Source organism: Pipistrellus hanaki (assembly GCF_964339955.1).
Source record: "Pipistrellus hanaki genome assembly, chromosome: 4".
NCBI lineage: Eukaryota > Metazoa > Chordata > Mammalia > Chiroptera > Vespertilionidae > Pipistrellus > Pipistrellus hanaki.
Genome location: NC_140506.1, coordinates 7,163,913 through 7,236,001, shown reverse-complemented (window position 1 = coordinate 7,236,001; position 72,089 = coordinate 7,163,913). Strand labels below are relative to the sequence as shown.

The 72,089-nt window shown below is 42.9% G+C and overlaps 1 protein-coding gene across 1 annotated transcript; it reads left to right on the top strand.

The window, feature by feature from the left end:
- Positions 1 to 12,079: 12,079 nt before the first annotated feature.
- On the top strand, positions 12,080 to 62,838 carry MROH2B (maestro heat like repeat family member 2B; the record flags this gene model as incomplete). The annotated part of the gene is made up of 42 exons (XM_084880839.1): positions 12,080 to 12,107; positions 14,328 to 14,389; positions 15,775 to 15,885; positions 17,071 to 17,230; positions 17,919 to 18,017; positions 21,290 to 21,438; positions 24,491 to 24,631; positions 25,014 to 25,106; positions 25,379 to 25,448; positions 27,806 to 27,919; positions 29,118 to 29,191; positions 31,066 to 31,188; positions 31,942 to 32,046; positions 32,899 to 33,055; positions 33,487 to 33,527; positions 34,080 to 34,221; positions 34,788 to 34,831; positions 37,012 to 37,119; positions 38,512 to 38,628; positions 39,697 to 39,804; positions 40,307 to 40,459; positions 42,576 to 42,602; positions 43,283 to 43,402; positions 43,622 to 43,701; positions 45,470 to 45,605; positions 45,696 to 45,791; positions 46,095 to 46,184; positions 46,494 to 46,614; positions 48,349 to 48,446; positions 51,525 to 51,677; positions 52,460 to 52,617; positions 53,144 to 53,270; positions 54,008 to 54,198; positions 54,996 to 55,136; positions 55,540 to 55,654; positions 56,229 to 56,375; positions 56,621 to 56,803; positions 60,480 to 60,635; positions 60,959 to 61,093; positions 61,488 to 61,590; positions 62,194 to 62,259; positions 62,707 to 62,838. The coding sequence occupies 42 exons, from the start codon at positions 12,080 to 12,082 to the stop codon at positions 62,811 to 62,813; spliced, it is 4,749 nt and encodes a 1,582-aa protein (XP_084736965.1). The 3' UTR covers positions 62,814 to 62,838.
- Positions 62,839 to 72,089: the final 9,251 nt, after the last annotated feature.

The following is a 72,089-nucleotide window of genomic DNA, read 5'->3' as shown; positions in this document are numbered from 1 at the left end:
TGCCGGACACCACATCCCTGCAGCTTGATTAATTGGATTCTAAATGGCTGGCTGTCTCTGAGGTCACCTTCATTCTTTTGGAATATATCATCCGTGGAATCAATGAGGCATCAAGTTTCTAACCAAACAAGTGGCCTGCAAAATTAGAGCTGTATCTATTTTATGTTATGGGAGTGAGGCAGCCACTGCCGCTCTATTTGTCTTCTTGACAAGTTCTAGCTGTACAGCTTCAGTTCCACCTGTCAAATGTCAGGTAGTCGAGGTGTGTGTCACCAACTAAGGGACTCCAAGGAACAGATGGTGCCTTGAAAGTCATGCTCACAGTGATTTATGGAGAAAGATGTTCATGACAACGTTATTTATAATGGCAAAAATGACACAGCCTAAATACCCAGTGATAAATTATGGTCCCTCCATATGGAAATAATACATGACCATTGACCAGCACCTCTTTAAAAATGTATTTAAAGGACATAATAAAAGGTGGGTGGGGGGGGGAACAGGCTATCATACTGTATATGCTTAAACCATGTAAATTGTGTGTGTAATTCCTTTAAAAACAATGACTGGAAGAGCAAATTTCTGGGACTTGGGGTTATTTTAATTGTCTTTATTTTCTAGAATTAAACAGGTACAGATAACATCTTTTGGAAATTAAAAAATTGGACAATTAATAAAATCAAGCCTAAATTCTCAAAGATTGGTAACAGTTGGAAATACTCAGTAGCTCTTTGAACTCCGAAAAACTCTCTGAGACTCAGTTTCCTCATGTGAAAATGGCGACAGTACCAGCCAACTCACTCTATCGACTCTGAGCATTGATTGGAGTGTGCGTATATTACAACTACTGAGTCTAAAGTGAATTGTGCATTCAACTATCTTGGATCATTATTATTATTATTATTTATTATTTCTTTCAGTGGAGAAAATGCTTAGACTTCATCCTTTATTTCCTATCACACAAGACACTTTTACTGCCAACCTTGCCTTTGAAGCCTGATTTCTTAAGGAGCCCACAGGCTTTCTTAGAATGTTACTTGGAGAAATGGCTGGAGAATTCAGACGTTATATCTACCTAAGCTGATGAAAGGTGTTTGTTCACTGTGCTCACACAGGCATGACGATGATGATTAATTTCAGCAAGGAAAGTTGAAAGTTCTCTTTGGAATGAATCACCCTTGATGTCAAATCAGTAGAAAGATCAAAATAATCCAATTTTCATTTGAAAAAGCAGAATCAAGGACACTATTTAAGCAGCTATAACTCTAGTCCAGGTGAGAGATAATAGTAGTTTGGAATGAGGGTGTTATAGAGCATATGGAGAGAGGTAGCTAGATTCAAGCTATGTTTTTGAGGTGGAATCAATAGGACTTGCTGATGGTTTGAATAAAATTGATCTTAGAAAGATACCAAAGATAACCCTTGGGTTTCTGACTTGAGCAAAATTGGGTATAATGATAGGATAGGGAGCTGAGGGAAGTCCCAGAGGAGTTGAGAAGCTTTCCTGAGCTCACCAACTATATAGTAGCAAAACAAGGACCAGAATCCAAGTCTCCTGATTTTTATTGAATTGGTCTCTTCCATATTAAATTAACTTTCCTTGGGGATTTTTTCAGTAGCATTATGCCATTTAAAGCGCAGAAAAAAATGTTGTGTTTAGAAGTCCAGTTTCCAGGAGTAGTCACATATTAATTTTAGATATGGCTGTCAAATGCACATGTCTTCAGAGCCAAGAAACATAGACAGGTGAATATCAGGTTGATGATTACAGAGAATGGGGAAAGGGGTGTTATTCTTGATAAACCTGCAGCAAATATACCACATAACAGCATTCAAATCAAATTCAAATGTAAAATCATTTCTAATCACTCCCCTGCCAATTAAAACAGATTTATATGCAGTGTACCAACTCCTGCTAATTAAATGCAAATATGTTTGGTAACACCTTATTTTGCCTTTGAACACAAACAAAAAAGAAATAAGTTCTGTTCAAGGACACAACTCTTGTTCGGCCACTTATTGGAAATAACAATGTGTTTCTAACTGCATGAATATTTATTTGTAAAACAGAAATATAAATTTTATTCCATTTACAAAGAACTAAAAGAAAGACATGCCCAAACCAATGAGGATAATGAATTGTGATTCAGTGATTACGGTTAATCCAACCTTTCATAACTAAAATTCAAATAAATTAATTGGATTATTTTGCCTGATGCATTTATTGTTCCCTTGAAATATGATGCCAAGAACCCTCAACCTCATCATTTAGAAAGAGATGACAGAAAGAGGAAGAAAAGAGCAATTCAAAGTGGAAGCTTTCATACAAAGTGATGTAGGATCATATGGGTATTCAACAAGAAACCGGTGGGGGGAAATGTGGCATAGAAAGAACTGTTTTCCACCCACCTCATGAAATAGCTTAATGTTTAGAAAAATGTTTAATTTGTATATTTTTAAATTGGGAAGCCATTCAGCCTACATGTTTCTTGCCAGTTTTGCAATTTCTAAATGCCTTAATATAGAACCAAATTTGGCATACTATCAGTGTAGTATACCTTTGACAAGATGCCTGAATGTCTTTTGTTGGCTTAATTTTTGAAAATATACTTAATGAAAAGTTAAAAATTTAATCCATTATGTATCCCACAAAACAAAATAATTAAACAGTAATAAAATAACTTGAAAGCATATTATCCAAGGATTGTCACTATCAAGTTAACATTTTAGAATTTTTATTATCACTTTGTATCTGGGTGTGGTGTGGTTTTTTTTTTTGTTTGTTTGTTTGGTTTTTTTTGTTTCTCTCCCCACTCCCTGCCCCCACCCCCGTAACATTTATTTATTTATTTATTTATTTATTTATTTATTAGCTCTCAAAATATCTGTTCTATTTTCTTTCCTACTCCTTAAAAAAGGTGGGCAATTGATCGATTTATTCTGCTAATAGGTTATAAACAATGAGGATAATGAATTGTGATTCAGTGATTACAGTTAATTTAACTTTTCACAACTAAAATCAACCTTTCATAAATAATGTTCACAACTGACTGTATGAACATGACTATTTCCTTTCATCTGCTTAAAAACATATATGCATGGGAAGCCCAGGTGCCTAGCACAGAACCATTGTAGGGTGGGACCTCGCCCCCAGGGTGACTTTTCCTCCCCCAGCATGTCACTGGTCTTACAGTTTGGAACCCCTGGACTTTCCTCTCTAGAGGCAACACTAGGCCTCAGCTGTATTTCAGCTCCAGGCCCAGATAAGCAACAACACCAGCCACAGTGCACAGAGGGACCAGCTGCATTACGTAATGACTCTCTGCCCTGATGCTGGCCAATCCATCAGTGCAGACCAAAACCCTGAAAGGACACACCTGGAAAGCTGCTGGATATTCCACTGAGATCTTCTCCTGGAAGCTCCCCTAAAATCTCCACCCTTAAACCCTTCAGAGGGAGGACCCAGTGCGATCCTCCTGCCTTTCCCTTGCCCCAGCCTGTCCCAGGCACTTTGCCATTAGCTTCCTCACTCCCAGGCTCCAAGGGCCCTTCCTTTACCTCTGTAACTTGATTCCTAAGCCCATATTTGTTCTAGAAATTACGTCTACCTCTGTGATTTACAGTTTGGGTCTTGGCTTTCAATTATTTCCTAGCCAGAACCCAGGTACTGAGATTTCTGAACCCAGGTTTGGTTTGACCCCACCCACCAGTCAGACACCTGGTGCCATTCCCGCCTCCCTCAACAAGTGCATGTGAATTTATAAGAAAATCTGTGTATATGGATGCTTCTTTAATAAAAACTATCTTTTCCCTTTACTTTGATTATGTAAACATTGAAGAAAGAAAGAAATTTAAAACAGGATTATACCTGGGAAGTGGATGGAGAGGATTAATGGGGAGAAAAAATGGACATCTGCAATACTTTCAACAATAAAGATAAATAAATAAAAAAAGGACCCATAAATTTTAGTCAGTGGATTAAATATAGCCTTTTCCTTGTTTAGCACAGGATTGACATGGAGTAAACTTTCATGAAATGAAAGGGGTGGATTTCACAAAGGATACTCTGGCCGGTGACCTGTATTTGCTCATTGGTGGTTTAGATTATATATTTATTGAAAGACAACATGCCCATGCAACTTGCTGGCATGGGGGCTACAAATGGATGGCAAAGCCCACATGGTCTTTTGTCTTCGTGGTGAGAAGACAGACATCAATCACATCATCACACAAATATCAGCATGATTATCAATTGCAAGTGCAAGTAAAGAGCAGACAGAGTGCAGGGCAGTATGTAGGCAACGGGGACAGGAAGACAAGCCCTCAGAATGCTTCTCCTCTCACATTCAGGCACCAGTTCTAGTTCTCTGTGTGTGTTTGTTTTGAGGCGAAACCTAAGGGATTTCTTAAGAATGTGCCACCCAGAAATTAGGAGTGCTCTATTGATGTAGCAGTTAATTTTTACTCTAGTCTAGTTTTCTATTCCTCAAAAGAAAACTTAGTCTGTATAAATAATAAATAATAGCTCAGGGATATGGTTGTCCCAAGCCATATTCTCTTCTTCTCTCACAGAAATCTTGTGGAGCTACTAAAATGATAATCAACCTCATTAAAATCATCCCAACTGTCAGTGCTCCCGAAGAAATTGAGGAGGATGCTGGGAAATTACCATCTCTCTGCCAGGATGCTAGGTCTCAATTAAAAGGAGCAGATTTTCCCTGACAGGAGAGTAAGGTACAAAACAAAGTAGTGCCTTCAGGATTATGTGTTATCTGGGATATTTTAGAGATCCGTGGTTTTTATTGTTAGGGATTTTTGTTGTGCATTCTAACCTGTTTTATTTTTATTATTACTGTCTTATGACTATTGCTCATATAAAATCCCACCAATAGCCCTGCCTCCTGAGCTAGTTGCCCCCTCTCTGCACTGCAGCCTCCTCATGACATTCACTCAACTCTCATCTCTGCCTGAAAGCCCAGAAGTGCCCTGATCCTGTTTAGCCAAACAACAACATTTTAAAATAGTCAATAATTCTGAGAAAACTGGTTTGGCTCAATGGATAGAGTGTCAGACTGCAGACTGAAGGGTCCCAGGTTTGATTCCAGTGAAGGGCATGTATCTTGGTTGTGGGCACATCCCCAGTAGGTGGTGTGCAGGAGGCAGCTGATTGATGTTTCTAACTCTCTATCCCTCTCCCTTCCTCTCTGTAAAAAAAATCAATAAAATATATATTTTATAAAAAAATAAAATAAAATAATAAAATACTCAATAATTCCATTTTCCAGTACACCTCAAGCATCTGATGCTTCAGCAAGGAAAACAGGAAAAGGACTTATTCCTGATGTCAGAAGACATGAGCAAGTTGCCAGGTCAGGGGAAGCCTTGGTCTCCTCAACAATATTATGCAGTTATGAATCGCTGCCCTCCTTTACCTGTGGGGCTTTGGAGATGAAATATATGCAAATTTGAAAGAAAGCATACTCCTACCCAAACCCAAGGTAATATAATCAAAGCATGACAAAGGCCTGAGGTTCGTGAGCACACATTTTCTCTCTCCACCCCAGGCACCATCGGGCCTTGGTGACATACTGATAGGGAAACGAGACACAGAAGTCTACATCTCTGGGTCCTGGCCCTCCTGGGCCTGCCAGGTGTGGGTCTGAGGCCCCAGAGCCCGGACTTCTGCAGCCAGACCAAGCTGAGCCACCTGGTCTTGGGTGAGACATGGGGCACCTGGGGGCAATCCTTCGTTTTTGCTCCAATAAATCTTGCCAATGTTGCTCACATCCTCCTATGCCGAGAGAGTCCCCGAAATGCTTTTCTCATGACTCCGTGGAAGAATCCTATTTCCACCCACAGCAGAATGGCCCCTGTGAGAATTGCTAATACAGTCACTTAAATAAAACTGTCTAAATTTAGATGTGCATATGGTAGTCATTGAATAAATCTTAAAGGTGACACTTCTTGACAGGCAAGGGAAATATTTGAGTGCCAGCTACAGAACCACAAACCTCTCTAAATACTATAACTTGTGAGATACTTTGCCAATTTATGCAAATATATATGCAGACACACGCACGCACACACACATACTTTTCAAAGTATTCTTTCATATATTGTTTATGTTTGTCTTTGTAGGGCAGGTGTTTATAGCTGAAATTGCATAGTATTGCTGTTTTTTAGTTTATTTTCTCTTTATTTCCTTAATATTGTGTGGTTTTTTTCCCCCTACTATGCCAGTGTTGTGTAAATAGGGAAAACAATTACTCTGATAGTAAGAGGCCTGAAATTCGTGCATGGGTAGGTCTCTAGGCCTAGCCTACAATCAGGGCTAATCAGGCCTTCAGGCTGCCTGCCCTAGGCCTTCCTTCCCTGGCTGCAGGCTACTGGGGCCTTACTTTGTTCCATGCCACCCCCTGGTGGCCAGTCCACATCATAGGAAGTGGTAGAACTCCAGTTCTCCCAGTTGAACTCCTGTGAAGACAATTTGCACATTAGCCTTTTATATATATAGCCCACATGTTAAGCCACAGTATGCAGAGGTACATTTTGTTCGTGTTAGCCTTAAAGACATGACATATTGCAATTTGTGTATAAAGTTGGTCTTCATCCAGGATTATTGGCGCACAGCTTCCAAAACACTCATAATGTTCTTCAGTGCTGAGAGTGATAAATATGTCTTCTGTTAAGTTAATAAGGTGACTTTTGGAAAACTCTAAAGAATGGAGGCTGGTTGCCAGGGGACCCAACTATGTGACTAGGGAATTGGAACTTTCATTCCTAGCCCCTGACCTTCACCTGAGAGAAGGGGAGAGGGCTGGAGATTGAGCTCAATCACCAATGGTCAATGATTTGATTATCCATGCCTGTGTCATGCAGCCTCCATAAAAACCCAAAACAGCAGGTGCAGAGAGCTTCCAGTCGGTGTGCATGGAGACTGGGAGAGTGGTAGGTGTTTCTAAGGTCTTGGCAGCTCCTTGCCCTTTCCCCATCCCTTGTCTGATGCATCTCTTCCACCTGCTGTTCCTGGGTTACATCTTTTTATAATAAACTGCTAATCTGTAAGCCAGATGTTTCTCTGAGTTCTGTGAGCTGCTCTAGCAAGTTAATTGGACCTGAGGAGAATTTCATAGGAACCTCCAATCTATAGCTGATCTCTTGCCAGTAAGTGATTTCGCATTTGTTTCATTCCACCAAAAATAAATATATTCCAAACAGCACAAATAAACTATGCAGATTTTATTGACTGTTTAGATTGGAAACAGGGAGAATTTAAATCCTTCTTTACATAGACATCAAATATTTGAAATCACAATTAAAATCTATAGCTTGAGAGAGACATAATAGCTAATTGCAATTGATGGATTGCAATTGGGTTGTATTCAAACAAATATATTCGTTAAAAATATAATGAATGATACTATGAGGACATTGAACTGACTAAATATTTGATGATATTAAGAAATTACTGTTAAATCTTTGAAGTATAATAATGGTATTATGCTTACATTTTCTTTAAGCACTCTTTTCCTGTTATTGGTAATCCTCACCTAAGGATTTTTTCCATTGGTTTTTAGAGAGAATGGAAGGGATGGGGAGAAAGAGAAAGAGAAATATTTCTGTGAGAGACACATTCATTGGTCGCCTCCCTTACACACTTCAACCAAGGCTGTGGATCGACCAGAATCAAACCCTTCAGTTCTAAGGTCGATGCTCAATCCATTGAACCAAACTGGTGAAGGTTTCAAGGACTCTTTTGAATCCTAAACTTTTAGAGAAATATTCAAATATATTTGTGAATGAAATTATATAATGTCTGGGATTTACTTCAAAACAATTCATACTTGGGGGAAACAGAGAAGAAGTACATGAAAGAAGATGGGCTATGACTTGATAATTATTGACATATGAGTATTTATTATACAGCCATCTCTACTTTTGTAAATGTTTGATATTTGCCATATTTTACAAAATAAAATTTCATTTGGACATTCTCTTCTCTTCCAAAGTCTTTCTTCAACCACCACTCATCAAAATTTCCCATTTCACTAATATTTTTCTAAAACTCCTGTTTTCTCAAGCAAGTCAACTCTCTCCTTACACTTAAGATCCTATATAATAAAACCCTAATATTCCCAGTCACTATGATGTGCACTGACCACCAGGGAGCAGACACTTAATGTAGGAGCTGCCCCCTGGTGGTCAGGGCACTCTCACAGGGGGAGCGCCACTCAGCCAGGAGCCAGGCTCAGGGCTGGCAAGCTCAGCAGCAGTGGCAGGAGCTTCTCCTGCCTCCATGGCAGCGCTAAGGAGCAGCGAGCCCAATGGTAAGGAGCAGCGAGCAGGCGAGCAGTAAGTAGCAAGGAGTCCCAGAACATGAGAGGGATCCTGACTTTGAGAGGGAGGGTGCAGGCCGGGCTGAGGGACCTCCCCCTACCCGCCCCCCCCCAGTGAACAAATTTTGTGTACCAGGCCTCTAGTTCTCAAATAAAAAAACAAAAGCCTTGAAGCTAACCATGTCCAACCTTTAAAAGATACAGTAAAGATGATTAATATGCTTAAAGCCTATCCCTTGAGATCTTGCTTCTCATGGCAAAGCATCTGTTTAATCATTTAACCAAATCACAAAACTCCTTGTAAACTATTATACTGGAATTTTAAAACAAAGAAAATGTATTCTCATGAATTTTATCAACTCAGCAGCATCAAAATTCATATGTGTGCCTGTGTGTGCACATATACACTTGTATAGCTTGCTTTATATATGTGATTAAGAGGTATGAAAGCCTAAGGGAGAGTTGAAAAATTAATTTTGATAGCTTGAGTGAAATAAAATAATAAACAAGTCAGAATGGAGTAAACCTGACAAATTAGAACAGTGGTATGAGGTACAGTCTCCATTTCAATTGATCTTTTACACCTTAATCTAATTTTATAGCCTTGCCTTTACTAGTGATGATTCATGTAAGGCCAACTGACAAACAGAAGGAAAATGTGATCAAGCATAGGAACTAAGTGGCCATATCTGGTCCCCACAGGTCTCTAGTCATATTTAGGCTTATGACAATCCATAATGTTTGGAACATAAGAGCATTATTGTTCTGGCTGACACTAGACTACCTACTCAAAAGATCCTCATAACACCTTTCGCCCATACCTCCCTCTATCGAGAGGCATAGAAGCTAAAATACATGTTTTCCCAGACTCCACGGCAGTGAAGAAAAGCCATGTGATCGAATTCCTATGTTGCTCTCGTTCCCATCCCAAAAAATGTGAATGAAATTCACTGTGGATGTCTTCTCCTCCAAAATTCAGAATGCCAACATCACATATGGAGAAAGCTTTGTACTCTGCTACCTTCTTTCTTCCCGGAATGCAAGTGTGACGTCTACATGATGGTGTGGCAATCTTCTTGCAACTAGGAGATCAAAACCACACTCTAAAGATAGCAAAGCAGAAAAAGAGAACAGCAATTCTTCAACAGCTGCTTCAGCTCTGGCTACCTGTCTCCAGATGGAATTTTACATAAGAACAATAAAGCACTATGTTTAAGTCATGTTAAAAGTGTTTTTTGGGTTTGGGATTTGTTGTTGTTGTTTTGTTGTTGTTTTGCTTCTATTTTGCAAGGAAACATATTTCTGACTTATACACCAGTGTTCCTGGCAGCTAACTCGGTGGCAGAAATTCACAAGAAACAGCATCAATATATAAGAATGTTGCAGATTTCTGCTCCTGGCAAATGAAACAACAGGGATTGGATTCGTCCTTCCACATAAAATAACTAAAACAACAGACACAATATGAAAAATGACAGTGTTCAGACACTGAACACCAGTTAATTCAGGATATTGATCTCTGAGAGTGGAGAAAATTTGAGGATGGCACCAATGACTGCCCCACCTTACTTGTGGAGAAGAGTATAGGAAATTTCCTATCCACAAAAGGTCCGATACAAAAAAATAATTTCAAGTTTGCTGTTTAGTCATTAAAAACAACATTACAAATGATTTGGCATTGCCAAGAAAATTAAAACAAAGTTTGCATTATGCAGGAAATTAACAATTCTTAGGTCAACTAATCTGGACTTCAGACTTTTACAACTGAGAAACAAACTCAGTCGATTTTTCCAGAGTAATACAACTAGTTTGAAGCAGAACTTAAATGCAATTCAAGTTTCTGAACTCCAGGTTCCATGTTGTTTTTTCTTTTTATTTCACACATAAATTCTTCTGGTGGGGGTATTTTGAATATATATTTTGATCATAACAATATAGCTGAGCACCATATAATTGTCCAACTCTTGGAAAATAAATAGAAAAAAAATCAATCATCTCCTAACATTTCCAATCTCTCTGAAATTAAGGAAGTCTTTAGTATTGATAGTCACAAAAAGAGAGGTAAGGGACAAATAGGCAGGCAGGTGAGTGGTTTTGGGCGATTAGGTAGACAGGCAAGTAGTTAGGGGATTCAGGCAGGCAGGCAGAGTGGTTAAGGGTGATCAGGCAGGCAGGCAAGCAGGCAGGTAAGTGGTTAGGAGCCAGTGGTACTGGATTGCAAGAGGGATGTCCCAGATTGCAAGAGGGTGCAGGCTGGGCCAAGGGACCCTCCCCCCATGTAAGAATTTTGTGCACCAGGCCTCTAGTTTTAAAAAAGGATACCACCTGAGTCCTGCTACGTGGCACTTGTGAACGATCAGAAAGTGGTGATGCTGAATTGGGAAACTGAACTTGTTCTTCACTCAGCTTGTTGAGGCCTTCTACAATAAATACAGTGCGGAATACCTGTCTATGAAAAGAAAGATGCATTCCAAGATTAAGTTGGAAGCGTTTTACCTTTGAATCTGAACTAAACATCACTAATGAATAGAAGCTAGCCAGAGAAGCAGTAAAAGCTCAGAACTGTGCTGAGCTCCTCCCCTCAGCCCCTTTTCCATCCAGACCTGTAGACCCCTGGGACCCTCTTCCCACTCCCTCTAACATCCACCACATTAACATACTATCTGGGCACACCTTGGAAATTGTGGTCATATAGAGTTATGGTTAGGGGAGTATGGGGACCAGATTTAGGTCCATACTAGTAAGATTGAAATCATTATAGCCAAGAGATCTGTATATAAAAAAAAATTATTTGAAAATCAGAAAAGATGCCCTGGCTGGTTGCTCAATGGTTAGAGCACCAGCCCATTATCTGAAGGGTCATGGGCTTGATTCACAGTCAAGGACATGTACTTGGGTTGTAGGTTCCATCCTTGACCCAGTCGGGGGCAAGTATAGCAGGAAACCAATAGGTGTGTCTCTCTCACATCTCTCTCTCTCTCTCTCTCTCTCTCTCTCTCTCTCTCTCTCTCTCTCCCCCTTCCATTCTCTAAAAAACAATGGGGAAAATATCCTGGGGTGAGGATTAACAAAAAAGAAAACCAGAAGGAAGAATGGAGTCAAGAAAAAATCCTGAACCTGGAATGAGGTCAAGTCCATGAAGGGGGTGGGGCGGGGAGAGGAGGAAGGAGGCAAAGAAGGCTTTGCTGGCTGCTGTCAGTTGGACATTCCATTCAACTGCCCCTCCCCTGGCAGGGATTCCAGTCCACTGAGCATGCCCAGTAGGTGTGAGTGACTCACCAAGTAGAACCATCACCATGATCACCACACAGGCTTTACCAACACCAAGCCTGTAAAGTGACCGCTGAAAACCGTTCCCAAATTTGTGACCCATGGACCCAAGTTTAGGGAGAGGAGCTCCTTTGGTCTACAAACATGGTTTGAGTTCCAGCTTCTAATTTCTTCCTTCTCAGACACTGGTCTCCACCAAAGGATCACCATTCGGGGAGATGCTGCCATTTTGTTGGTCTGCAAGAGATCAGAAGCAAGAAAATGTCATGGTGGTAGAACACAGCATCGTCCTCCAGAGCAGCCCATCGCTGGAAGCTTCCAGATCAGTTTGCCAGTCAAGTCAAGGAGGGACTTGCATTTAGGGAAGCCGATGTGAACCTCATATGAGAAACCTGACGATCTGCTTCTTGGACCTTTTAGCCTCACTGTTTCTAATACTTAGGTGCTATCTCTTAGCCTGAAATAGCAGCAATATGTCTCAGGGCCCGGAGGAAACTGTAGGTAAGCACCGCGGTCTTCTGCGGAGTTAGGGGTGTTGTGTCTGTGTGACCATGTGCATAAGTGGGGCTGGGGGTGGAATGTGTCATGGTGGGAGATTATATTCATTAGAGGTTTGCTGAAAGACTCTGCTGAAGTAAGATTGCTTCTCTCTACTCTCCCTTAATTCCAAAATAATAAAACTGCATTCATTGTAAACCACCAATGATAGGCCCGGAGCCTGAGCGATGACCATGGCTTGTCTTCTTTGAAAATGCATAGTCTACCTGAGGAGAAAGTGGCTACAATACAAAGAAATACAATTGCTTTTTTTCTTACAGTCACTGTAAGAAACATCCAAACATGTATATCAATTTTATAAAAGTTCATTTGAGCCAAACTGATGCCATATGCTGGGAGCAAGCTTCCAAATGCTCAGCAGAATAAGTTTCACAGTGGCTTTTCTGCTTTTGAGATTAAGGAGGGAACATAAGATTATTTGGAGGTGGGAGGAAGCAAGGCGGGGTTGGATTACAGAGTAAAGATTATGTGCTCTCTTGAGGGTGATGATGTCTTTTAAAAAAATCTTTATTGTTGAAAGTATTACAAATGTCCCCCGCTCCCCCATTGAACCCACCCCCAGGCCTCCACCCTAAGCCTTCACCACCCTATTGCCTGTGTCCACGGGGTATGCATATGTGCACTCAGGTTCTGCGGTTGATCATCTTCCACCCACCCCCACCTTCCCTCTGAGATCCGACAGTCTGTTCCATGTTGAGGGTGGTTAGGTCATATCTCAAAGGTGTGTCAACCTGATGCACAGAAACAATGGGCAGGGATTGCTTAAAGCAAAGACCTTTTCCTAAAGGAAATAAAACTTTTACTAAAATGTTATAGGCTTGAGGTGTGACCTGCACATTTAAAATTGTATGATCAGATGGCCCTGGGAGGTTACTTTCCCAGAATAACACCCTGCCCCCTCACCCCCCTTTTTTATTTTGCTCTGCTCCATTCGATTTTAAATACTGGAAGAACCCTGTGGAAATATTTTCCCCAATTTTCAAGTATGGCTGCCTTTCTGCATTGCCAAAAGAGACGGTGCTGAGGGGCTCTGTCGTCGGGGTTGGAGGCTTGTGGGGACTCACCACCTCCAAAAGCCTCTCTTCTACCAACTGCACTGTGGCTCAAAGTGGATTGTTTTCTTTGACTCATTTTTTTGTTTTGTTTTGTTTAATTTTAGTTTTCCAGAGAGCTTTCTTCAAATACAAATATTGCTGGAGAGTGCAAGTCAAAAACGTTTAGATTATTATCAGAAAAGAGTGAGGTTCCCTGAGCATGGGACCATAAGCGGACCTAATAGGGTCCAGAGGGGAGAAAATGTGGAAAGGGAGAGAGAAGATGGGCTAAGGCAGTGGTCGGCAAACTCATTAGTCAACAGAGCCAAATATCAACAGTACAACAATTAAAATTTCTTTTGAGAGCCACATTTTTTAAAAATATATTTTATTGATTTTGTACAGAGAGGAAGGGAGAGAGACAGAGAGTTAGAAACATCAATGAGAGAGAGTCATCGATCAGCTGCCTCTTGCACCCCCCTACTGGGGATATGCCCTTGACCGGAATCGAACCCAGGACCCTTCAGTCCCCAAGCCGATGCTTGAGCCAAACCGGTTTTGGCAAAAGCCACATTTTTTAAACTTAAACTTCTGACGCCACTTCTTCAAAATAAACTTGCCGAAGCCGTGATATTTTGTGGAAGAGCCACACACACGGGCCAAAGAGCTGCACGTGGCTCGAGAGCCGCAGTTTGCGGACCACGGGGCTGAGGGAACAGAACTGCCTCACGCCATTGCCTTCTCGTGCTCACATCAGCTGTGAGGGATTCAGCTAATGACTGAGAGCTGAGCCTTGCTACAGGGGACACAGGTGATGCCTGCAGCACTGGAGGGATACATAGGAACTTAGCGTCTTTGATCTTCCCCTCCACATTTAATTTAGGTTTTAGGGGGACATCAGCTACTTTAGAAGTGTGTCAAGTACAGGGAATATGAATAATAAGACGTAGTTTCTGCCAAATAAGAGCTGACAATTAAGGAGAGGAGGAGGAGAGCGAGAGAGGGGGTGGGGAGAGAAAGACAGGGAGAGGAGAGAGAAAGTGAGAAAGTGGAATCTTTTGGGACTATTGATTGTAATTAGCAGGAGAGCATGTTAGCACACACTTAATTCTTTCTCCATGCATTGTAGAGACTTTTGGATATATTAATCTCACTATCGGCATGCTGGGCAAGGATGATAACATCAGCAAGGTAAGGAGAAGAGAGAAAAATCTCTCTCCCATTGACTTTTTGTAGCCTGGTTATTGCAACATTTTGTATATGCTTTTCTTTCCCTAGACCTCCTCTTTTCTCTCGGGCTTCTTATGTGGTAATCAGTTTTTTCACTTACAATGACAGTCATTACAATGTCTAACCGATTCTATCTGGCATATAAGGAATCAAAGTATCCAGTTCTAGAAGTTTGCCAAAGAATGCCCCTTTCTGTATCCTTTTGCAGGAAGATGTGAAACGGGGAGGGAGGGACGTTGGACTCACAACCGTGTGGATTACAGCTGTAGGATTTGAGGCGCCTCTGAAAATCCCCAATCACCTCCCCTAATCATCTGTCACGCTAATTCGCAATTAGCAGCTCTTTCCTCTGAAGGCTATTCTGGCTTCATTAACCTTTTATAAAATAACCGTATTGCTCTCCAAACAATAGTGCATCATATTATATTCCCTCCTCACAACTTTATAAGGTCTTTATTGTGATTCTCATTTGACAACTGAGAAAAGGGAAGCACAGAGAAGTTACATGAATTGCCTGAGAACAGAAGGACTACATCTAAACACAAGCCTGTCTGACTCCAAAGTAATGCCCCTAGCGATTATTCAATGCAGTCTCCCTGGGAAGGGCAGCGCCCAGTTCTTCACATCTTAATCCAGTGGTTCTGAGCCCTGACACATGGCAGAGTCTGTGTGCAAAGAGGGCTCTTTCACGTGTAAATGTGGGGGCAGCACCTGCAGGTACATGCTTGGGGCTGTGGAAGATTTCAGAACACCAGGCTCCCATCTTCCAGAGGCCATGGGGCCAGCCAGGGATGTGGAAGAGCCTTCACACGCTGCATCTGCTCAAGCCATTCAATTCCCAGAGTCTGTAGCTCTATTTAAAAAAAAAAATCACAACTTTCTCCCCACAGAGATAAGTGAAGCAACAGCCTAGCAAAGACATGAATAAAGCAAGGGCCTAGAAATCTCCTTTAGTAACAAGTTTTGTAACTTAGTGGCCTCTTTGGGAATCACTTTTGTTCCTTAATACTAGACACTCCCTGGTAATAAGAACAACAATGAGGTTGAAGGGCATTGCCATCCCCCTGAGTGCCCTAAGGGAAGACTTCCAAGAGACTTTGGTTGTCAGGTAGCTGACCCCTGCCTTCAGTTAGAATTTGCCATAGAAATGTAGTCCTGTTCATTAAAACAGTCTTTAGAATGAACTTGGTTCTACCTGAAGATGGGTATCATGTTCAGGAAGCCCCAATGAAGACACATAACATCCTCTGGTGCAGTAAAGAGGCATCGCGTAGTTTAATTTGCATTTCATGAGATTCCTTTAGTTCTGCAACTCACATTTCTGTGTATCCCTTGTACGTTCACAGGAAGACATTTATAGTCATCTCACTTCCGTCATTCAGAATACTGACATCTTGGATAATGCCATTGTCCAAAAGTTGATTTATTATGCTTCTAAGGACATGAGAGACAACAACGTAAGTTTGATTGTTGATAATGAGTCCGTGTCGCCGCCAGCCACAGGTCTCTAAGTGGCCTGGCTGCACCCATGTAGACATCCATAAGCTTTTCATACATTGCTGCCAGGACCACAAATCCCTTTTATTTCCTCTTCATGGGGTAACCTGTCTACAGTAACAGTGTCTGTTATTTACCCTTTCACAGATGAGGAAACTGAGGCAAAGCTAAGAAAGACTTTAGAGATAATATTACCCAACCCACTTTTATATGAAGTAATTGATGTCTAGAGAGGTGTTTTTTCCAAAGTGACAAACTATATTACCAGAATAAATGACTAGAATCCAATGTCTTTGGGCTCCTGTATAAATTTTTATTTCTTTGTGTGCCTACTTATCTATGTACATAAGCATTGAATCTGAAAATTATTTGCAGAAAGTATGTAGAGTCATAGGATAATGGTATTGTCTTCCAGAAAGGATTTTTACTTGTTTACCTGCCAAGGGAACTAACAATCTATGATTAATTTCAGAGCTTGAGACTTTTTTAAGGCAACTTCTCAGTAGTAGCGTTGATAAGATTTACCTAGTTTATATAGAGAGGATAAATGGCGATGAAAGAAGACCCGGCTTGGTTGGTAAACACACAATACGGTGTACAGATGATGTGCTGTAAAATTATGCCCCTGAAACCGGTATAATTTTGTTAACCAGTGTCACCCCAATAAATTCAATAGAAAGGCCTACTTCACCATTACCAAAAGCAGAAGTCCCTCCAAATATCTCCAATATCAAAGATATCATTATCAGGACAGTACAAAAACACAAAGCTCTGGACTCTTAGTCCCAATGTCCTCCGCTGTGGCCTTTCCATCACAGCAATTCAACCACAATAATTCATATCACTCAGACATAAAACATAAAGTCTATGTTTTATGGTGCTTGATCCACCAGCAAGAAAATATGTATTGACCCCAAGTTTATAAGATTCCTGTTAAAACCTAGTTTGAAAGTGAACTCAAATCACCTCCTCTTTCCCAGCTCCTGGCGCCTACCCTGTGGCTTTCACCCCAGGTTTATAAACAACCTCTTCACCCTCTATCCCAAAGCCAAGGGGACTTACAGATGTTATGTATCATATTTCCCCTCTGCAGATTCACTCTGCTCTCTCTCTCCTCATTGCTCTTGCTTTCCCTTTCTCCTCAGGTTCCCAGAGAAATCAGAATGCTAGCTGGCGAGGTTCTGGTGTCTCTTGCTGCCCATGATTTCAACTCTGTAATGTATGAAATGCAAAGTAACTTCAGGATCCTGGAGCTGCCAAATGAATTCGTTGTGCTTGCTCTGGCCGAACTGGCAACCAGCTATGGTACAGAGGGAATAGTTTCCTCGTTTTCCTGGGAAAAAGCCCCCCTTGACTGACTGTTGAAAACCCAAATGGGAGCAAACAGCAGAAGGGAGCGCATATTTAATAAAGCAGAAGGGAGCGCATATCTACCAAACATTGACAGAGGGCTTTGGGCAGCTGTGTACTTTATAGGCAGTGATGAGCCTGCCGACTGCCATTGGAGGGTCTGTGCTGCTCTGAATTTGGCTGGATTATCACCCACCCTCACCTTCCCTTTCATCCAAAGTTGTGTTTGCAGAAGCACATTTTCCACATGGCATATTCTACAAACCAATGAACACTTATAGGCAGTATGGGTTTTACACCACTTTATTTAAGAGATATTTATTGAGCACCTATTATCTGTGCTAGGCCCTCGTTATGACAGAAGGGATGCACATTAATGAAATCATTATCCAAATAAGTAATTGCTACTGCACATAGGTGGCCAGATAGCTAGTACCTTACGCTAAACCAACCATTCCTTAATCCTCTCACTACGACCTGGATGGTGGTGGGGCAGGATGGAGAACATCCTCCTACAGCCTCCTCCACCTGCCCGTGGCAGCCTGGAAGTGCTTGTTGTGGGCGGTGTTGATAGGAGGAGGGAGGAGTGGTGGGACTCCGCAGTGTGAGAAGACATTGCCTTTCTCCTCTTGTCCCACTGCAGCGTCCCAGAGCATTCCCTTCATGATGATGACCCTGCTCACCATGCAGACCATGCTCAGGCTGGCCGAGGAGGAAAGCATGAAGGAAGCGTTCTGCACCGGTGAGTACCCTGTGCTTTCCGCTTTAAGACCCGTCTGGTCCTCTCCAACACCCACCATTTACCGAGTGCCTACCATAGGGAGGGCCCTCCACAGAGAGCCTCTCTCTCTCAATCCTCATGACAGTTCTGCAGAGTAAATGCTTATTAGACCATTTTACAGACAAGAATCTGAGAGCCATGGAAGTTAGGCAATTAATCCAAGGTGGCGACCCAGTCAATGAGATGCAAAGGTGGCATTCAAGCCCATGTCTATGTAACAACCCAATATATAATCTTTCCACTGGGCTGTATGGTCTCTATTTCTACTAGTCTCTTTAATTGGATCACAATTTCTCTACAAGGATGAGGGCTTGCCTGCTCTTACCAGTTGGCTGAATTTTAGCATGTCTTTGTAATGCAATCCTATTTAATAAAGAGGAAATATGCTAAGTGACCCTCATGCCGTCACAAAGATGGCAGTGCTCAAAGCCAATAAAGAGGGAATGTACTAATTGACTGCCATGCGCTCAAAGATGGAAGCACCTACAGCCACAAAATGGCAACACCCAGTCCCCTCAGCCCTGCCAGAGTAACAGGCACGTGGCAAGGTCAGGTGAGCCCAGCCGCTCCACACATCTGCCTCTGGAGTACCCCCCAGCCGCCCAGGGCTGGTGCAAGGCACAGGCAAGCCTTGGATGGTGGCTTCCCAGCTGACGTCTGAGGTGCAGGCAAACTTCAGGTGTCAGTTTCCCAGCCTCCCAGGGCCAGCCCAAGGCATAGGTAAGCCTCAGATAGTGGCTTCCCAGCTGCCCAGGGCCACCCAAGGCTCAGGTAACCAGGGCCGGCTGAGGCAGCAGCAGAGGTGTGATGGGGTGTTGCCTTCCCCTGATTACCAGGTCGCCTCCTACACCTGAGGGCTCCTGGATGTGAGAGGGGGCAGGCCTGGCTGAGGGACCTCCCTTCAGTGCATGAATTTTCATGTACCGAACCTCTAGTATCATAATAATGATAAATAAATAATCTAATCAAATACAAGCAATCACAAAAACAAGGAAAATAGGTAAACAAATTATGGTCATAAATCCCCACCCCCACTATCAAGTTGAAATACATCTATAGTAATCAAGGGTCTACAGAGAACAATATGCCCCAGAATTCCTAGGGGAAAGCACTTACAGTACAGTGAGAGGTTTTCTGGAAGGCTCTAGAGGCCTAGATTCTTAACTCTGATCTGCCCCAGAGCCACCATGTGCCTCCACCCTTCACTCAATCTCAGTTTTCACCCCCCAAAAAAACATCAAATAAAGTGAGTGCTAAGATTCCTTTCACCCTTAACATCTCTAATATTAATATGTTGTATTATTTAAAAGCCAATACTGTCAGGAATATCTTCTTTACCTACCAGGCAAGATTATTTTTCTCTATTTTTGCCCTTTTCCTCTTGTTCTGTCCTCAAGGAAGATAATTTGTGCCATTGTTTTTATTTATTTTAATATTTGTTTATTAAATTAATTGGGGTGACATTGGTCAACATGAACATATAGGTGTCAGGTGTGGGAGAAGGTAATATTTATATCTGACATATATTGAAAATTGACTATGTATCTGGGCACTGCCTTGGGTATTTTATTTAACCTTCACAGTAATCCCATTAAGTAGATAACATTTTCCTCCATTTTGAAGATGAGAAAATTAAGGTTTTGAGAGGGTAGACAGCTTGCCTGAGGTCGCACAGCTAGTATGTGTCAAAGCCACGATTTGAATTATAACAGCCTGACTCAATAACTTGAACAACTGTACTAGATTAGCACACTTCTCAATACTTTTTGCTATCCCTACCTACTATGACAGCTAATATTGTGTTCTGCAAATAAACTTTGGCACCTCTACTTGCAAAATTAGCAACCAAGAAAGTTAGAGGAACTAAAATCAGAAATCATGATGTCGATGAATAAGGGAATTCTCTGTCTTTGTGTTATCAAGTCATTTAGTGCTCTTTGGTCCTAGAGCAACTTCTGCCTCACTGCCACTAAAGAAAAGGTATAAAGTTCAACAGCCATCCATCCACCCATCTATTCACTCAGTCAACCAGCAAATAAGTAGACCCTGTATCCATTGACAGAAGATCAGGCCTTCTCCCATGTTACTTATAGGCCAGTATGAGACACACACACACACACACACACACACACACACACACACCTGCATGCACAAAAGATTATGATAAAGTGTATTAGGAGATTGGAATAAAGAGTTCAGAGGAAATGAATGAGCCAATAAGTGGCCAGCTATAAAGCTAAGATACTTGGCATCTTTACTACAGTTTTCTTTGCATAGGAAACACCCTTGAGAAAGTAAACTATGAATTTTCTTTATCATCAATGAAAGGGGTAGAATGGGGGCTGAAGGAAAAAATAATATTATTTCATGCACTTGGTACAAATTCATATGGGATAGTGGCCCAAATAGACATTTTTGAAGGCCCAAAGTCTTTTTAAAATTTTATTCAGGTAAAACAGACATATAGGAAGGCATATAAATGAGAAGTCGATGAGCTGTAACAAAATTACCACATCCATTTGACCACCACTCAAGTCAAGAAGTAGGACATTGCTCTTTGTCTCTTTTCCCAATCATCTCCCTCTCCATTCTTTCATAATCTTGACTTTTTTTTTTTTACCATTTCTGAGATTCATACATGTCATTTTGTGTAGCTGTAGTCTATTTTAATTTCTATATACAATTACATGTCTATATTATAATTTAATTTTCCATTTTATCTATTAGAAGATATTTGGACTGTTTTCTGTTTGAGGCTCTGACAACCCCCTCAAAAAAACAACAACACCTTCATATGAACATTCTTAGTTTCTAGTGCCTATATATATGCATATATAATTATTACATACCTAGGAGTGGAATTTCCTGGTCACCAAGATCATATAGTCAACTTGGTAGATAGTATCAAATAGTTTTTTGAAGTATTTGTATCAGTTCATACTCCCACCAGCAGTGTGTGAAAATACCAGTGGTACCTTCATCTTGTCAACACTGGTTATTTTTCTTAGATTTTAGCCATTTTGTGTGGTATATAATAGTATCTCATTATGGTTTTAACTCACATTTCACCAGTGTGACAGGACACTTTTTATATGTTTATTTGGTATAACCATAAGATTTTATAGAAACTATTACACTATATTTTCTAATCACCAGTACTCTCTTCTCCAATTATTTTGTGGTCCTTTCTACTGTTATATTTTTCTCAGTCTGTGGTTATTTTTAAAATGCAGCCCTTGAGAAGTTCAGCAAGGCCATTTATAAGTACGTCAACCATTGGAGAGATTTCCCCTACCCCAGACTGGATGCCAACCGACTATCTGACAAGATCTTCATGCTGTTCCGGTATATCATGGAGAAGTGGGCACCCATGACCTCGCTAGTGAGTGGGACCCCTGACTGGCTTATCAAACCTTTTGTTTTCCCTGTTTCAAATCCATATTTATTCATTCTGACTTTCAACTAACATATATTTAGTCCACAGGACATACCAGACACTATCCTGCATGCTGGGGATACAGAGATATTAAACAGACCAGAATCCCCACAGTCAAGATAAAAATGAAAAGAATATATAGAATGTTAGCTATTTCATGTCTTAGATACCATAACCCATATTTGGGCTAGTCCCTGGTTAGGAAAACCAACAGTCCCCAGAAATTTCCTGTGTATGTGGATATCACATTGAAATAACATCCAAATAATTTGCTTGGCTGCTTCAAAATGCTGTAATTCTTTATGGAGAATAGATCACACAGTGCATATATATAATCCCATTCTTATTTTGCTTAATTGCTATAATTTTTTAAAGTGGCCTAAATTATATGCTAGTTAATCTCCTGTTGCTCCATTATAAAATATTTAATATGTAGCTACCTTCTGGAGTTTAGTTCCTTTTCTGTGCTTTGAGCTACGAAGGCATTTATTTTTTAACATGCTGGGTAAGTTAAATCATTAGCAAGCATGGAATTTTGAAAAATATCCTACAGAAGTATTTTCTTTAAGACCCCTGAAAAACAAAATTCAATACAAGTTTGGTGACTACTTTCCTAACTTCCCGCAAGAAGAGTTAGGCAAGTGACAAGAAGGTTCATAAAGTAATAAGGGAGCACAGAGAGAAGCACTAACTCCGATGATGAGCACAGGAAAGGCTGTGGCATTAGGACTGAACTTTTAACCCCCTGAAGTCATCTAATACAGGGAAGGCACATGCCCTAAAGAAGGAATAAAACCCACTGAAGCATAGGTCGGGATGGGATTACATGCACACGTGAGAGAATCTGGTGGGAAAAGGCAAAAAAAAGGGTAAATGGGATAGAGAAGCAGGAAGAAATAAAGCTGGAGAGGTCTTAGCCACATAATAAAGAGCCCTGAATACTATTCAGGAACGTGGATTTATTTTATTTTATTTTATTTTATTTTATTTTATTTTATTTTATTTTATTTTGAGAAATGAGACACCTTTAAAAGTTGTAAACAAGAATTTGAGTACCAGAGAAATCATCCTGCTATCAATACTAAAGATGGATGGGGCATAGGGATGGAATAGGACAAGACTTTCCGGAGGCCTTGGAAACATTCCAGGCCATGAATGCTAATGGATCCGTGAATGGAGTACAGATAGTACAGATCTAAGGAGTCACATGCTGAAAAAGAGGGTCTAGAGGACTTGGCATCCATCAGGTGTTTATAATGAGAGAAATGGAGGCATCTGGGATGGCTCTTACATTTTCCACTGGAATGATCTTGGGTCATTCATCAAGAGGGAAAAACAAGAAAAATAACAAACACATTTGGGGCAGTAAGAAAAATATGTTTAATTTTAGACATTTTGACTTGAATGCCTATGGGATATTCAAGTGGAGATAATAGGTTTGGGGATATTCAGGGTTGGTGTTAAGATGAAAAGCAAAAACTAGATACACAGATTTAGATACCAGCTTTATATACCTGACAATTGAATAAATGGTTGTGGATAGAAGAGTACATGTTGCATTATCAGAGGGAACACTTTAGAACCTAGAATGAATATCTATCCACTGTGCTGTACACCTGAAACTAATACAAAATAGTGTTAAATTCAAACTATAATTGAAAAATAAGATTTTTAAAAATAGTATCTAGGATGGCAAAGTACCAAAAATAGAGTTTGGGGTGGGGGAAATAGATTTTTAAGGGAAAGCAAAAATACACAATGAAGAATTGAGTATGTGTTGCTGAAGAAGTGGGAGAACCAAGTGGGCTGAGCTCTTACAATCTAAGAAAGAAGGGATTGAAGCAAAGAGAAATCTAGAATCCATTGGCATAGTGCCCAAGCAAAAAAAAACAAACAAAACAAAAAAACTCTTGAAAGGTATTCATTTCACAGAAATCTGCTGGAAGAAGCAGCTTAGCAGACATAGTCTTGAGTGAAAATAATGGTGGTTGCTATTAGCTATTAAGTTTTGAAGTGGTTTTCATTCAGAAAAAAATTAGCTAATAGGAAACAGCTCATCATATAAAGGTATGTGTAGAAAAGGCAGAATGTAACACTATATATTTTTAAAAACTTCAATTTTTTAAAAATTTGAATCCATAGAAAAAAAGATTTTTTAAAGGTCAAATAAAAACCATATTAAAAATACTGCCGAAGCCGGTTTGGCTCAGTGGTAGAGCGTCAGTCTATGAACTGAAAGGTCCCGGGTTCGATTCCGATCAAGGGCATGTACATTTGTTGCGAGCACATCCCTGGTGGGGGGTGTGCAGGAGGCAGCTGGTCGATGTTTCTCTCTCATCAACGTTTCTAGTTCTCTATCCCTCTCCCTTCCTCTCTGTAAAAAATCAATAAAATATATTTTTTTAAAAATACATCAAGCTGTGATTATCTGTGAGTATTGTGGGTACAATGTTCTCTTCACATAACTCAGGGAGTTTCTGAACTTTAATAATCAATACCTGTTACATTTATATTTTATATTTGTTCATTTTTTATGTCAATGGAAACCAGATTATAGTGGATTAAGGGATAAATGGGAAGAGGAAATTGAAAATATGAACTTCAAAAAGCTGAGCTCTAAATGTCAGAAAAGAAAAAGAACTGGCTGAGAATGACAGTTGGTCAAAGAAATGTAGAATCAAAGAACTTTTTAACATGAGGGAAATTTTAAACTTATTAACATAGTGAAAGAAAGTGACTATTAAGAGAGAGGTTAAAGAAAGAAGAGGGGTCAGGTATTGAAATGAGATACAGGTATAGATATAAATACAAATATAAATATAAATGCCACATACAATGCTCTTAACCTAAATATGTTTTGAAGTTTTTAAGAAATATGTCTTGGTTGAAAGCAGTGAGGAAGTTTCAGGGCAGGAGATGTAAATCTCCTGGTGTTCTGAGACCTGTACAAAAAGCATAATGAAGAGCTACCAGTGCTATTTCTTTGCTGCCTCTGCAGACTTTGTCCGTCGTGAAGGCCCATGGCCCCTCAGTGAGCCTGCTGCTCCATCGGGAGGACCTCTGTGAATATGCCCTGGACCAGGTACCCTGGCTCCTGAACCAGTATAGTGACAAAGAGATTGACTTCCATGTCACCCAGGTAAGAACACCCTGAAAAGCTGCTTCGGACAGTCCACTGGCAACCATCCTAGAGCATACAAGGCTCAGGAGGCCCCGGGGAACCTGAATACCTGTTCTGGCAGCTGAGCTTAAATACCGCTTGAGAAATAGGATAGCAAGAAGTTGGCATAGCTGGATGTGGAAACTCCAGAAAGGGATTACTTTGATTTTTTTTTTCTCCTCAAGCTGATGAAGCAGTGAACAAGGTAAAAGGGCCAGAATCACACAAAAAAAGCATGCACACAAAACACCTGGTAATGGCAGGACAGTTATGGGTTCATTCTCCTCATAAATCATGATCTGCCTTCCACATCCTGTGTTTGTTGCTTCATGGGGAGCCCCCAACCAACCTTTGATTCTAGAGCCTGGAGCAAATACTGACTGCAGCCGCCCTTTATGAGGTTGTCCTTCCAAAGGACTTAAAGAGAAGCATCTTCATCAATCTACTCCACCAGGTAGGAAGAGCGTGCTCAGAGGGAAGGTAGGGGAGGGTGGGGGTAAGGGGGAGACTCAACCAAAGGACTTGTATGCATGCATTTAAGCTTAACCAATGGACACAGACAACAGGGGGTGAGGGCATGTGAGGAGGGGGGTTAGGGGGAGTAATAAGGATGCATATGTAACACAGTAATCAATAAAGAAATTTAAAAAAAGAGCATGCTGTCCAGATGTTTTGTTTGCACCATCTGTTTTAACATCTACCACCTGCTTCTTCTCCCTCATTCAGGTGTGCAGAGTTCCAGAGCCTCCGGAGAAGGAGAATGAAATGGAAGCTTCAAACTGTTTCCTCATTCTAGGTAGGACCAAGATCCAGAGGGTTTTTAATAAAAATGTCTCCAAGTGATGACGCTGGTGATGATAAAGGGTTGTGCAAACTGTCACATTAGTTACTTTCACACACACACACACACACACACACACAAAAAAAAAATGTTTCTTCAACTCACAGTGTTCTGGGCCTTTCCCTATCTTACCTGTTCCCCAAAAGAGCAAAATATATAGAGTGACAAATCCTCCCAAGAGATAAAACTGTCAGTTCTAAAACCAGAAAAGTCCCAGGTATATTTTGGATCTTAATCCCCTATTGAATATATCGTTGGCAATTGTGTTTTTTTCTTCCCCATTTCACACATGGCCTTTTCATTTTATTGATGGTTTCCTATGCTGAGCTGAAGCTTTTTGGCTTAATGTAGTGCTGTTTTTTGTTGTTTGGTTGCCTCTGTCTTTGCTGTCAAATCTAAAAACTCATTGCCAAGCTCTGGCCAGGTAGTTCAGTTGGTTGGAGCATCATTCCATGCACTGAAGGGTCATGGGTTTGATTCCTTTCTGGGTACATACCCAGGTTTCAGGTTCGATCCCTAATCAGGGCATGTATGGGAGCAACTGACTGATTGATGATTTATTCTCTCTTTTCCTCTCCCTCTCCCTTTCTTCCTTTATCTAAATTAATGATTATGATCATAATAATAGAGTTTACTGCTTAAAAATTAATAAAATAAAATAAATAAAAACTTATTGCCAAGACCCATGTCTAGGAGCTTGTTCCCTATATTTTCTTCAAGGAGTTTCATGGTTTCAGATATTACCTTCAAATCTTCATTCCATTTCTATTTTCTTTTGTATGATGTAAGGCAAAGATCCAGTTCCATTTTTTTTACATGTGGCTGTCCAGTTTTCCCAGCACCATTTATTGACAAGACTATCCTTTTCCGACTGAATAATCTTGGCTACTTTGTCAAAAATTAATTACCATATATGCATGGGTTTATTTATAAGCAAACTAGGGTGAGTTGGTAACCTCTTGATATTTGAGATTATTTCAAACTGTATCAGACCCAAAGTCATGCTTGTTTCCCACTAGTCACCTCTTACTATCTATTCCTGACTCTCTTCCTTCTTTCACTCTCCTTTTCTTTTTTTCTTTTTAAAAAAAATATTTTTAATTGATTTCAGAGAGGAAGAGGGAGGGAAAGAGAGACAGAATCATACATGATGAGAGAGAATCATGAATTGGCTGCCTCCTGCATGCCCCCTATTGGGGATCAAGCCCACAACCCTGGCATGTGCCCTGACCAGGAATCAAACCCTGACCTTCTGGTTCATAGGCCGATTCACAGCCACTGAGCCACACAGGCCCGGCTCTCCTTTTCTTCTTGCTCTCACATCACAATCTCAGCTATCTCCTGATTAGAAGAGGCACCAAGGTCTCAGGGTCAGGATACAAAACTGTGTTCCTTCCAACATAGTCCCTGAGGACAAGAGACAGGAATAACCTATACCTCCCATTTCTCCCCCTCCCCAAAACATGTCAAATCTACTACTTCATTGATACCTTTTTATTGTTTTGAGTTTTCTTCTGATTTTCTGTTTCTATAGTTCTCTTTGCTCTTTGCCCCAACCTAATTAACTTTCACTTTAACTCTGACAATTTCAAAGCCAAACTGCGTTACCCTAACCAGTTCTTTCCTCACTGTTCCCTGCTTTCTACCCTACCCATGTTTCTCTTTATCTCCAAAGCTGGTGAGCATCACTCCGACTTCTGCCTCCGTGTTCACAAGGTGTTCTTGTGGCCCCGTGTCTCCTCTCCTTTTCTTATAAAGGCATCAACCCTATTCAGTTAGGGCCCACCCTAATGATTTCTGCCAATTAAGCTTAACTTGATTCCATCTGCAAAGAACCTATTTTTCAAAATGAAATCACATTCACAGATCTGAACAGGAGTGGGCCCAGGTCAAGACAGTTCTCTTAGTAATCAAGCTGCTTCGTTATTTCTGTGATACCATAGAAGCAAGAACATCATAAAATCTACCTACCAACCTAACAGTGACTTTGACAATCCTCACATAATTCCCTTATTCCCAGTCACAAATATTTTACTTGTGCCTGGATGGTGTGGCTCAGTGGTTGAGCATTTACCTGTGAGCCAGGAAATCATGGTTTGATTCCCTGTCAGGGCATATGTCTGAGTTGTGGGCTCAACCCTCAGCATGGCGTGTGCAGGAGGCAGCCAGTCAATGATTCTCTCTCACCACTGATGTTTCTGTCTCTCCCTCTCCCTTCTTCTCTGAAATCAATAAAAAATATTTTTTTAAAAAAAAAAAAAAACAGCAAAGAAAATGAGTTCTTGTGATGCAAGTATTTCTTAAACCTGCAGCCCATTCCAATCCTGCAGACCTGATGGAATTTTTTGATGAACAAATAAGAAGTAATAATGAAGTCACTCGAAAGGGGATCTTGACTTTGTTGCGATTGGCTGTCAAAGCTGGAGGTAAGTAATAGGGATGAAGCCAGAGTAGTTTATTTTGTACCAGGAAGAAAATTGAATCCGATGCTCTAATCCTATCCTATGACTTTGGGATATTTATAGAACATTATATTCAAGTGAAACTCTATCTTCCTCAATGTCTACAATCTATTATTTTTAAGCAGGCATTTTCAGTTACCTCTCTTCTTTTATTATATTTACCTAATGAGTTGAGAAGGAAGAGTAGAATACTTGCAAATTTAATTTAGAAGACCTGGTAAGCTGGTTAAGTCGCCCAATAAACAAGTAAGAAGAATTCGTAATATTCTAGAGATTAGTTCATTTAGAAAAGAGCAGAATTTAATAAAGTATCATATTTTTAATTCCAAGAAGCACATATTTTCATGATATTGGAACATCTATATACTAATAAAAGGGTAATATGCTAATTAGACCAGACATCTTCCAGACATCCTTCCAGACAAAGCCAGGGTGGCAGGGGCTGAAGCAGAGGTGGTTAGGGTCAATAAGGCCAGCAGGGGGAGGACAGTTAGAGTCAATTAGGCTGGCAGGGGAGAGTAGTTAGAGGCTAAGGGGGCAATCAAGCCAGCAGGCAGAGGTGGTTAGAGATGATCAGGCTGGCAGGGGAGTGGTTAGGAGCCAGCAGTCCCGGATTGTGAGAGAATTGTCCAACTGCCAGTTTAGGCCAGATCCCACAGGGTGCATGAATTTTGTGCACAGAACCTCTAGTATCTTATAATTTACAGCATTTTAAATGATAATCAGCCACTATAGTGTTTTTTATGCACTATAAAATAATGGTGCCTCATAAAGTTAATGATATCTTGGATTTATAAAATACAGTAATTATTTTTGCACTACATCATTGTAGTTTTTAAAATTCAGTTATCATTGGTATTTATTGAAAAATCAAACAAGAAATATGAAATAGTTTCACAAAATTTAGAGTTGATCTATTGGGTGTGATGGATTGAATTCACTTTGGACTCTAACTTCATTTTGAATAAGATGAAACCAAATATAATACGGAGCAAAGAAAGCAATCAACATCTTTAAAGAGTTGGAAATGAAGAGATAAAAGAGATAACATGTTAAGGACAAGAGACTTTACAAATATGTATACCATAGTGGGTTTTCATCAATCCTAGAACATACTATACTCCTACTTAATCATGCCATCCATTTCACCTCTGTCTTTCAGAGCCCAACTTGAGGGATCAGATCATTTCAATCGAAAGAGCAGTCAAAGGTGTCATGGGTGACCTCAGTATAAAAGTAAGAAAATTAATGGGGACTTTTATTCAGTTGGTGGTAGTTTTAGGAGTAAACAGTGTTGACTGTTTAAGGTTTTACTTATGAGATTGCATTATAAAGAACTTTGATCAATTCTATTAGTCAAAGAACTCTATTTTTCCTCCAAAAGATAAACCAAATCAAGATAGAATTCTAAAAATAGTTAGTTATAATGTATCTTCCTCCAAAAAATAATAACCCCTGAGCATTGTTCTGTGCATAGACATCCTGTTTTCCAAGCATGGAGTACCTACAGCGAGTCTTGCATTAAATAGGTTGCTCAATAGTTCCAGATTATTTGATCAAAGTCGTTCATGTTAGGAAAGATGTAGAACTTACGCTGACACGAATGTTTAAAAATTAGCAATTATAATTTTTGTATGAAAATCCTATTTCATTTGGATTAGAGCCCTACATAGAAACCAATGAAGAAAATTCCCCTAAGAAGCTTTGATTGACTGTGACTGTGTTCAAAATAAAAGTTATGCAAAAATGGAGTGGTTAGATGAAAAAACCTGACCTAGTAATTGGCCAGACCAATTAATTAACTACTAGATTTTAGGGTAGAATAAAAGAGCACAGAAACTTTAAGGAAGGCCAGCTCCTCAGGCAAAAACAGAAAGACAGTGAACCTCTTTTTTCTTCACTTGGGTAGACTAGTGGGTGACCGTTTTGCTAATTGCCACCATGTAGCTCTGCCTCCCCGTTCCAAATCATCCTTTTCTTCCCTCCCTCCATTAAAAGACCCCATTCACTAAGGCAGTGGTCAGCAAACTCATTAGTCAACAGAGCCAAATATCAACAGTACAATGATTGAAATTTCCTCTGAGAGCCAAAAACCAACTTCTGCACGTGGAACACGAAGTTTCAATCGCACTGTTCGTGCACGCCCACACGTGGTACTTTGTAGAAGAGCCACACTTAAGGGGCCAAAGAGCCGTATGTGGTTCTCGAGCCGTGTTGACCACTGCACTAGGGAATTAGATCTGAGCTCTCCTTCCTCCAGAAAAGTGATCCAATAAACTAAGGAAACCAAATTGATGAAAACTTGTAACAGGGTTCATAATCCCCCATTCCTGTCCCTGAGGCCAGACATATTTCAGGATTCAGAATTTTCAGATTTTAGAAAATCATTACCATGACAATAACCCATACAGTCAAACCCATTTAATATTTCTGCAGGGAAATGTGTAGATAGACACACTACATAAAGGAAGTAAAGATTACAAATAGCTTTAAAACAGTTCAGTTTGGGGTTTGCTGCTAATGAGTTGGCACCAAATTTAAAAAAAACAAAACAAAACAAAACAAAAAAAACACAAAATCTCACTTTTCCGAGTTTTTTGGATTTTCAGTTGGTGGGTGAGGGACTGTGGAACCTGACTTCAATGTGCTATCTTTCGTTGAGGATTTTAAAAGTGAGTCAGTGTTTTAGCCCATAGTTACCTATATTCTAGAATATATCAAAATAAAGGATATGTCTTGGGAGCTAAGAAGAACAGATTTTGGTTAGATTATAGCAGGGGTCCTCAAACTTTTTAAATTGGGGGCCAGATCACGGTCCCTCAGAGAGCTGGAGGGCCGAACTATATGAACTACTAATTCCTACTGTAACACCTCGGCTGCGCTCACTGCCCAAAAAACCTGGCGGGCCGGATCAGACTCCTCTGCGGGCCGCATGTGGCCCGCGGGCCGTAGTTTGAAGACCCCTGGATTATAGTAACATTGTTCATTTTATATCCCCTTTAAGAAAATATTTTCACTAAATGATCCATGAAGGTTAAAGAATAAGAGAAGTTAAATTTCCATTCTGCCCAACATAGTCAGTCGTTGCAAATGCATTTTTCTGACTCCAGGTAAGAAATTCCACCCTCCTCCTCATCCAAAGCATGTGTGAGAAAAGCTACATTGAAGCCCGGGAAGGCTGGCCGCTCATCGACTATATCTTCTCCCAGTTTGTAACATGCAACAGGAACCTGGTAGGGAGAGGGTGCACTTTTGAGCGCTGCCTTGTAACAAGTTCGGTTGACTCAACTGGGTTTTAGAAGAAATGCCCAGGGTGTGACTCAATGCCTGATTTAGAAGCTAGGTTTCACTCTCAATGCTTCTAGCGATAGTTTTTCAGCCTCTAGGGCAATCAGTTCCCTTTCCACTGGCATCACTTCTGGCTTAACTGAAACCAAGTAATTAAACCACAGTGTTCCCTAAGGAGGGGCAACCTGGCCTCCAAGGCCTGGGGGTGGTATGGAGAGAGGCCGAGCAAGGAGTTGTTTAGGGAACATAAGACATGAGGATACTTGCTGCCCTGGAGATGCCTTCTTCCCTTTGAGCAGTGGGGAAAGCACATGTGTAAGGTCTCAGAGATCTTAGCAAGTTCATCACAACTGAAACCGGAGTCCACTTGGAAGCATTGTCTTTGAAATTTTTTGTCCCAGAGAAAATGGCAAAGGCCTGAGTGAGAGAGAGAGAGAGAGAATATCTGCAGCTTAGGAGTCCTCATAATTTTTGCTTTTCTGCTTCAGTCAAGGGTGTTTTTCCCCACCCATTCCTCCAAGAAGCCTTTGAAAATAGGGATTAGATGCTGAGGACCAAGCTGGCCAGGCTCCATGAGCCCCTTAGGTTGAGTGGCTGCATCCTATCCTCCACCCCGCAGTCTGAACAGTCAACACATGCAGTCGGAGGGGCCCATGGCAGGGATTCTGAACAAGTGGCCTGTTTCATGTTTCTTGAAGGAGAAACCTAACTCCCATGAGGACGAAGAGGGAGAGAAATCTGTCCGAGCAACAAGCTTGGAGGTCTTAAAAAGGCTGGACCCGCTGGTCATTGGGATGCCTCAGGTAAGGGGTCTTTGTCGCCACCAACAGTTACTTCGATTGCCCTTCTAAAGCTCTGCCTGCTTCTCCTGTGTCATCAGCTTTCTAACGTTTTGACGAGAGCAAACCAAACCAAAACAGCTTTCTGATGTTTTGATGAGAGCAAGGTGATTGTGATGCCCAGTGCCCAGCACATAGTATTTCCTCAAAGACCGGTATTCAATTCATTAATTAAATAATGTCTTCTCTCTGGATAGCAATTGGCCATTTATCAGCACCTTTATATATCATCTCTTTTCTTCCCCTAACATTCCTAGATAAGCTATTAGATAATGACGGTGGTTCAAAGCAGTGGCTGCTAAACACGCCCATTCCTCTGGGGAGGTAGACAAAGCACACATTCTTTGGCTTCCCTTGAAGCCTAATAGAATCTGACCCTCTGGGTAGGCGCCTTGGAAATCTGTATTTTCCGTAAGCTAAATCACAAAAGTCAGGGATAGTCACCAGACCAGAAATACCTGGTGCATCCAGGAGTCCATCAAAGACCAGTTCAAGCGGGTCAGAGGCTATTCCCAAATGGGAGCACTTGAGAGGAGAACCCAGAGATGTAGTGCCTACAACACTTCCTCACATGAAGAATCCACTGACCTGCCCCCAATTCCAGCAACAACCCCATGGAGAGACGCCGCCGACCAACACTCACTGCAACTAGCAGCTAATGTGGATGTGCTGTGCAGAGATCTTGTTCAATGACTTCATTCTGATTTGGCCTGTAGAGCAAAATAACAGGTGGGGGGAAATTTCTAAATCAGTGAGGACCAAGGAGAAGTTATGGAAAAGCATGAGCCATCCTGCATCTTGGCCTGTTTCCCACAGGTGCTATGGCCACGAATCCTGACTTTTGTGGTACCTGCAGAATACACGGGAACTCTGGACTGCCTGTTCAACATCATCCGGAGCCTGGTTATGGCAGAGGAGAGAAAGAAGAAGAATGCCCCACAGTCAACAGCCCTTGTCATTTCTACAGGAGTTGGTTTGTACATTCAAAAACAAAGCAAGCCCTGGCCAGTGTGGCTCAGTTGGTTGGTTGAGCATCATCCCATGCACCAAAAGGTTGCTGGTTCCATTCCCAGTCAGGAAACATGCCTGGGTTATATGCTGGATCCCCAATAGTGGGCGTGTGTGCAGGAGGCAGACAATCAATGTTTCTCTCTCACATCAATATTTCTCTCTCTCTCTCTCTCTCTCTCTCTCTCTCTCTCTCTCAAAATCTTCCTCTCTCTTTGTCTCTCCAAAAATCTTCCTCTCTCTCTAAAAATCAATAAAAACATATTTTCTAAAAGATAAAACATTTCTCTTATCTGAGACTCATTTCCAGAAAGGCCATAGGGCTTTGATAATATACCCAACCCAATCTGAAATTTGCTAGCCCCTACAAATTTGCACCTTGCTTTCTCTTTCTAGTGAAACTTCCTTCACCACAGCAGCTCCTGGCCAGACTTCTGGTGAGTGAGTTACGAAAAACCAATGTGGGATAAGTGGAAGCCAATATCAGCAACTCGGGTCCAAGCAAATGCTAATAAACATTACAAAGACTCCAAACCAAAAGAAACACTGAAGGCATAGTAAATATTCTGCTGAACTAATGACACTCGTGAAACTATGTAATTGGTTAGATTATCTTCTCACTCTGAAATGCTTGTTAAACTTTTTTATTTTAAAATAATCATAGAGTGAATCTGATCCATAAGTGCCATTGGAACAACTTCCACATCTATTACTTAGATTGCATTCTCTTGTTTGCTCCATATGTATCATTTACTCAAGCATTTGTTCCACGTGCCCTTATTTAATTAATAAATATATCTACAGTGTCGGCACCTTTCATTGATTCCTGCTCTGAAATAGGTGAGAACAGACTGGTGTTAAAAGATTAGCTAATGTAGGAATCAAGTGAATTCAGGACAACTGTAAAAAAAAAAAAAAAAAAAAAAAAGAAAGAAAGAAAGAAAGAAAATCCCCCTGAGTTGACCAGTATTTTCTCTTCTATCTCACAGGTAATATCTGTGCTCGCCAGTGTAGGGAAATTATGTGGGATTGGTGCAATAGGACTTCTGAAACTAATACCTGATATAATCCACCCAAATTTGGTAAACCTGTGGAAAACACTCCTACCTGAGCTCCTGCATCCTCTGGAAGGTACAGGGAGGGGGACCCGGTCTTGATCCGAGGAGGCAAAAACACAGAGAAATGAGGCACCACTTCTCTGTCTAAAGCCATCGTTGTTCATTTTAGGCAGTAAAAGCAATGAACTTGATATACAAGGTGGACACCGATATTTTTTCCTTGATTTGATTGCTCATGTTCTATTTCTCTACAAAACACTTGTGCTAGAAAGGGACCAAGTGGGCAACATCCTTTGCAGGAACTTTGACTTCTGCCCTGGTCTTCCTCTGGTCTTAGAGAAACTCTCTTTTGGTATTGTTCTGAAAAGTTATTTTTCCTCCATGTTAAAATATTGAAATCTAGTCATTTCAGTAGTGACTGTTGAAATTGGCAAAAAGCCTAGATTTCGTCATGGATTGATGACCCTCTGCCCACCTGACTAGCACTTGAAAGTTGACAGTATGGTAATTTCATCTGAAATAATCCTCCTGTGTAAAGACAAAGCTTGACATGGAACTGCAGCATCCACTGGGGACCTTGTAAGGGGGGAAACTTAGTCTTCATTTCTGGGGCAGTTATTGTATCCTTTCTTTTTTTAGGGAAGATTGTTAGCATCGCACTATGGGAAGCCATGCTGCTTCAGGTAAGGGTGGCGGCTAGATGAATTGTTGATGATGGGGTGAAAAAATCAGCCGAAGTCACCCATCTTAACCAAAAAGAACTGGATTCCACAGGGCAGTAATCAGGATTTTCTTTTCTTAGGAAAAGGACTATGATCTTAGAAGTAATCACTTAAGAATTATGGTCTTTAAATTGCCATAATCTGAATAACAATATTTAATCTCCAATTTGATTAAGAGTTTAAGACAGTTTTGTATATTATACTTACTAATATTTTTCTCTGGGTCTTAAATCTTCTCCAATTTTCAGGTGTTTGTTTTCTCTCTCTCTCTCTCCCTCCCTCCCTCCCTCCCTCCCTCCCTCCCTCCCTCCCTCCCTCCCTCTCTCTCTCCTTGCAATTGCATTCTTTTACCTTCATATAAAGAAATTGAGCCCAGCTCGCATGGTTCAGTGTTTGAGCATTGACTCGTGAACCAGGAGGTCATGGTTAGATTCCCAGTTAGGGCACATGCCCAGGCTGCAGGCTTGATCCCTAGTAGGGGGTGTGCAGGAGGCAGCCAATTGATGTTTCTCATTATGGATGTTTCTATCTCTCTCTCCTTCTCCCTTCCTCTCTCTGAAATAAAAAATATATATATTTTTTTTTAAAGAAACTGAGATTAGCAAAATTTCTACTTCTAAATGCAATTACATTTTCTTCTCTATCTGCTTCTCACTGTCTTTTTCCTGATTTCCAACAACAAAAAGGCCACATTAAGCCCCTTCTTCAGAAAAAAAAATCCTCTTTTTTCATACCCCAAATGATGCCAAATTCCCCAAATTGCGAATTTCAGCCAAGAGTTGTGCATTGGCTTTCCAGGGAGGGTTTTGGTTTCAGGAGCCTGCAGAAGGTCAAGGCCACAATGAGCAGGGAGCTTTGCATCTAGCAGGATGTCGGTTTATAAAGCACCTACAGGGCAATTACATACAGTTTCCTTTATTTTTCTTTATTTGGGAATATTCTTTCAATTACAGTTTACTTTCAGTATTCTTTTGTGTTGTTTTAGGTGTACAGCACAGTAGTTAGACAATCATATACTTAATATCCCTCCCAATATTTCAAGTACAATATTATTGACCAAATTCCATATGCTGGACTTTGCATGCCATGACTATCTGGTAACTGACATATGGCTTCTTTTAAAATGTCGATTTTCAGTAACTTATTACCACCCCTTTCAGAATCAGAATCTGGGGGGGGGTTGGGGGAGAGAGGAGATACCTTTTGATTCCCATGATGATTCTTACCCAATATGAGATGTGAGAACCACTGTCTACTCTCCTGGTCCTTAATTCTAGCATCTACCTCTTCTCCTCATTCCAGTTTCTTTTATCTCCCCCATCCCCATCAAAATTCATACCTTATGTTTTCCTGCTACCATTTTACAGTAACTGTTCTTACCAGGAAGGAAGGTTTTCTGAAGCCTTGAGACAGTTTCTTGCCCTCTTGCAGTCTTGAATATGCTTCTAGCCTTCTTCCAAAACTGATTGCATGTGCCTTCTTCCCTCAAACTCCCAAGGCTGTTTCATTTTTCCCTTCCAAGGATCAACTCACTGAATGAGTTCCTATTACGAAAATGCACACAGAGTGTTTCATTGGCTTTAACATTGTGTCCTTCCGTAGGCTTAAAGTAGAGAATAATGGTTATAATGGTTTTTAGAAAATGCAATGGATGTTGTCCTCCAAAAAGACAAAAACACCTTTGTATGCATTGTTCAATGAAGAAGAACATAGGTTCAGATGGCTGGCCGTGGCCTTGGCTCAGAACAATTGGTGAAGCTAGGAATATTTAGTTACTAGAGTTGAAGTTAGCAAAAAGTGCCTGTATATGTAATTGGTTCTTAAAGACATTCATTTCTTTGCTCCAAAAATATCCTTTTTTAAGTATTTAAGCAATTTTTACTTGCAAAGAAAGGAAAAGGCACTTACCTGTAGTGACTACCACGTTCTGTGTGATTTACTCTTAATGGAAATTCAGAACATAAAAGAATGTGGCTTTTAAAATAAAACAAGATACAAAGTCCCAAAGTAACTCATTTTTATATGGGAAATGGAATAATCCTATTTAATACATATTTATACTTTTGAAAAATAAGGTACTAAGTATCAAGAAAGCACACTAAACAGTCACATCTATATCTGACTTCCACCTCCTTCCACAGTTGCTCAGAGAGTCTTTATGGGAGATCAGTGACATAGCCTGGACCATTCAGCTGAGTCGAGATTTCAACCAGCAAATGGGCAGTTACAGCAGCACCTCCATTGAGAAGGTTGGTGTCCAGTTAAGGGGCCTTAGCTCTACCTTATAATGTGAAATGGCTGCTCGAGTTCCAATTCAACTATACTGCAACCACAAAGAGGGAGGAGCCCGGCCTGTGTGTTTCAGTGGTTGAGCGACCTAAGAACCAGGGGGTCATGGTATGATTACCAGTTAGGACATATGCCTGGGTGGCAGGCTTGATCCTCAGTAGGGGTCATGCAGGAGGCAGCTGACCAAGGATTCTCTCTCACCATTGATGTTTCTATCTTTCTCTCTCCCTTCCTCTCTGAAATCAATGAGAGAGAGAGAGAGAGAGAGAGAGAGAGAGAGAGAGAGAGAGAGAGAGAGAGAGAGAGGTGGAATATAATGAACAGCATAAACTAATGAACTAAAATAGACCCAGAGACATAAAAGCATTGAACAGACTATCCAACTTCAAAGGGAAGGCAGGCGGGGGGTGGGGGGGGGAGGAGAGGGGGGTCTCACGCATGGTGCACGTGAGGAGGGGGATGTGTGTGAGAGATCAACCAAAGGACTTGTTTGTATACATGCATATAAGCATTAGCCATGGACACAGTCAGAAGTGGGGGGGGGGGGTTGAGGGCATGTGCTAAGGGGTAGGAACGAGCAGAAAGAGGTCAATGGGGGAAAAGGGATTCATATGTAATACTTTAAAAAATAAAGAATTTTAAAAAGCAAAATAAATAGAAAAGTACAGAGGGGAGAAAAATAAAATAAAATAATAAAATAAAATAAAATAAAATAAAATAAAATAAAATAAATAAAATAAAATAAAATAAAATAAAATAAAATAAAATAAAATAAAATAAAAAGAGGGAAGACTTGTTAGAGAAATGCTACCTTCTCTTCACCTCGCATTTGACCACATTACAGGCCCATAGCTGTCTGAGAGCAACACTGAGGAGCATAGTGTCTTCAAGATAGACATGCTCCTGACTGAAATCCAGCAGTTCTGTTCTAGAGAAGGGAGACTAATGACTACTGGAAGTTCAGTAGCAGCCCCACCCTAGCACTTAGCACATAGCTTGGGTCATAGTTTCCATTGGGCCAGTTGTGTGAGGCTGGCCATCAGAAAAGGATCTACTACAGTTTTAAAAACTTAGAGCTAAAAGAATGCTCTAAGGCCTGTTCTTTTATTCCTCTGTCTCCAACTGGCCTCGACCTAACCCTCCGCATTGTATGAAGCCACTTTCTGCTCCTTGCTACCTATGCAGCTTTAGGTAAATTACTTAACCTGCCTGGAGTCTCAGTACACTGACCGATGAAACAGAGTTGATACCCACCTCTGGGGGTTATGGTGTTATGAGGTCTCCATGGGATCAAGTATATTAAGTCATCCAAGTCTTGCTTAACATTCTGTTGCTTGTCCTTTGTTTTGCAGAAATTCCTTTGGAAAGCCTTGGGAACCACCTTAGCATCCTGCCAAGATACAAACTTTGTAAGCTCACAGATTAAGGAATATCTGATTGATCCCAGCCAACTTGGGGATCAACGACAGGTGGGGCCCTTTCTCTCCATTTCCTCTTATGACAATGATAATTAATTCCATCTGACAGTTTTCTGATAATGTCTTACTTACCCAGAATTATCCAGGAATACAGTCAAAGTAGCCCAACAGAATTTTTCAGAAGAAAATGGCACAACCATGTTTAAATATCGGTGTTTCATTATTTAACCAACTTTGTAAAAATATTGAAAAATGAATTTTAATGCTTCTTACCTAACAAGAGTATCTTCGATATATTTTGACATTGGCTTTATAACTTGAGTTTGATCATAAATATCAAAACCACTGAGTTTACAAGCTGAAAATAATGTTATATACCAATGATTTTCAACCTAGAGAGAATATAAGTATAACCTGGAGAGCTTTTACAAAGCACTTTGACCTATTCCCTACCCTAGCCTGGGCTGGAGAGCATATATGAATGTGGAAGAACAAGAGAATGTGTATTAAAAAAATAAACTCCCCAGGTTAATAAGATCACCTAAGTATAAAATAATTATTGGGTTGTGTTATATACTCTCCTCTCAGAAATTCCATGGTGCTTAGGTTTCTTTCCCCCATATTAAATGTCCAGATACCACCAGGTCAGGCCACCTACCAAGGGTGTGGGTTAAGTCCCCAGTTGGGATGAGTATGAGAGGCAACTGATTGATGTTTCTCTCTTTTCTCTTCTCTCTCTTCTCTCTCTCTCTCTCTCTCTCTCTCTCTCTCTCTCTCTCTCTCTCTCTCTCTCTCTCTTGTCTATGAACATATCCTTGGGTGAGGACTTAAAAAATAATAAACAAATTACAAACTCCCCCCAACCTGCAGTCCTTTTTCTGTTTCTCTTTTCTCTATAGCACATATTGCCATCAAAATACTATATATTTACATTAACTGAACTTGTTTTATCTAATACTTCACCTGGTTGTAAAATCCACAAGGAGTTTGGTGTATATCCTTTTACTTTTGCATGCCCAGGACCTAGAAAAGAGCCTGACACATAATTGATGCTCAATAAGTATGTATTGAGTAAGTGAATGGTTAAACTCCAAATATCATATCTTTTCTGATTTTTAGGGAATAACATCTATTTTAGGATATTGTGCCGAGAACCACTTTGATATTGTTTTAAAAGTCCTGAAAACATTCCAAGATCGGGAGAAGCGTTTCATGAATCGATGTAAGGTAAAAGGAACACACACGCCTTCTCCAAAGCTTTTGGTCCTATGATACTTACTCCTTCCCCAAGTCTTTAGCCCAGGTTAGGACTGTGGGGCAGCGTGCCCTATAGAATTACCAGCTAGAGAACAACACTGCTCTATTTTCTGTCACCAATGCTGGCCCACAAGGCCCCAAGGAGCTTTGTGTGGGCCTACGTTTGTCCCTACCAGCTGTTCAGGCCTCATAGACAATTTCCATTGTGAATGCCCTGCTTCCCGTGACAGAGATAAATTTAATGAGTAAAAATTAGCACAAGCTTCTCACAGGTAGCTCTATTAAAGCCTGATATAGCCACAACACAGTCCAGGGTGTTTAAATTAGGACAAACAAGAGTACCCGTTTTAGATAGATTTTTAATCATCCCAGGCTTGTTTCTTAGCCCCTATAGTCATCCCTAGAATTAGGAAAAGACATGAGATAAAGTAAACCCCTTCAGTCAGGTTTTTCATATTCTCCTTGTCTTCAGGGTCTTTTTTATGGGAAAAAGGGCCTGAGCAAGACTGATGTCATGGTGATTTATGGGGCCGTGGCCCTCCATGCTCCCAAGGGTCAGCTCCTCCGCAGGCTTGATCAAGACATCGTATCCCAGGTCCTGTATCTCTATGGCCAATGCTGTCAGGTAACGACCCTGACAGGCTGCCTCGATTTCCAGACTGGGGTTCCCTGGGAATCTTCATGCTCAAAGGAACAGGCCAAACCAAGGTAGGATCTGGTATGTTTGGAAGATGAGAACATCTGGGAACAGAAAAGTTTATTATGACACAGGGTCAGGTAAATTACCTCTTTCCTATGATCTTGGGACATTCATGTCATACCACTCCCATGATGCCTTCCAGATTAATTATACCCATAGTGGTCTCACCTATTTTTGAACTTCAAACAATTCCTCCCATTCTACTTCAGGGCATCTGGCTTATTAGTTTTCTGTCTAATAGCCTCTGAAGTAATACTAACAATAGTGGTTTAAACTTTTGTACGGTAATATTTGTAGGCCACATAAAACGATGCTTCACAAATAAATGCTATATGTGTACTTTTAAGTGAATAAAATGTGTCACTCATCAACTACCCAATCCACCCCATGTTGTACTGTTTTCCCCTCCACATTCATCCCAGCCACCATACGGTCCCTGGCGCTCCTCAAACATGCCAAGAGTGTTCTACTTCTAATGCAGAGCCACCAAACTGAGTTAGAATTCGTCCCATTATTTCTGACCCCGTAGCACTTTTTGTACCTTTCATAAAGTGCTTTCTGCATATTGTCAATTCAGTCCTTTTGCTGACTAGTCCCAAGTTGCCACCTAATGGTCACCTAGGGATCAAGTTCAAAGTAGCTTCCCAGACACATGTTCCAGGCAGGTTGGTTCAGTCAGTCTGGGTAGAGTTGGACATCTGTATTTTTTAAAGTTATATGAATGATTCTTATCCACAGCCAGATTTGGGGAGATTTCATTGACTATGTATCCATCTGCTTCTCCCATTAGATAGTTAGTACCTTGGTGTTAGGAATTGTACCTTATGCTCCTTTATCTCATCTTCTGTGCCCTCCACAAACCACCTGGCTGAGAAATCTGTGCCCTTGACATTTAAGCATGTGTGAATGTGATAAGCATGGAACCATGGGGAGCTCATGACATATAGATATAGTAAGCATATGCCAGTGGAAGGGCATATAGGGTCAAGATTCTCACACCTCAGTTGCATAAGAACAGAGAACCTGTTGTAAATAGAGATCCCTAATGGACCACGGTCTTCCGGGATGGATCACTGAACCTGTATGTATAACATGATCCCCAAAAGATGGTTCTGATGGACCCAAAATTTAATACACAATGACAAGAACAGAAAATATAACAACAAAAAAACATTTTATGTTACATTCATTATTAGTCCATCAGTGAAGAAAATTTTGACAAAAATGAAAGAGAAAAAGAGTTAAAGATATTTAAGATGATGACTGAATATTTTCAAGGTACAATCAATTTTGCTATAACACACCATACGCACTGAACAGTACAAGAAAAACCTCAGGGATGATGAGGAAAATGGGCTGAGGGGCACAACATTCAAAAAAATCTATCATTGGCCATTTTAAAAAAAACAACAATCTATTTTAAAATATATTTTTAAATAAATTTTTTCCTTGAGAAACACCTAAAGTCAATTGTGACAGTTACTAGTATAAAATATTATGACATGGTACAAAGAAAGGTTATCTGAAATCTGGTGGACAGTTGCAATGCCAGATTCAGATGGGGAGTGCTCATAACACAATAAACCAAGGAAGCAAACACAAAGCCAGCACTGCTACAACTACTCACATACCAATCGCACTGGAACCAATTTGCATTTTCAAAGCAAGAATTAGAGCAGAACTGACTGTATCCAGCTCCAAGGGGAACTACCCCATTGCCTATACCTGTCCTTTCAGGAGTTTTCACTGCTCTTCCTGCCAAGTGCCTGTCCCTTTTTCCTACCCAAGTCTAGGAGAGCCTCCTCCAATTGAGATCAAGCCTGGAATCTCTGTAGCATAGTCCCAGCTCACCCACCCAAGGGACAGTTCCTGCCAGTGTACCAGGCCTTACTTTGGAAAATAGGGGAGGAAGTGGGCGCTCTGGCAAGACAGGGTTTCAGGCTTCACTGTGTCCTTCAGGTTGAGGGGGTGGGGCTTCTTGTTGAGGCCTGGAACTCTCCCACTGCTGTTTAAGTATCTGCTTTTGCCTTTACATTTTCAGGTTCTGGGCATGTCTGTGATAAACAAGGTATGTGATATATTTGAACTTACATATTTGAACACAAATCATGCTCCCTGGAAGTGCAGTAAGCACTTTGTTTCCAGAGGAAAGGATCCCAATATATAACTGATTAACCCAGTTCTGAAGCCAGGATCCCAGAGTCTAATCTAGGACAGAGCAAGTTGCTGTATTTGGTTACAAATGGTTTGGAAGTTAGGCTGCAAACTACAGCTGGGTCATTAGAACTGTGGGTTGTGACCCACCAGTAGATTCATTTAATAAGTCACAACCAGAAACATTTTTGTACTTAAATAGATGAGAAATACATTGCATATAGTAATAACTATCCTAAAACTTTTATTTCAGATAGATGATGATAGATAGATAAATAGATAGAAATGATAGGTCTAGATATTGTGTATGTAAATATGGGGTGTAATTGTTTCCTACTGTGATTTATGGTCAAAGGAATTTGAAAGCCACTACTTTAGAGGAACTTCAATCTATGGGTCAGGTGGAGGTCAGGGGAGGGGGGGGAGTGGAAATTGACCTGTTCAATTTCCCTGCACATGCTGAAGTAGACATGGCGAAAGGAGCAGAGAGTCTTGCTCCTTCTGGGCACATGTTTCAACCCCAGGACACACGTTTATAGAACCAGGGAGAGCTGCCTGTGACCCCTGCTTGTACCTTGAATCGTTTTGCTTTAGGACATGGATCTGCAAATGAGTTTCACAAGAAGTATCACTGAGATTGGCATTGCTGTCCAAGATGCTGAAGATCAGGGGTTCAAGTTTTCCTACAAGGAGTTGCTGCTCGGTTACATGCTCGTGAGTGAGCAGAGGGGACTTGGGTAAAGCCCTGAGAAGTCCATTACCAAGGGGCTGTCTTTCTAAAAGCGGGTAAAACTGGCCAGTCCCAAGGAGCAGATCTCGGCTGTATTTCTGCCCGAGGGCACCCACAGGTCCAGAGAGGTTGCAGCTGCGTCCTTGCTGAAGGGAAACCCCCTTGATTCTTTCTGAGACTTTTCACCTCCTTGTCTGTGGCAGGATTTCATCAGGGACGAGCCCCTGGATTCCTTAGCTACCCCTGTTCGGTGGAAAGCCTTAATTGCCATCAGACACCTCAGGTAGAGAAATCTTTGCTGTTCTCGTTGAAAAACATAGTTCCTCCCCCATGTCCCCTTCTGACATAGATCAGTGCAGACTCCAGAGCCCCCTCCCCAAAACGAACACAGCTCCTCAGTGAGTTGTTTTCAAACTGGGGCCTTCTCTCTTTCCAGAGCAGCAAAACTGACAGATTGGTCACTTGATGCCTGACAGAGAGAAGTGCTGCTTAGAGGAGTCAGATGTATTGATATGTGAAGACTGAAATTTTGTGCAAAGCGGCATTTTTCTTCCTAGTAGATCTTGACCTATAGAAAAACTTGAATCTTCCCATTAAACAATTGTGAAAGCCCTAATCAGTTCTATTATATTGTACAATAGTTGGCTAGTAACAATAAGCCTGAAGAATGTTAAGCAAGTTTTTAAAATAACATTCCCCCGCTGCAGTATAGGACATTCAAGTTCACTGTTAAACCTTGGAAACTATAGAAAGTTTTTAAAGACAATAAAACTATCCCTATTATTTTATTTTATTTTTTCATTTTTTTTTTTTTTTTGCCTAATGGCCCTGGCTAAGACTCCTAGTACTGTGGTCGGTAAACTGCGGCTTGCGAGCCACATGCGGCTCTTTGGCCCCTTGAGTGTGGCTCTTCCACAAAATACCATGGCCTGGGCAAGTCTATTTTGAAGAAATGGTGTTAGAAGAAGTTTATGTTTTAAATATGTGGCTCTCAAAAAAATTTTCAATCGTTGTACTGTTGATGTTTGGCTCTGTTGACTAATGAGTTTGCTGACCACGAACCTAGCAGTATGTTAAACAGAAGCAGCATCCTATTCTTTTCCTGGTCTTAGAGGGGAAGTTTTCAGTCTTTCACCCTTGAGTATGTTACCTGTAGGCTTTTATATGTGGCTTTTATTATGGTGAGGTAACAAAAATCATTTTTAATGTCTTCCTATTATTTAGCTGTGCCTTATATTACTTAACCAACCTCCTCTTGCTATTTTTGATTGTGGCCTGTTTTTAAGAACTATAAATAATATTTTGCCGAAACCGGTTTGGCTCAATGGATAGAGCGTCGGCTTGGGAAAAGGTCCCGGGTTCGATTCCAGTCAAGGGCATGTACCTTGGTTGCGGGTATATCCCCAGTAGGGGGTGTGCAAGAGGCAGCTGATCGATGACTCTCTCCCATCGATGTTTCTAACTCTCTATCTCTCTCCCTTCCTCTCTGTACAAAATCAATAAAAAATATATTTTAAAAAAAAGAACTATAAATAATATTTTGGTGAACACCTTTATGCAAAAAGTGTTCTCTGAACTTTGTAAACTAATTATAAAAGTTTACAATCTGGTTTAATACATGTTATTAAGTGTCGTCCTTGTATCAGGCACTGAGATGGGTTCAACAAGGACAGTGCCAACATGTGGCCTTGCCCTGGGAGAGTGTTAGCCTCGGGGGGAGCCGGTTCCATGCACACCTACGGAATGTCCCCAGCGTGCGGGGAGAGACAAGATAAGGGACCCGGGGTCAGTCTGTTTACAAAGAGGAGGCAAATTCGAAGACACCTCAAATATACATAAACCTTGAACATACGTAAGAATTAACTAGGTTCTAGGGCAGTGTTGTGGAGTGGAAATATAATGCAAGTCCCGTGTATCATTTACATTTTTCTAGCAGCCACTTTTAAGAGTACAAAGAAACAAGTCCAATTAATTTTAGTCATGTTCTTATTCAACCCAACATATTTAGTATATGATCATTTTAACCTGTGTTCACGTGGCTCTCACTCCAGTAAACTGAAACCTCTGCTCTCACTGAATGACAATCTGAACATTCTGGAAGAGAACATGCGGAGGCTGCTGCCCCTTCCGCCTCTGGAAAGTCTCAGAAATGAGGGCGAGACGGACAAGGACAAGGAGCACATCAGTGTACGTGGGGTGAGGCCCGGGGAAGGAAGAGCCCCGTGGGGCCTTGCCCTCTCCCCTCGGCCTCACCCTCCCACTCGCCTGGGATTTCAGTTTCTCTACGAACGGTCCATGGATGCTCTAGGAAAACTGCTGCGGACCATGATGTGGGACAGTGTGAGAGCCGAAGACTGCCACGAAATGTTCAATGTGAGTAGGGCCACTGCTCAGGCTGATCCCCAGAACCCCTAATCTGTGCGCCGGTGCACCTCTCAAACTGGACCTCCTCCTCCTTCTCCTCGCAGGGAGACGTCCAGCCCGACCCACTCAGCCCCCATGGAGGGCCCATTCCGTGGTTCTCTTACTCTGTCCATTAGCAATAGTGTGGGGGTGGTCAGCTCCTGTTGCAGCAGAGGCTGGGAGGGTGGGGGGGGGGGCAAGAGAGAGAGAGAGAATATGAATGCATAGATATGAAGGACACAATGGAAAGGATGCTTATCCTTTGACCAACAGCTTCTCCGAATGTGGCTTGTTTCACAAAAAGAGTGGGAAAGAGAAAGAGCCTTCCAGATCGCTGCCAAAGTGCTGACCAATGACGTGGAGGTGAGTCCCCCCTCCTCCCCCCAAATGAGTAGGTTTCATTGCTTGCTAACAGCAGGGATCTCCGCCCAAACCTCCCCCAAGCGGCCTCCAGTCCCAGACGGAGTGCTTCCAGGGTGGCGAGCACAGGGACCAGCCATGTGGTTGGTTGTCTGCTTGCTGCTTTCCACCGCCCTGAGAGGGAGAGTCCAAGATTTCCTTTCATTCTAAGGACCAGCAGGGAGAAATCAGGGTGCTTACTCTCCAGTGTTGGGAATGTCTGGAGGTATTCTCCAGCCACCCTATCCCCCTCGGGGCCCCTTTGTCCTGCAGGCACCAGAGAACTTTAAAATCAGCTCGCTGCTAGGCCTTCTGGCCCCGCACTCCTGTGACACCCTGCCCACCATCCGCCAGGCCGCAGCCAGCTCGGCCATTGCTCTGTTCTATATACAAGGTGAGCAAAAGACAAATGGAGAGGAAAGTGCCTGTTTTCTTCCCAGTTTTCCTCCTTGTACATCTGTTCCCTCTTCTCTCTTTGTCCCTCTTTCTCTTCTTCCTCCCTCCTTCCCTCCCTCCCTCAGTTCAGCCATTTCTGAGTTCTAATGCCTTAATTATGTCACGGAATTGGCCTCTTGGGTCTTTCTTCCTCTGTGGTTCTATTACTATCTTTTTTAGAAATAAAGATAATGACACCAAAGCAGCCATGAAAGTGGGTGGGATGTTTGAGTATCCATCACCTGGTCTCCCAGAGGAAGTTATGCTTTCATTCTGTTTCTCTAGGAGGGAACTCTGGGGAAGGTTTCCTAGTTGGTATCTCAGACCCTGGGTCCGCTCTCTGAGTGTGTGTGAGTAACGGGCAGTGTCGGTCAGTGTAAGGAATTTAAAACCCCAGTGCCAGGCGGAGCCCAGCAATCAGGGCTCCTGTCCAAGCTACATCAGCGGGTGTTTCGTGGAGCACAGCCCACAGCGAGTGCGCTCAGCTGTGTGTAAGCCAGGGAGGCCAGGCACAGTGGTCTCAGTTCAGTTTAGTTCACTGTCGCAGGTACTCAGGAACTATTTCCCCAATGCCTTCCCAGGTGTCAAGCACTGTTCTAATGCTGGAGACATTGAAAGTCAAACCTGGGATTTGGTGGGAGGGGATGGGTGAGGGCATAGTCAGTCAAAAAGAAAGCAACCCCTCAGCAGAAACAGGTCTTCAAACACTCTTTGTTAAGAAGAAATCCCATAATCTGTTACTCACTTTAACTCACTTTCTTGATTGATCAAATGAGGATGGTAGAGAGAAAGAACATGAGTATTAAATAAACACCTACTAGACACAAGTAACAAGTGTGAAACTAAATTAAATACCCACTTGATACTCACGGATGCTGCTCAGTTTTGAGATGAGGGGTCTGGGGTTAAAAATGTACCAGTAGCTTGGACCGCTGATCTCATGGAGCTGGGTTTTGAGGCCAGGTCTGCGTGACTCCAAAGTCTGTGTGAATTTTGCTGGGCTGGGTTCCACAGGATCAATCCCATTCAGGTGTGTGAATGAAACGACTACCATTCATTCGAACAGCAAACAAGCTACTTCTATAAACTGGGATCAACAAGAGCCTACTCAGTGCTGACGTTCCCATTGCACTAGTTAGCTTCCCATTCCCCCCACAAAGCTCACCACAGAACGGAAGTCCAACAGAGTCAGCATCATTGTGGGGTAGTAAGAGCCTGGCTTTGGTGTCAGGGTGTCAGACAGACCAAGGCACAAGTTCTGCCTTTCCTATTTTTATTCACCGTCATGTGGCCAGATGGCTTCATATCTCTGCCTCAGCTGTATCTTCTGCAAGATGGGGACAATAGCAGCAGAGTCTACCTCAGATGACCTTTCTGAGTAACAAATGAGATCACTGTATGCGAGTATTTAATATGGTGCCTGGCAGGTAGAAACTACTCAATATGTGTCTGTTCTTTTTTTTTTTTTTTCTTTATTGATTAAGGTTTCACATATTTGTCTTCAACCCCCCAATCCAACCTCCCACCCCTCCCCATTCATGCCCCCACCCTGTGTCTGTTTTTATGCTCACTGTCCCATCAGGCAGTGTGTCTGTTGAAAGTGTCCAGCAGCTGAATTCAGATCTCATCACAAGCTAGCCAGCCTCCTCCACGTCTACAAAATCTGACCTATGTTTCCTGTGGTTGATTTTAGGTGCTCACCCGGAAGTGGAAAAACTGCAGGGATTGCTGGAAAACCTGCAATCTGATGATGTGCAGGTCCAGCTCAAGATTTCTTCTAGAATAGCAAAGGTAAGAGACACGAAGGACTGGCCAGGGGCTGTAAAGACAATTCCAGATTGACTTTCAAATGAGTACGCTGTGTACACCTCACTACCAAAGAGGGCAGCAGCACAGCCATTCAAGTAGAATGAAAGGCCTTTGTCCTGTCGTTTATGAACTCTGGGTTGACATGTGCACAGTTGAGGCCTGCTACTGCTCATGTCATGCTCTGGGGAACCTCGTCAGTCAAGTGGCCGCTCCAGGCTGAGGGGGGCAGTGGATGGAGTAGAAGGAACGAGGGCTATGGAGTTGTTCAGATACGCTCTGTAAGTACTGTTCAAAGCTCAGAATCCTCAACTTCAAAACAATGACCTAGCCTACCTCTCAGAGATGTTATGAGGACTGGTTGATCAATTCATTCATTTATTCAATCATTCATTTATTCACCTAATATGCCCTGGGCACCTGCCATATGCCAGACTTTGTCCTTAGCTCTAGGAACAGAAAAAGGCAAAAATGCCTGCCTTCATTGAGCTTGCATCCCAGGAGATGGAGTCCAACAAACAAATATCAGGTCAGGTAGTGGTCATTGAGAAAAATAAAGTCCAGTGAAGAAAGGGTAACCCCTTAGGGAAAGAGGGAGGCTTACAGACATCTGGAAAAGAATATTTTAGGCAGAGGGAAAACAGCAAGTGCAAATGCCCTGCTGTGGAGAAAAACATAGATAATGAGATCTGAGAGATAGTCCAGGGTTGATTCAGGAACCTTGCAGGCCTTGTTAAGGACCTTGGCTTTCACTGCAATTGAAATGTCAAGCCAACAGAGGGTTTTGAGCAGAAGAGTCGGGCCACTACCTACCATTGTGCCAGTTATGAAAAACACACAGAGTCAGCAGCATTGCATCCCCCGTGTGAGGCAGCATCACTCCTAAAGAAGACACTGTAGAGTTGTATGTATTATGGCAATTAGCTCCAGATATCAGTGAAGGGCCCAACAAAGTCCATCAGAATAGAGGATAGTACACCTTTGCCTAATTTGCAAAAACCTTTTATGGACTAACGATGGTTCTGTGAGGGGTAATGTGACTGAATGTATGCTTCTGAAGGGTCATCTGGCTGCTATGTTTAGATTAGAACATAGGCTGGCAAGAGTGAAATTGTGCCAGTTGTGAAAAACTTTGGAGGAAGCTAGGAGAGTCTAGGGGTGAGATTAGGTGACTTGGACTAAGGAGGCAGCAATGGTGACAACAAGAAAGTGGTCAGAATATGGTAGAAAAGCAACATGGGGACTTGGGGGGGAAGGTGGCATACTGGTATGTCACATGGCCAAGAATGTCTGATGCATGATAGTACTCAAAAACATGAGCTTCCTTCCTCTTTCTTTGTAAACCAACACCCAATACAATGTGATTTAAAAAAAAAAAAAAGGAGAAGAATAAAGAAAAAAGATGACCAATAAGCTTGGAACCCAAGCTAGCCTTTGGTGCTACATAGAACAGGCTAGTCTAGCCTCTGATGTAGGAACCATGATAACTCACAAACTGGGAGACACGAGTGCTCATGAAAAGGAACCATTTCCTCTCAAGGATGGTCCTACCAAACATTACCAGGCCATGTAAGAGGGGAAGCTGGTTGTGAAGAGGGTTGTGCTCATACCTACAGACTCATGATTATGACCACATGGTTAGTTACTGGTAAAGCCCTAGATAATGCTCCTGGAATTCATTCAAACTGCTCACTTTTCACACACACACTCAAACTCACACTCACACACTGCTATCAACCAACTTTCTGCATAGTGCTTGTAGAGATCAAAACTGTAAAGTTTTAATTTTCTTGACCTTTTATTGACTACTCTTAATATTGAGACTGGGGTGAGCAAAATACAGGCTCATAAGAGTTCAGACTCTGCGTGTGTATGTAGGCACCTGGTGTTTAGCATGGCACTGAGTATACAGTGACAGATTTTCCTGAATTCTCAAGTCTTAGCTATTCTTTGGGAGATGCAAGACTTAATTCTATGCTATGCTATATAAAATATATGTGAAGTACTGTGAATGATATAAATTACAGTGTAGACATTATGTGTCATTTTTCCCTTATGAAGTATACTATAACACTACTAGTGGCTTGGTGCACGAAATTTGTGCAGGGGGCAGGGGGGGGGGGGTGTCCTTCAGCCAGGTAGTGATCATTGAGAAAAATAAAGTCCAGTGAAGAAAGGGTAATCCCTTAGAGAAGGTCACCCTGGCACCCTCTCCAATCTGAGACCCCTCGAAGGATGTCCTATTGCTGGTTTACAGGGATCAGGCCTAAACCGGCAGTTGGACATCCCTCTCGCAATCCGAGACTGCTGGCTCCTAACCACTCACCTGCCTGCCTTCCTGCCTGCCTGATTGCCCCTAACCACTCTGCCTGCTGGTCTGCTCATCCCCAACTGCCCCCACCACCGGCCTGCTTGCCTCCCAAATGCTCCCCCCTGCCAACCTAATAACCCCCAACTGCCCCCTGTGCCAGTGTGCTTGCACCCAACTGCCCCTTTGCTGGCCTGCTCACTCCAAACTGCCTCCCCCGCTGGCCTGATCACCTCCAACTGACCCCCACTGACGTCCTGCTTGCCCCGAACTGGCCCCCCTGTTGGTCTGCTTACCACCACCAGGCTGATCACACAACTGCCGTCCCATCCCAGCCTAATCACCCACAACTGTCCTCCCCTCTTGCCTCTAACCACCTCTACCTAGGCCCGCCACCATGGCTTTGTCCAGAAGAATGTTTGGAAGGTCTCCTGGAAGATCTCCCAGTCTAATTAGCATATTACCCTTTTATTAGTATAAATAGTTTGGAGAGAATATTGCATCAGCAGACCTGGGATGGGATAAATGTAAAATGACAAAAAGGCGACTCCAGGAAAAGTTTGCTTAGAGGCAAAGGGTCATGACTATGCCCTATTTTAGTGTTTTCCCTGGTGTCAAAGGCCCCAGTCTTATTCTCACTGTTTGCCACACCCATTGGTCTCCAATATCCCAGAATGAGCAGTAGCTGCATGTGTTGGGTGCCCAGACTTGAAGCGAGGTGGTGGCTAGCGTGAGTTTCTCCGGCGTATTCTCAGGTTGTGAGTAAGCTCATCCCGAGTGGAGAGATGCTCACGTTCCTGGAGGAGTTGCTGGACGGCCTGGAGAGCCTCAGCGCCCCCTGCTCGGTGGCCTGCGGCCTGTGGATGGTCGCCGCCCTGAAGGCCCAGGGACCCGCTTTGGAAGATCAGGTACACTGACAGCCAAGCAGAATCCTAACCCTTCTGAGGAAGATGCCTTTTCCCGCCGTCTCTGTTTGCCTTTTGAAATGGCTGGATATCCTTTGAGACCCAGACCAGATGTCCCTCCAAAGCAATGCCAAGTGACTTGTGGATGCCCCTGACAGTCCTGTGTACCTCTTGCACACCATCTGTCTTGTGCACAAGCCTTTGAGTACATGCTCAACAGCCTTTATCAGACCACCCCTTTCTTTTGAGAGAGTTCTAAATCTTATTCACCTGGGGTAAATTTCTCACGATGCGTACCTTAGCACAGCACCGGGCCAAAGGCAGCCTTTCGCTAAACTGATTTAAGAAAAGAAGAAAAAAAAAGACCCAGCCGAAACCAGTTTGGCTCAGTGGATAGAGCATCAGCCTGCGGACTGAAGGGTCCCGGGTTCGATTCTGGTCAAGGGCATGTATCGTGGTTGTGGGCACATCCCCAGTAGGGGGTGTGCAAGAGGCAGCTGATCAATGTTTCTCTTTCATCGATGTTTCTAACTCTCTATCGTCTCTCTTCCTATCTGTAAAAAATTAATAAAATATATTTTTTTTAAAAAGAGAGAGAGAGAAAAAGACCCAGAGCATATACACTGCTCCCAGATAAGAGAAAGGCCATGTGCAGAATCTATGATCATTTTTAACATCTTTTATAACCCACCAGCCACCAATATGCTGACCATACACACCCTGAGCCTTTCATGTCCTTGGGGAGAAATGACAACGTAATGCCTGCTCTGGCTTTTTCTTTTCAGCTGTTGGAGATCTTGGGCATGATTTACTATCACATGCCACTCCTCAGGCAGAAGAAGCAAAGTTTCCAGTTCATTCTGGAAGCCATCTCCCAGATAGCCAGCTTTCACATGGAGGCAGTTGTCACCAACCTTCTACAGAAGCCTCTGCCCTTTGACAGGTACATCCTGACTGCACTGGCCCCTCCTCCCAGAAAGGCCACCCTGCAGGCCACTGGGGAAGGGTCCACTGTCCCAAGGGTAGCGAGCAAAGGTTGAAAACAGCAAAGGTTGAAAATGTCTCATTCATTTAAAAATTAATGTTTCCCCTACTCTGTGTGTGTATATATTAGCATATCTGTGTGTGTGTACACTCATTGGGCAATGATGAGGTTTTTTGTTTTGTTTTTTTTCTTAAATACACCATAGGAATAAGTGAATATTGGAAGGTGAATATTTCTCCTCTCTTTGGTCACTCAGAATTCACCTTTGTGAGTGGCTTCTGTCTTGGTGGACATTAACAAACCTCAGTAACCCAAGGCCAGAATGCGGGATTGTTCAATAACAGCCTTATGGCCCCAGGCATGCTAACCTGTCCCTCTGCCTCCAAGTGCTGGATAGACATAACGTGGTTTTAGAGTGAATGCGTTGGACACGCTCCTGCTCCACGGAGCCGTGCCTTCTCCGCCTCCTGCCCCACTGCCCTAGGGACACGAAGACGCTGTGGAAGGCCCTGGCTGAGAACCCTACCTCCAGCAGCAAGCTCCTGCGAGCCCTGACGGTCAAACTGGACAGCGGGCTAGAGGACGACCTGGCGGGCATGGACGCCATCTCGGTGAGTGGGACCGCCCGCCCACCACATGCCTGACCCACCTGGAACTTGGTGATGTAGCGTTGGTCACACTTCTCCTCCCCTGTCCTGATTTTAAATCAACTCCGGTTTATAACAGACAAATGTGGCAGTGATTTTGTCTGTGGCTACCGTTTTCAGAAGCAAGTTTCTCAGCAGCCCAAAGACCATCTGTGTCTCCGGATTTCCAAATTTGTCTTTAGGAGACCTGAAGAGCCCCTCTTTTTGTGAAAGACCCCACCACTGAAGCACATGTCATTTCAGCTGCCCTGTGGAGCCACCCAGCATGGCAGCCCAGAGAGAGAAACAGTCTGAGCTGAGAAGTTTTCAGAATAAGCCTTCCTTTAAAAAAAAAAATTATACATTTTTTATTAATTTCAAAGAGGAAGGGAGAGGGAAAGAGAGATAGCAACATCAATGATGAGAGAGGATCATTGATCGGCTGCCTCCTGAATGCCCCTTACTGGGGATTGAGCTACAACCTGAGCATATGCCCTTGACCGGAATTGAACTCGGGACTCTTCGGTCCACAGGCTGACACTCTATCCACTGAGTTAAACCAGGGAGGTCCCAAGCCTTCCTTTTCTGTGCATTTTTACCATGAGCATGGTCAGCCTGGGAGGCAATCGTTGGGGGAGAAAACAAACTTGTCAATCAGCCCAGAGAGAGAGTGTCCTTGAGAGAAAGGAGGCTGTCTGATCAGGGATCCTTTCTCCCCTCAGGTGGCCTGTGCTATCCAGGAAGTGGTATCCATAGGCACCCCTGTGGCCAGCTTGTACCCACAGCTGTTCACTCTCCTTCTGAAGCTGGTCAGCTGCACCCTGGACCTGAAGAGTCCCACTACTCCCAGGAGCCCCCACAGACGGCGGGTGATGCAGCAAGGGGAGGAGCAGCAGGTGGTGGACCCCTGCCGGTAAGTGGCCTGGCAGGGAGGGCCTTCTAGAGCTGTCCTGATCACAGGTTGCAGAGCTAGGACTGCAGAAGTCAAGGCCAGTGCCTTCTGACACAGCCTCAACTACCCATTAAGATACAGGGCTCTACCATCCCTATGCCATGGAGCAAATCTTCCCCAAGCCCATATCCAGCAGAATTGCCCAGAGTGGTCACAGAATGAATGAGCAACTGTCTTCTTCCCAGGTGGCCCATTCTGTTTCCTTTAGTTGAGATCTTTCTTTAAAATGTGTGTGTGTGTGTGTGTGTGTGTGTGTGTCTATTATTTTTTAATTATTATTATTTCAGAGATGGAGAGGGAGAATCATTGATTGGCTGCCTTCTGCACACCTCCTACTGGGAATCGAGTCTGCAACTGGGCATGTGCCCTGACCTAGAACTGAACCATGACCTCCTGGTTCATAGGCCAACAACCACTAGGCAACAATGGTCAGATACTAACCATTGCGAGATGCATCCTGTTGTTTCAGAATCAGTGAAATACGGTCTTTTTTTCAGTTTCCATCCTTTAGGGCTTCATTTTTCTCATGAGAGGTTGGCGAGATTGTGTGGTATTATTTACCAGCTCAAATCATCTGGATGTTTCCTTTGATCCCAAAAATAAAGTGTGAGGTCAGGCTGCCCTGACCAGTGTTTCCCTGGCACAATATCCATTAATGCAGGGGCATTGTGGGAAAGAGGAAGAGTGAACCTGGGACATCTCAGTGTGCTGTATGTGGTTGACTTACTCTTGTGATGCCAACTGTCCCCCCTTCCCAGGCTCGCAACCTCAACTCTGAAGTGCCTGCAAGTCCAAGCCATTAGAGAAGGCCTGGCCAAGGAGTCTGAAGAAGGGGACAACTTATGGGCGCTGCTCCACGTTCCCAGCACCCACCACTTGGGAGTGTGTGCACTGGCCACGTAAGCTGCCCATGTCCGAGAACTGGATACAAAGGAGGAAACTTAGAATGGGCTAGCCCCATCATGCTTTCTGGGCTCACCTCCTAAATCAATGACTGAGAGCAGTTGACCCACCAAGGGCTTGTATACAGTCAAGGAGAAGAAACAAGGAAGAAGGAGCAAAGGGTGTTGGGAAGAGGTGGTAGGATGACCCCAGAACTCACCACCCCCACAACAAAAAACAGCGATACATTGAACAGTTCTAGGCACATTGCATTTATATTGGGCTCTTGGTATGCCATCTCTTTCCTTGAACATTCCTTCTTAGAGGACTTATTTCCCTGGTAGAGAAATAGACTAAAATGTCCTCCATTGTTTAGCAATAAACAAGCCTCTACTACAACTGGAAGCTTGTGTTTTCTAGGGGCATTGCTGTCTGGCACCAGGGCGTCACAGTGGATATCATAAAGCAGCTCCTCCCATCGCTCACCTCCTCCTCGGAGAACTACCGCATAACCGGCACAGCGTTCTTCTCTGAGGCAAGGCCAGCAGCCCTCACTGCAGGCTGGCGGGGCTCCTGCGGTATTTCTCTGCAAGGGACCTTTGGTAGTGGAAGGATCCAGCCACTTCCAGAGACAGGGCACCTGAGCAGCCAATGAGAAAAATACAGAGCCCATTCTCAACCTCTTCTTTCCCTCTGGTCTTCAAAGGCTAATCTCCCAGGACAGAGGAGGGTGGAGAATAAAAATGAGAGGGACAAAACAAAAAAGCATATTACTGTCCCCCAGACTCTGGGATAAAGGCAGTCCTGGCTGGTCCAGACTTGTCATTGTCAGTAACCCCTGTTTTCCCTGCCCCGTTTCCCTGTTTAGCTTAATTAGAAGCATCTCCTTAACTGGGTATTCTGTTCTCATCACCACATAACCTTGACCTGTGGCTGCTGCTCACATCTAGAGCTTAGCTTCTGCAAGACTTGCTTGTTCACGGAGGGCCCATCCTCCTCTGCTCCATGAGCAGCTGGGCCTCCTCTTCAACTGTAGTTCCGATGCCTTTGCCCCTCTCCTGAAGGGAAGCCACTCCCTTCACTAAAGGGGAGGAGTGTGTTGATTTCAGCTCATGAAGGAGCCGATCCTTTGGAGGCACTGGAATTTCCGTGAAGTGCTGATCTTGATGGATCAGAGTGCCTGGGACTCCAATGCCATTTTGAGGCAAATGGCCATCCGAGGGCTTGGTAATACAGCTACTGGAGCCCCTCAAAAGGTATCAGGAGGGTTGTGGGGGGGGGTGATACTTTATTTAAGTAGACTTTGAAATACCTAATTACAAACTCACTTCTGGTTGCAAGAAATGAAGGGCAAATCCCAATAAATTGCTGAAGGTGTAGCTCATGAGTTGCAGGACCTGTGACCCTAAGAAACGTTCAGTCCCCTTGTCTGGGGTCTTCTACCCTATTCCAGACACACATACAACAGTTTTTGAGATTGAGCAACTCTGTTTCAAAATAGGTGCGGAAGCATAAGCAGCTGATGCTAGAATCCGTCATCAGAGGTCTGTACCACCTGGCCCGCACCGAAGTTGTCTGTGAGAGCTTGAAGGCTCTAAGGAAGATCCTGGGGCAGCTCACAGACCGAGACGTGAGCTTCTACTTCAAAGAAATAGTGCTGCAAACAAGAACCTTCTTTGAAGACGTAAGTGAGCCTGTTCAGGAATCTTCCCTCCCCAGAAGAAGTGAGTGAACACAAACAGGTTCAGGTAGTGCTTGTAGCAGACAATGTTGGTGTCCCATCCATATTCCTTGGCCTGCTCAGAGGTCATTTGACCCAGAGGTCACCTGCGCAGAGGTCACCTGAACAATTCCTCTGCAAGCTGTTAGCTTCCTGTGTCTCTCAGTGTGAGGGGACTCTCTGGCCCAGGAATCATAATTGGTCTGAGCAGGGTGGGCTGGACATTAGGAAAGGACCCGCAAATGATAAGAAACAGGAGTTTGTAGAAAAAAATCCCCAGCATCCTGGCCCCTCAGGATTGAGTTCCACCTTCTCACAAGGGTTACAGACTCATTAATATTCTCTGTTGTTAACTGTTTGTCTCTTCCCTATTTCATTCCCACTCCCCATCATGCTTCCTGGGCTCACCTCCTAAATCAATTACTTAGGTCTAAATCCTCACCTCAAAGTGTGCTTGTGGGGGAATGAAAGTTATGACGATACTCAGTACCGGACTAGGGCCCAGTACACTATCTTTTCCACATCCAAAAGTCAGAGGCTCAAGATGCTTATGTGGTTCATTTCATCCAGGAGTTGGTAGGAACCAGCTCTTCAGGCCAAATCCGGCCCAGAGCATCTTTTTGTGAATTGGGTCTCACTGGAACACAGCCACACTGGCTGTGTGGAGCACGCTCACTGGTTGCATAATGTCTGTGGCGGCTTTCCCACTTCATCTGCGGAGTTGATTAGTTGTTACAGAAACCAGATGCCCCACAAAGTCCAAATGATTTACTGTCTGGCCTCTTAGGGCAAAGTTTGTCAACCCCCTGATCTTATAACCCGAATCTCAGGAAAACACCAGGCAGCCATCCTGGGCAGGGAAGGTCATTTTCCTTTATAACTTCTGGGAAATTTGATTTTATGGTTTGTTTTTGGTGTATTCACTGTCATCACTGTAAAAATCTATTTTGCATCTAACTTAAATCAATAGTTTTGTGATCTAAACCTGTTTTTTCCGTGTTGTGCTGTCAGAGATGATGGAAGACTGCTAGCTGCCTCCTTCTGAAACATTACGGCTTTATTCGATTACCTATGTACGTCCAGTCTCAGACTGGAAAGTCTTTGTTTCCTTCATTATTCATCTTAACCTAATCTTCCAGCTTCTGCAGTTTTTTATGAGCCAGTGGTTCTGTTGTACTTCTCAGTGAGGCCAGAGAAATATCAAATGTTATCTAAAGAAAAGGGACCTCAGACCTCCTCTTTTCCTGGTCATTCACTCCTTTAAAAAAAAATAAATAAACAAAATCTTGCCCTTTCTTTGTGACTCTGGCAATTTATTAACTGGACAGACCTCCAGGTTTTAGCCTGCAATATATGCCCACAGTCCGTAATTCTCCAGTTTCGTATTTGTCAGTGTCCATTGTTACTTACCTGCTAGCCTCAACCTGACCTTTGAAAGGAGCTTTCTGCTCATTTCCTACTTTTTTCTCCAATGTGTCAAGATTACTCTTAATTCCCATCTGGTTCTTGAAAATGTTTACTTGGCTCCCACTCAGGTCAGTGTCTTCTGTAACATAGCAAATGTGTCCTCTTTGTCCGTTACACAGACAGCTGACGATCTTTAACAAAAAGGGCTGGACTCCCCCCTGCGGAGCCCCATCTGTTTGTTAGTTTCCTGGGGTGGCTGTTAATCCAGTGATCATACTTGTCTTGGATCTGAGCCTACAATAGTGGCACATTCACCTGCGACATTAACGGTCGAGGTCATCTTTTTCCATCTTATTGAAGAAGAAAAACAATCGAAAATCTTCCTGGTCCCATTAGACCTTTCTCATTTCTAATACGGATCAATTCCATCACATTTGCATAAAAGTTTGATAAAACTTGGGCCATAGCAATGTTATTCTCCAGTAATGCTCTCTTTCTGCAAACATATTTAGCTATACTTTATGATACTTTGCCCCTATAGTTTCTACAGATTAAACATACAATTTTGTGATCTCCAAATCCTTCCCCAACACACTTTTTTTTTTTCAACATTTAAGTATTTTCCAGGAATTTGCAGAACATGGAGACACTCTGATGAAATGGCAGAAGAGAAAATAAGGCTGTGGTCCCAGCTCCAGGCCCAGCTTGCTGCTGCTATTTCCCACACTGTCACCCTGAGCAATCACCTTGCTCTCTGTGACTCGTCTTCTCCATTCAGAACAAAGACATTAAACTCTAATATCTCTCCCAGAACCCAATTTGCTGATCCTTCCTTAACCTATCATGAGGTCATCAATTTTAGAAAACTCAGAAGATTTATTTAAGTAAATATCTCTCTACTTTTTCGGCACTCTGTTATTGATCAGTTTTCTTTCTTTTTTAAAAGAATACCTTTTGAAATTATAACCTGACCACATTCCTAGGACATTTAAAGAACATTTCTGTTACACAAGGTCACATCTCATGTATTCATTTAACTCTGCCGGCCCTTTCGCACAGACCAGCATTAAGTTTTCTGAACGGTCTTTATTGACTTCCTTTTTCGTGGCATTTTGTTTGTGTGTCTACTTATGCATTTAATTTGCCTTCAGAATTAACTCCTCTACCTTCTCTTTCTTTCTCGTATTCATGGGAATGCTTTTTTTGTTGGCCCTTGTTTATTGCTAATCTAAATATTATTCTACTACTCAGGACGACTTTCATTCCTCTGCCCCCATGTGGGTATTTTAATCTAATTTTCTAGACCTGGGGTTGGGAGAAAAGCACTTCGGAAAAGTCCTCCAGGTTTGTTAGAACTCTGAACCATATCGGCAAAGTACCTGAGGTAATAGAAGGCATCTTTCTCCATCACTATACCCTTTGATCGTTAAAAAAGCATTGCCTACCATTTAGGACAATAAGTTCCAGAATTTCACATATGCAAGAATAAGCTAAGCACTTCTTTGTTTGTTCCCTCTCTCTCTGAGACCCAAAGCCAAAATTTCTAAGCTGCCTGTAATTCCATTAGAAAGCATTTACACCCGGCCAGCCCGTGGGGCTCAGTGATTTTGTGTGGACCTGTGAATCAGGAGGTCACCAGTTTGATTCCTGGTTGGGGCAAATGCCCAGGTTTTGGGTTCGATCCCCAGTTGTGGGGTGTGCAGGAGGCAGCCAATCAATGACTGTCCCTCATCGTTAATGTTTCTATCTCTCTCTCCCTTCCTTTCTGAAGTCAATGAAAATATATTTTAAAAAAAGAAAGAAAGTATTTGGGAACTTGGAGAAGGGTCCTGGGCCTTGGGCAGTTTAGATTAGAGGCGTTATAACCCTGGGCTCCTGATGCAGTCAGGCTGGTCTGTGAAAATACAAGATAAACAGGAACTCTCCCTGGCCTTCTGCTCCCTGCTTCTCATTCCTGTGGTCACATTGCCTCATCAGTTACTCAGAGGCAGCAACCAAGTCTCTGGTTCTGTGGTTTCCCTAAAACCCTTGACCCAGAGTCATTTAAACTTTGGACATGTGGGTTAGTGAGCTGCTGGGAAGGGAACATCTGGGGGCTGACCGGTTTGTGCCCATGCATGGGTTCCAGCCTTCCTTTGTGAAATGGGGCCAGGCAGGGTGGGGGTGAGGAGAGGGTGCTGGCTGGAAACGGCCGGAAAGGGGGCTCACCGATGACATGCATCTGTCGCCACAGGAGCAGGACGATGTGAGACTGACTGCCATTATGTTATTTGAAAATCTGGCATCCCTAACAGGAAGAAGGTGGAAGATTTTTTTTGCGGAAGAAATTAAAAAGAGCATGATTTCATTCCTTCTCCACCTCTGGGACCACAATCCCAAGGTTGGAGCTGTAAGTGGCCCCCACACAGACCCCTGCACCTTTTCCTCTCCTGCGGCCGAAAGTACCCGGACTCCCAGAAAGTACCTGGAGTCAGAACTGAAGTCCCCACTCACAACTGAACCTGAAAACCACTTCTCCAACCCTGGTTTCTCTCGTGCCACCTCTTCCCAAGCTTGTTCTTCACCCTTGAAACTGGGAAGGTGCCAACCCCGACTAGGAAGCCCTTTACATCACTGACTTCGACTGCTCCTTGCCCAACATTAGTAGACATTTCTTCCTTCTAGAAGGGGTCCAGCACTATGGACTACGATGCAGAGAACTCTGTCTTTCAGGCTTGCCGTGATGTCCTGGTGGTCTCCATTCCTTTTCTGGGCCTCCAGGAACTCTATACAGTATTAAACCGTCTCCTTGACAATCGGGATCTACCAACGGCCAGGGATTTCTATAGGCAATTCTGTGTGAAACTGGTGAGTATGCAGTCAATGTTGCCTGGAAAAATCACAGGCAAGAGTCCCAGCAAATCCCAGAAACACAAACAAACAGGGCAAGGGATCTCTGGCCAGACGCAGAACTGTCTTAGAAAGACAGCAGTGATTCTTGGTATTCTGCCATATTTCCCAAGTCCTGGGTGGAATCTGTTCTATATTCCTGCAACACGCCTGTGGATTAGTCCCATAAGCCCAGTGCCTTTCTGATTCAATGTAGGTTGGAATAGCCATAAGACCTCTTCCAATAGAATAAGTAATGGCTGTGTGAGTTTCGCTGGCCTTTATATTTTTCCTTCTTATGACCTCTCGGATGCTGATTTTGAGAAAAAGATCTCTTTCTGGTTGCCCACTTTGCAATACATATCTCTTTTAGGCCAAGAAAAATCAGGAAATCCTGTGGATCCTCCACACACACTCATTCACCTTCTTCAACAGCACCTGGGAGATGATCAGGTGTGCAGCCGTCAAACTCACAGGTGAGGGCACCTCCACTCCCCCCTCAGGTAAGTCTGCTCTTTGCACCTAGCTGTGCTTTGACTGCAAGTTTACTCCAACTTGAAAACTGGTAAGATGAGTATGACAAGAAAGAATGAGAGGAGGAATAAAGAAAAATAAAAGAGGATGTGGGTGAATCTCTGAGAATGCTTCTATTGTGTAATTCTAAGTCTTATCAAGAAGTCTGGTTCAATTGATCAAGCCCACAGTGAACAGACCCACTAGCTTGGCCACTCTGAAGAGAAAAGGATTCTTTATTGGATCATGTATATGACCCCACAACTACACTGTAAACTCTTTGAGGACAGGGATCATGTCTTACACGCATTTGAAACCCTGACAACCACAGGCACTGCCCCGGGGAGGACACAGTCCGAGTTTTCTCAAATGCACATGGAGTGCGTGACCTCCAGACACGGCACTCCAGACCTAGCATCGTCCTAGGGGTGCGTGGAGTGCTGTATAGTTTGCTCATTCACTAGCCAGACCATTTAACCTCTGACCAGGTTCAGAGTCTGACCTGACCCTTCACATGGCCTCTTCCTCTAAATGAAATCAGCATCTTTTCCTCCTGTTGGTTTTAGATGCCATTGTTCTCAATCTGACCAACCAATATGTGGAGTTACTAGACAAAGAACAACTGATCACACGTGAGTACCAGCCCCAGTTTCTGCTCAGGGTATTGTATTCTCAGAGAGAGAGAGAAACAAATGCTGCTCCAAGTTTCATACCAGCCCGGAAACTGAAAACCCTAGCACCCCATGTGCCCCATTGTTGTCTCAGATGCTCCCTGGATGCTGAAATATCTCTGGGGTATAAGCCAAGCCCATTTCAACCCTTTCCAGGCATCCTAGCCAACACTTTTCCAGTTGTCTATTGATCATAAGGTCAGGATCTTCTCTTACCTCATTTCAGTGTTAAATCACATTCTCAGCTCATGGCCCTAAATCCTACCTTTCAGGGTAAACTGAGAGCTTGGGAGCTGGAGCCCACCTAGAGCTGACCCTCTGTGGGGGGGGGGGGGGGGCCTGCAGTACCATACATCCCAGGCCTTGACTTTCCTTCCCCACCAGACTCTGCTATTCTCTCTATTTCAGGGCTCCAAGCACTTCGGCAAGATCCCTGTATCAGTGTCCAGAGAGCAGCCGAGGCTACCTTGCAGACCCTCCTGAGAAGGTGTAGAGAAATGAACATCCTTCCATAAACCATCAGGAAATAAACTGCTGTTCCATAACTGACTGCTGTCTTCCTCCTGGTATCTCACAAGCCTGCAGCATCCTAAGGAAAGGCCCGGAGCCTGGGTGGTGTCTGAAAGCTGTGTAGTCCTCGCCCACTGGGGTCTCCCTGGTGGCTTTCACGAGGGAAAAGCCACTCCCACAAACTCAGCTTTGCCAAAAGTTAGCCCTCTTGGGAAACTCAAATCCCAGCAGATACCAAAACACGACAGAACTGGAAACCATTCTGCCGCCATCAAAAAGAGGGCCACTGCTATTTCCACATGCAACCCCTTTTCCTTCTGTCTTAGCCAGCTGTGAATTCCTACCCACACACTTCTCTTTCTAATAACCAATCTGACAGGAAACTCTAACCTGTCTGCTCTTTCTCAGGTAATAATTTATGTGTCAGGACTATGATGGGTACATCTCTACAAAAGACCCTTTCTGTCATGATGTTAAATTTCGTAGTCTCCTCTCCATTTTTATCCCAGAGTATTCCTCCCCTTAAATTGTGTGTGTGTGTGCGCGCGCGCGCGCCTTCTGAGAGCATCTGAATCATAATTCTTTACTCTTTTCCATAGTGTATACCTGAGAGGTTACATACATGTAGTGGTGTACATACAAAGAAGCATCTTTTCATCCACAGATTCTTTGAAGAAGCATCTTTTGTTCCTATAAAACTTTCTAAGGACCAAAGGAATCTTCTAGGTCAGAGATTTTTGGCCAGAGTTCAGTTATTCAATCAGTTAGCTAATATTTATTGAGTGCCTACAAAGTATCAGGCACTGGCCCTACAACTATGAAGAAAACATATTTGAAAATTCTACCCTCATGGAGCTTATTCTATGAAATCTGTATCTCAATTCTAGAGGAAGGAACCAGCCTCATTTCCTGGGGTCCAAGTGGTCTCCTCCCACATGAGTAGAAAAATAAAAGTGGCCTGTACAATCAATGCAATATTTTATTGGATCATGAAATGACAAAGTGTGACTTGCAAGGCAAGGCCATCAATGGCGTTGTACTCTCTGAAGTCACTCACTTTGGGGAAAGCCAGCTGCCATGTCATGAGGACCCCCTAGCAGCCCAGAAAGAGTTCCAGAGCCAAGGTCAGATGCCTCCTGCCAACACCCAGGGCTAGCTTCCTAAACATTTTAATGCTCCATCTTGGGAATAAATCCATGAACCCCAGTGAAAGTCTTCAGATGATTGAAGCCTCAGCTGACACATGGTGGGAATGATGAAATAAAATACAGAATGCCCATTTAAATCTGAACTCCAGGTAAACAATATTTTTTTAGTAAAAGTATGTCCCAATTATTGCACAGGACCTATTTAAAGAATTAGTTATGATTTATCTAAAATTTAAATTTAATTGGGCATCTTGTATTTTATTTGCTAAATCTGACAATCCTACTGCAATCTAATGAGAGCCCCAAGCCAACAATCACAAGCTAACCTCCTCCTGAATTCCTGAACCAGGAAACTGCACGAGATAATGAATCTCTGTTGCTTGAGCCACTGAGTTTTGAAGTAATTTGCTATGCACCAGTGGGCAACTGTCACAACACAGAGGGCTCATGATCCCACCAAAGTTGTATGCAAATTTCTGAGTATAATTGCATATTTGCATTTTATGGGTAATGGCTTTCATTAAATGCTTAATCGAGCCAGAGGTTGTTCCCAAAGCTAACATGTGAAATGGAGCAAGAAAAGAGGGCAAGGAGCAAGGATTGCATGGACCTCTTTGGGCAGGTTAAGACAAGTGGCTGTGTGGAGCAGCTCTGCCCAGAGCTTTCTGCAGGAATGGATGCTCTGTGCTGCACTGGCCAGTGTGGTGGCCACAAGCCACATGTGGCAACTGAGCACTTGAGATGCGGTTTGTCTACCTGAGGGATTGAATTTTTATTTTTAATATATTTTATTGATTTTGTACAGAGAGGAAGGGAGAGAAATATAGAGTTAGAAACATCGACGAGAGAGAGTCATCAATCAGCCGCCTCCTGCACACCCCCTACTGGGGACATGCCCACAACCAAGATACATGCCTTTAACTGGAATCGAACCCGGGACCCTTCAGTCCCCAAGCCGACGCTCTATCCACTGAGCCAAACCGGTCTCGGCTGAATTTTCATTTTTAGGTTTAATTAAATGTAAGCGGTCCTATGTAGAGAAGTAGGTACAATATTGCACAGGACAGTTTCAGAACATGTGACAGAGAGTTGTTATAGAATTTGGGCCAAGCCACCTGAGAACCACAGGACATTCTGAACAGATGTATAAATTCACATGGGACCCTGACCAATCCTCTTCATAAATCCCCATGATTCCTCTCCATCCCTCTTAGCACCCAGCAGAGTCTTCCTCATCATCAATTTCTGGGAATTCTGTAGAATGGCCACATGAAATACACATCACCACTGAGCCTTTATCTGTCTAAACCCGAATCTTAGAAAGATTCACCCTGACAAGAATTTCCAATACTTTTATTTATTTATTTATTTTTAAATATATTTTATTGATTTTGTACAGAGAGGAAGGGAGATAGAGAGTTAGAAACATTGATGAGAGAGAGTAATCAATCAATTGCCTCTTGCACACCCCCTACTGGGGATATGCCCGCAACCAAGGTACATGCCCTTGACCGGAATCGAACCCGGGACCTTTCAGTCCCCAAGCCAACACTCTATCCATTGAGCCAAACCGGTTTCGGCTCCAATACTTTTTTTAAAATCACATCCCAGCTCCACCTCTTAGAGTGGTGCTACTCAGGAAAACCATGTGACCTTTCTGTACTCCCATTGCAACACCTGTAAAATTAGGGTAATAATTATCTACATCAAGGAGCTATTGTGAGGATTGACTGCATTAATGTACAGGTAGAACATCTAGAAACGTGGCCTGGAATCATTGTTAAGCAAATGTTAACTATGCAATATAAATATTAATAATATTAACAAATTTATCATTAGAATCACAGACATTAACATAAACTCTGTGACCGGCATATAAAGCCAGCTGATTATCCAACCCCCAGAGGGCCATGTTCCTGACCTTGGAAGGCTGATGATGAAGCAGCCCCTCCCTCCACTCAGTCCAGCCCAGCAGAGGGCACTCTTTTCTCTGGCTGCCTCTTAGTCTCCACCATATCCCATCAAAGCCTTATAACTCGCTCTCATAACCGACAGAGTGAGCCATAGTCAGGCTGTGTGACAGGAGACATTTAAATCTATTTGCTCTCCCCAACAATGATGTCTATTAATCCCAATGACTACTATCACTGCCACCAGCCCTGCCTGCCACCTGCCTTCCCCGTGGGCCCTCCCTCGGCCTCTGCACTTCCTCTCCAGGGACCAAACACAGGCATATTCCCCAGGTGAGAGACTTCTGGAGGGTCTCAGGAAATGGGTTTTGAGGTAATTTGTGCTCAAGTACTGTTGAAGAAATTACCCAAGCTGTTCAGCCTTGCTCCTGCGGCCTGCCTCGCTATTGTTAGCACGTGTGATCATTTTTCAACTCGTGTTTACTTGAGGCTGGAGAGACTGCGATGATCACAGGCCGCTTAATGGGCCAGCGCTGTTATGCACCAGTGGGTTGTTTTGCAACTCAGTGCTCTGCCCTTTAACCCAACAGTGAGAACCAGTGTTTTGCTGGGAAGTCAGGGCCATTGAGCTTGGCTGACCCTGCTAAGATTGTTTCACCAGAAAAGAAGAGAGCAAAGATCACAGATGAAGAGAAAGAACAGACTCCCAGAGCCAGAAGCCAGGGGAATTGCTTAATTGGAACTCTCCCTGCATGACCATAGTTTTAAAGGATAAAGTACTAGACCAGCTACTTCTGAAGCCCTCAAGATACTCAGTTTATAGCAATGATTTTCTAATAGTGTTTTTTTATGACTTGACTTAGTCCTCAATCCTGCCATTACCCTTCATATTACCTAAGTACAGAGTGGACAGCACATAGTCTGTTGGGTATGGGACCCCCTGGCAGCTGCGCAGGAGCTTCGATCCCAGTTCCAGACAGAAAGCACCTTTCTGGCCAGCGGTTTTATGCAGCTGCAGCTCAGAGTAAGCACTTCTTGCAGTTTCTCTCTTTTACTCATTTATTGCAGGTTTTCTTAAACTGGGATGGTACAAACATGGAGGAGTCAAGAGCAACATGAGGAAAAGATAGTGGGTTCTATTACCAAAATGTGTTTGTGCGTGTGTCTGTGTGTGTGTGTGTGTGTGTGTGTGTGTGTGTGGTGTGTAAAATCACCAAGTCATGGCCTGAAAAATGGTATTTGCTTTTTACCTCTACTTTGTCAAACTATTTATCCAACAAAACATCCCTACTATTTGTGCTCCTTTTAAACAAACTTTCCTGGATTCTATTTATTGAATCATGCAGTTATCCTGAAAGCAAGATAAATTTGGAAACACAATTTTATGAACATCCATGACTCATAGCTTCTTTTTTTATTTGAGAGTCACAAAAAAAAATAATAATAAACCACACAAGATAAGAAATCCATCCTTCTGCATTACCTACCACTACCAATATTCTCAGCGGTAAATCCTGAGGATTAAGTTGGCCAATGCTAACACCTTCCTAACTGCACAGTGGTCAGAAAGAGGCTCTGTCTTGGAGATAGAGAGCCTGGAGAATTGCTCACCAGCCTGCAGAACAGGTCAACCAGGACTTCTTACTTTCAGAGAGAGGAGAGGGGAGCTGGAATTTACGTTTACCTTGACCCCAGTGGAACATCAGAAAATTATTAATTTCCCCACATCCAACCCGCAAAGCTCTGCTCAGAGTTGGGATCATGAGACTGTGCCAGGCCTGTGGGCAGAGGTGGACAGGCCTGTGGGCAGGACTTGTGGGATGGCCATTTTCCAACCTGTAACATTGTATAGAAGATAGAATGAAGCCCCATATGACTATCACAGAAAGGTTTTGTTAGGAGATAAAGATGGCTAAGTAGTAGGGCACAAATATGGAATGACACATCAAGTTACACTGTACCTAGAAGACAGTGGGAAGCCAAAAGACGTTCTTGACCAATGTAGTGGAATTATCAAATCAGTGCATTAGCATGTGACTACAGAGTAGATAAACTGGTACATCAGAGATTAGGTGATGGGCTTTTGGACTAAGAAAATATTATAAGAAGAAATGATTGGGCCAATTACTAGTAAGGAGATTGAAACTGTAATAAAAAAAAATCTCCCAACAAACAAAAGTACAGGACCAGATGGCTTCACTGGTGAATTCTAGCAAACATGGAAAGACTGTCTCATTAACAACACATTAACTCTGCCCTGTCAAGGAAGACAGAGCTCAGACATGACATCCACAGGGAAGGAAAGAGGCCAGCGCTATGGTGAAGCCAGGCGAGCGTCCCCTGGCAGGCACCAGAGTCATCTTCAGGTTAGGTCTCCTGCTACCCAGCTGAGCGACAATGGAAATGGGCATGTGATTGAGTATAAACAGGCAGCATACCGAGCAAGAGGGAGCACAGAAGCATGTTAAGTCCTGACTCTCACCAATCAAAGGAGGTTTGGATCCAGATCTCCATAAAGGTGCCTTCCTCTCACATTTAATGAATCTGTGTACCATGTCCATAGTAAACAGCCAATAACTGCAGTAAGATTTTCTTTTATTGATTTTTTTAGAGAGAGAGAGGAGGAAGAGAGAAACATCAGTGTGAAAGTGAAATATCCATTAGCTGCCTTTTCCATGCCCCCTATTGGGAATCGAGCCCACAACCCCGGACATGTGCCCTGACCTGGAATCGAACAGGCAACATTTATGTTCACAGGATGATGCCCAACCAACTGAGCCACAATGGCCAGGGCCGATCATTGCCCTTTTAAGAGACTCAAGATCCTTTGAAAGTCTTCTTATAGTTACAGCAAAGTATGGAATCCTATAGGGCTGCAATCATGCAGTTAATGGGCCTGTCCACAGTTTTCCATCATGCTGATTCAGGAGTTCCTCTTGGAGTTGTTAGGGCTCTTGATTAAATACTGTCCTCTTGCACATTTGAGTTGCACAAGGTCTAACACTGCACCAATACGAAGTCTTTCATATTAATCACTTTCTTTTGAGGATGTCTGATAAAACTTTCCCTTGATGAGAAAATTCTACTTCACTATTTTTTTGATATATTATTAATTTCAGAAAGAAAGGAAGAAGGGGAGAGAGATAGAAACATAAATGATGAAATAATCATTAACAGGCTGCTTCTTGCATGCCCCCCATTGGGAATTAAGCCCAGAGCCCTGACTAGGAATCAAACTGTGACCTGGTTCAGAGGTCGATGCTCAACCATGCCTGCTCCACTTCACTATTACAGAAAATGCCCTTGACCTTTCTGTTCCCAGCCCACTTGGCCAGCTGATTGCTACATAATGGACACTCATTCGGAATCACCCAAGCTTTACTCTTCCAGCCATTCTCCTCTGTCTCGAACTTCAATGGTTGGTTATCCCCTAAGCCCCCTCCCCTAGATTCAGAACAAGCCTCCTCTCCCAGGGATGCATGGAAACAACAGTGACAACAGTGCAGCCCTTTGTATTTGTCCATGCACCAGAAATTGACCACAGCCTGTCCATCACAGGAAACATTTTATTGTTTTTCTTCTCCTGCCCACCCTCTCACCTTCAGCCCATTCCCTGTGGAACCACAGTCTCTCCATCTGGTCTTGTTGACCCTTGGCTGAAAAAGCCAATTTTCCTACATGATTGATGTTTTGACTGTAGATCTGGAGCTTTGCCTGACAAGAACAAATAAAAGACAGATTGTAGGTGCTTGGTTGTCGCGGCAGGGACTCCTATCATGCCATCATCTCTCTTGTCCCCAAATGTGCGAAATACCTGAAACACCGAGGTAATTGAAAGCAGTGCATATACCTCTGGTTGCTCAGATATTAACAGAAATTGCCGCCTACTGTGGTTGCTTTCTGGGTCTGTGTTCTGAAAGAGAAACAGGTCATTCTATTCCTGGCACAAGTATTGAATACACTATAACTAGTCCATCGAGGAGAAAATTCTCAGTGGACTGGTAGAAAATGGACTGTGGCTGCTCAGTTCTGCTACTCCTAGTCTAAGAGTGACCCAGTCTCTCTCATTCTCTCTCTCTCTCTCTCTCTTTCTCTCTCTCTCTCTCTCTCTCATTTCTTCATTTGTCTTATTGCCTCTCCATCCCTCTCTCTCCTACTTCAGAGAGAGAGGTAGATACAGCTGAACACACACTTCATCTTGTACCCAAAGTATGTCATCTCTTAGTTTATGTTCTTACTAGAGGCCCAGTGCACGAATTCATGCATGGGTGCAATCTGACTGTCCCACTCCAATTGGGGTGATCGGGCCAGGCCAGACAGGGGGGTGGGATGCAGGAGGTTGGCCAGCTTGACCCACCCCTGATCAGGGTGGTGGGGAACCAACTGGAGGCAGGGCAAGCCAGGGAGTGGGGCCTCGGGTGGTTGGCAGGATGGCCCCACCCCCTGGCTGAACTCCTGGTGGAATTCCTAGTCGAGGGGACAATTTGCATATTAGCCTTTTATTATATAGAACTAGAGGCCCAGTGCATGAAATTCGTGCACTGGGGGGTGAGGGGGTAGTTCCTCAACCCAGCCTGTAACCTTTCCATTCTGGGAACCCTCAGGGGATGTCCAATATCCCTCTCACAATCTGGGAATACTGGCTCCCAACCCTTCGCCTGCCTGCCTGCCTGCCTGCCTGCCTGATTGCACCTAATAGCTTTTGCCTGCCAGCCTAATCACCCCCTAACCACTCTCCTGCCAGCCTGATCAACACCTAACTGCTCCCATGCTGGCCCATTTGCCCCTAACTGCCCTCCCTGCCAGCCCTATCACCTCAAACTGCCCTTTCCTGGTGGCCTGGTCACCCCAACTACCCTTCCCTGTAGGCCTGGTCCCCCCAGCTGTCCTTCCTCCCCTGCAGGCCTGGTCACCCCCAACTGCACTCCCCTGCTGTCCTAGTTGCCCCTTATTGCCCTCCCCTGCTGGTCTGATCACCCACAACTGCTCTCCCCTGCCAGCCATCTTATGGTAGCCATCTTGGATCACATGGGGGCGGCCATCTTGTCCAAGTGTGTGGTGGTCAATTTACATATTACCTCTTTATTATATAGAATGTTGACCACCTCAACAAGCTATTATACTTCTCTTAGCATATAATCCAAATGCTTATGTAATTTCATGCCTTTTTCCCCCCTGAACATTCCTATATTTGGCCTTTCCTCTAGTTAGAGACATTCATAATCTATATAATAATAATATTGATGGGTTAGTGTGTGTCTGTGAGTTTGTGGGTATAAGAAATTTTGGTGGATATAGAGCAAATCATAAATTGTGGGATTCAAAAATATTTATTAGTACTTATCTTAAAAGGAAAACTGATTGATGATTTATGTGCAGACTCACAATAAGCTGTTTCAGGGGATGCTGGGTAATCTAGATACTCAGTCTCCACTGCTCTGAGTGACCACTTACCAGCAGGATGGGCACACCATTCTCATATGAAGCTGAGATTAGCCATGACCTACCCAGTGGAGAGGGGCTCCTCAATCAAACTAGCTGCCTAATCTAGCTAGTCACTGGGCAGAGTTTGCCATTTGTCAGACATTCCTGCTTGCCATTCTGTACCCCCAACATACTCCACCTGAACACCAAGAACCTCCCCTCCGTTTCAAGGAAATTATAAGGGCTTGGGCTGGTAGGTTCAAGGGGACTACAAGGTTTTTAGGCTGGTAGGGGTGGGAGGGAGGTTCTGCACAGAGCTAATGGGATGGGGCTCACTGAATCTCAGGGCATTGACAAGCAGCAAGCCTGCCTGTCCATGATTAAGAAGTTGGTGCTGTGTCACAGGGAGGCACTGGCCAATGCAATTAGGAGGTCATCTGAAGCAGCTTCTCTGCCCAGGTGACTTGCAGGGCCACTTCTACTTAGTGATGATCTATAGCAGTGTTTCCCAACCTTCTCTCGTGATGAGAATCACCTGGTGGAGTTGTTAAAACACAGATTCCTGAATCCCAACTAAGAAGTGCTAAACTAGAATTTTTGGGAACATATAGGTAAAATTGTATACTTAACTAGTGCTCTAACACAGATGCTATATACAGAGCACTAAGTTAGGTATGCAATTTTACCTATATGTTCCCAAAAATTCTAGTTTAGCACTTCTTAGTTGGGATTCAGGAATCTGTGTTTTAACAACTCCACCAGGTGATTCTCATCATGAGAGAAGGTTGGGAAACACTGA